General features: G+C 44.9%; 1 protein-coding gene across 1 annotated transcript; it reads left to right on the top strand.

Annotated features, from left to right (window-relative positions):
• Positions 1-51,195: 51,195 nt before the first annotated feature.
• TOB1 (transducer of ERBB2, 1) lies at positions 51,196-56,029 on the top strand. The gene is made up of 2 exons (XM_051634984.1): positions 51,196-51,507; positions 54,079-56,029. The coding sequence occupies exon 2, from the start codon at positions 54,216-54,218 to the stop codon at positions 55,194-55,196; it is 981 nt and encodes a 326-aa protein (XP_051490944.1). The 5' UTR covers positions 51,196-51,507; positions 54,079-54,215; the 3' UTR covers positions 55,197-56,029.
• Positions 56,030-71,762: the final 15,733 nt, after the last annotated feature.

Here is a 71,762-nt window from a genome sequence, read left to right as displayed (position 1 = left end):
GTTACTTGTTTTCTTTTAGGATGTGGCTAAAACAGACCATGGAGTAAAATTCCAGAGTGCAGAGGAAGAGGGATGGGAGTCCAGACTCACTGACTCTATCATCCTGGTCCTAAGAAAGACAGCAGCAAATTTGGAAAATGAAGCTGATGTTTCGGTGAGGGCATGTAAAAGCAATACCAGCAGGAGCTGGCTTGTTCATATCTTGGCTTTTAAGTGGGTTATGAAGGATCTGTCCCATGGGGATCCTCCATGCTATAAGCACCAGCAGCTACCAGGTATTTAGCTGAGAGGTACTTTGGCAGAGCATTCAGGTGTGTGCCTATTGGAATGGCATCCGAAAACATGGCTCAGAAACTTGCTTTCATTTGGGAAACACCCCAGCTCAGTAGTCACTGAGAGAGAATTTAAGTCACGAAAGAGAATTCAAGTGCTGAAGAGTAGGATGGGAGTTTTCTGCAATGTAATTTTATCTGTCCTAAGGCTTGCAGTCATTTTTATTTATTTTTTTTTCTAAATCTGCCTCCTGGTGTTGTGTGACTAAAAGAAAATCTGAAGTTTGGGGTTTTTTCTTGTATAATTTCTTGACATTTCTATAATGAGAGCAGTCCTCAAACATTAGCATTAAAAGGTCAATGACAGGGAACAGGTTGCAGCTCAGTAGCCTTCAGACTTTGAAGAATACTGGGGATTTCTAACTCACAACATCTGAACAGTCAGGACAGAGTTGACAGAGCAAAGAAACCCAGTTGCCCTTTTCCTTCAGCTGCAAAGGCCAGTTTGTGTTTGTGTCTGTGCAGCGAAACGAGGGACTGGGGAGGGAACCTGGGCTGCACTGGAGGTTGGTAGTGGTGTCACTGGAGCAGCACCCAGCCAATGTACTGGGTCACCTCCTACTTGCCCAGAGCCTTTCCCTGCCCTTTTACAGCCAGCAGCAGTGATCCTGTCGGGGCTTGCCGGCAGTCAGCTGGGATTCCTTGGATCAAATGGCTCCATCCGTGTTGGCTGCATCGCTCCCGCCTCCCTCCCATCCCCAGCAGCTGTGCTGTTTGTCACCTAAACCAGGGACCAAAGACCTTTGGGCTGGATTATGTCCCAGGAAACACTCACAGCTTTCAGAGAAGGCTGGGATGGGTGCAGCTACCTGGCAAGCCCAGAGTGCAGATCCTGGGGGTGCAGCTCAGTGCTCAAAATGTCACCGCTCAGGTGAAGTTTTCTTTACTACAGTTGGTCTTACTTTATATTTTTTATTTACTGTTAGTACCAGCAATGCATTTTTATGCAAATGCTTCACTTGTACTGCTTCAAAATCAGCTTTGCAGCTCAGACCATGAGCTTTTGTGAAGATCAGCTGGAAGCAGAACAGTCGCTGGCCGCTGACACTGGGAGGAGTTCGGATCTGGGTTTACTCTGCTTTGGTTGCCTCTCTTTACCATCAGCCAAACCAAAACCCTGGATCCAGCTCCCCATGAATGGTGGTGAACTTTGGATCTGAGCTCCTGTAATAAGCAGTTGTTTGCCCTGGCTTGTGGCTTTAGACTCTGTAGAAAAAAGATATTTCTAGGTATTATTTCTGAACAGAGAATGACAGTTAAAAGAAGAATCTTGTCCAGCCAACTCATGTCTCCAACTCTTTGGCTTTCCTGGGGAAATAAGTAACTAAAATGAGACAACGAATGAGATACATAACATTTAACTGTTATTGTAATGAACCTCGAGCAGTCTGCCTCTGTGGATAACCTGCAAATTATCTCCTTTGCCATTCTGTGAGTTTTTAAAAGAGGCTGTGAGTTATTTGCCAAATCCCTTGAAACACAATTGGAACCGAGCAACAATTTCCCAGTGGTCTCATTTGAAAATCCCAGCCATATGCCTATTGCAAGGTAGAGCTCCAGGTTAAATACACCATAAAAAGGCTTGGATTTCTTTGTGTGGGATGGCAGAGTGGAGAGGGAGGATGATTATGCTGTGCGTCATTAACAGACCATTGAGCCCATGAAGCCATGAGGTTTTGTTACGGGTTCCTGGAGAGCTGAGAGGTTAATCTGGCCACGAAAGCAGAAGTGGTTTTTTAAATGAGCTCTGTGCTGCCTGACTGCTGCTGCAAGTACTGTCAACAGCAGGCTGAGCTGGGTGGGAGAAGGAAGGTAACGTAAGACCTGACAAAGGCTCCTGGTGGTCCTGGGGAGGCAAAATGGGGATGAGCACACTGCAGGGACCCAACCTGTGCCCAAACCTCCAGACTAGCTTCCAACAGCTGTTTCAGCACTGGGTGGGTTTGCCACCCCTGGTGCTCAGGCAGGTTTTGCAGCCTGGGCTGAGATCTGCTTTGCTGTGACCTGCAGGCAGCACCAGCCTGGCCAGTGGAGCCCACGGGGCTGGGATGCTGCTTGCCTTGCAAAAGGCTCAGCCTTGCTCCTGGGGCTGAAACAGAAACCACACCGAAGCACTAACAGCTCTTCAGAAACTACTTTTGAGTTAACTTCTGGGGGATTTGGCTGAGGTAAAGCTTATGAAGGAATTCTAGTCATCTTGGTCTCCATACATCCTCCTGGCTGCTTGAAATTTTAGAAGTGGAAAGGAGGGAGAGATCTGGAGCTGCCCCGCCATCTTACTGCCTTAATTTGGATATAAAATATCCATCTTCTGGCTGTATGTGTTCTCTAAGTACAGCCAGCAGTGCAGCAGAGGAATAAAGCAGGGATCTGTCTTCTCTGGGCAGCAAGCACCTCTGCATGTTTGCTCTTAAGCCTGTCCAGCCTCCAGGATGCCTCAATTCCTCCCCTCCAGATGGAGTGTGCATATCCAGATGTGCCCAACCAACCAGAACAGAAACTAGGCTGCAGCACAGGATGTGCAGAAGGCTCATGATGCTGCATTTATGTTTGTTTTTAAGATTATCTCCTCATCCTTTCTTCATTAAAAAGCAAAAGGCAGTTTTCACCTCATAAGCTCTCCCTTGGTTCTCTAGCAACCCTTCCAAGCGGTAATTAAAAGATCTTCACCATTTCTTTATGAAGTGGGTAAGCTCACAGTCCCCAGATCAGCTATCAAACTGAAGCACCTCTTGCCTGCACACATGTCCCCTGCTGAGCCCCTGAGGTTGAACCTGTCCATCCAGCCATGGGCACAGGGCATGGGGACATGGCACCGGCGCGGGTGGCTGGGCTGCCGGGGAAGCAGCACACACCGAACCTGCACGTCTGCTCCTCTGGTTGGCACCTCAGGAGATGAGGCTGGAGGGGATCAGTGGGATTGCTTTTTAATAATTTCCTTATGGACCTTTTGAGAGGACAGTGGGAAGGGAGGAGCTGATTGATGGCCTCCCTCTAACTGCCAGCCCAGCCCCGTGCCCCGGGCTGCGGTGCTGCAGGGACCAGCTGCCCTGTCACCTGGTTCAGCCCCAGGTGCTGAGCACAGCCAGAGCCTTGGGCTGCCCTGGGGTGGGCTGAAAGGAAGAGGGATGAGACAACATTCTCACCGTGGATTAGAGGGAACATTTCCCTGACTTGTGAATATACCTTGTAAAGCACTGACTGAAGCATGTTTGCAAATACGTGGTGTTTGTCAGCAAACTGGGATTGGTTAACTGCTCAGTAGTGAAAAGGGCACCAAAGTAATAGAAGATGTAGCCAAAAACATGGTGGGGTCTACAAATCAGATTTCCTAGCTCTAAGATCTGTTGGTGGGGCCACTTTCCTTGTAGGAGGAATAACACAATTTCCACCTGCTGCGTCAGGTTCAGATACTGTGTGTCTATGGTTTTGTGAAGATTAATTATGTTTATGCCATACAGTGGAGTTTTACCAGCTAACTGTGGATTTCCAGGAAGAAAGGTATTCCCTAAGGCAATGTGTGGGGCTCAGTACAGCCCAGTAAATAAGTTGATGACTCCCCTGGCTCTGCTGCTCGGGGCATTTCTTAAAGTGCAGTCTTGGAGCACAGTGTTCTTGTATCAAAGGATATAAATAACCAAAACTGTATCAGGTGAATTGTAGGAACTGGCAGAATAGAGGTAATAAACAGAGGTAGAACAGCCTGATAACAATATCCTGTTACTGGGGAAGAATAAGCAATGCTCTGTAAAGGTGAAATATAAAAACTTTCTTGTGACAAGGCACTGATTTGCCCAAAAAGGAAAGGGAGAACAAACTGCAGCTGTAATGCAGCATGTGTGAGCAGTGAGAGGGTGCAACGATGACAACACTGAGTAAGTATCTCATCTCCAAAGCTCAGGCTCATGACCTTTAGCAGGATTGTGTGTCTGTTTAGGATGTCATTAAACAAGACAGGCTTCCTCCAACTGAGCAGCTCGTAGACGTAATTGGAGTGGGCTTGAAGAGCGAGATTCCAGACTTGCTAGTTAACCAACTCAGAAAAGCTACATGTCAGTAAGAAACCCAGCACAAAAAAAAAATAGTTTTGGATAATAGCTCTTTGCTCAAGCCAGTAACCTGGTTTCCATGCCATGTGTGGTACAGGTCCCAGTGATTGGTGTGCTGTGGAACTGAGGGTGGGATGTGAATGTCTTCAAAGAAAATTTAGATTGACTGAGACAGTCCTTAGGATCTTGGTAGCTGAGCTCATGGTGAGTGGATGGCTGCGTGATCACTGAGAGCTTTGCAGATCTGTGTGAGATGGACAGAAGCAGGGAGAGAGATTTCAGGGACCTGGTGGAGCTTAACTCAAGGTTTAGTACTCTAAAGCTGAGGGGGGGTACCATGAATATGTCTCTCACAGCCATGTAAGTTATGAGTGGCATTTGAAAGCCACTCTGTAGAGCAGAATAAAGGGAGTGAAGAATTGTAAGGTAGCTTAAAGACTGACATTAATTACCCACTAATTTTCTAACTGTGATCCATGAAATACTTGTTGCTGATCCCCAGACAGATGGCTAGTCACATAGGACAGGCTTCTCTGCTTTATTTCCATCTGCTATATTTCATTAAGACAGCTAAAAATAAAAATATCCCTAATGTTATTTTTCCATATAAGTTACTGCTACGGTGATTTGATGCGACTGTGAATCAAAGAGTTTCCAAGAGACAAGATTTTCTTAATTAATTTGTGATCCTTGGCATGAGAAGTGACTGCAAACCCCTACACATCATGAGCACTATGCTTACTTCTAAGTGCTTTTTATCCAGAAGAGCCAGTTCAAAACAATTTTAATTTTTTTTTCTGGTAGAAGGGCAGAAAAGAGACTGCTGTCGCTTCTGAGTAGAGGTATTTGGCATTTTTAGGTTCTAGCCAAATGTAGATGGTGCCTACAAAATGGTGATGTGATCATGGAGATCCTTCAGGCCTGAAGTCTTCTCTCCCTCTATGTAATAGGAATATCTCCAGAAACAGCTTTTCCGCACAGCTCCGAGGCTCTTTTTGGCCAGCCCTAAAGTTCCCTTGGGAGGGCTGGGTCATTTTGGGGAGGTTGCTTGGTTCTGTCCTTCACAGATGTTTTGGCTCTATCTACTGTGTCTTCGTGTGGGGAGAAACTGGGTTCCTGTACACACATATCTACCAAATTCAGTGTTTTGTTCCTGAGACATTAAAATGCTCACCAGGGAAGCTAAGGTCCCCTCTATCCAGATTGCAATTATTTTTCAAAAGGGACAAAAGCCTGAAACATTTAAGTGTTGATAATCTTTCCTAGTCCTTCCACTTTCCCACATTTTTTTTCAGAGGGACAGAAACTCTCCCTTATTCACGATGAAGTTTTAACATGTTGTAGAACAAGAACTAAGTAGTGGCCCAAACAGTGGCAGGAATGGGGAGCAGCCAGCCAGCAGAAGCAACCTGGAGTGTTTAAGAGCTCCAGGGACTTGGCTAACGTTTGGTCTCCAGAGCTTAAGATGAAATCTGGGACTGATAGCTTAGAACTGGGCTATTTTTATTCTCAACTACACAAGCCATTGCCACAGGCTTCCTGAATGGTGATCACAGATGCTTACATGAGATGAACTCTATTACTTTACCCTACTTTTTAAAGTCTAAAGCAAGCATGCTATTTTAGACAGCACTCCTCAAAGTGCCACTAGTGCTGTGTCCTAGTGACATAGCCTGCAACACAGGCAAGAACCTTTGTTCTCACCACTCCTTTATGAGTTGCTTCAGCTTAGGAAAGCAAGCAATGTCCTCACCCTCCTGGCAAGGTTCCCACAAGGAAATTCCTCCTCCCAAGCTGCAGCCACGGAGCCAGCCATACAATCCCTCCTTCTCTTGGATCATGCTGTTTTCCCATTTTCTCAGGCTCTTGCTGCTCAACCCAGCACCTCACCCCAGGAGAACCTTTGGCTCCATTCTTGTGCTCAGTCTTCCTGCTCCAAGAGCAGTTATTTGAGTTCCACCCTAAGATCACACTGACTTAGGCCCCAGTTTAGCAAGGAATTTTGTCACATGCTTAAGTGTAATTGACTTAGACTTTCAATCTGGTTTTAGCTTATCAGAAGTGTGGGTGTGTCCAGCTGTCACTCCTGGCTCCCATGGAGGTTGGCTGTTGAGGAGCAAAGAGTGCACATGTATGGAGTTGAGGAGAAACTCAGATAAGGAGGACTGCTGACCTGGATGCCATCCAGCATGGGGAAATGTCATTTAAAACCTAATTATCTCCACACAGCACTGCAGAGGTGTCAGCTCCATAACTGTGACACACCACAGGTCATTAGGTGCTTCTACCCCAACTCACCACTGCTGCCTGGTAATTAAACTGGAGGAGTCTGTGCCACACTCCAACTTTGCCTCAGATATTAGGGGCCCTGAATAAGGACCTCAGGATTCAACCTTCAGCTTAGGAGCAGAGAATGTGGGGTTGGACTAGGTGATCTCCAGAGGTCCCTTCCAACCTCTGCTATTCTATGATTCTATGACTGTGGCTAAGGTTCACAAAAAGCAATGTTTGCCTCCGGTAAAAAAGAACAACAATAATAAAATCCAATAATACTAGATTCAGCATTTTATTCTGCTGAAACCACAGTGAAGTTGGACACAGGAGCACCTCATTTTCCTGCAAGGCCTAATCAGATCAGTACACTGCTGGATGACAATAGCTAAAGAAACAGAGAGACACCACGGATTTTACTTGGCCTCTTACAGCATTTACCTTCAAACTCTGGCACATTTAATTCAGATCATATAAAAATTCCAGTGGTAAAGGGTGGAGAAAACTGAGTGTTGAATGAAGACTTTTGTTTTCTTGAAGAGAGCTGAAATGAAGAAGCTGGGTTGTGATGATCAGATTTCTCCTATAGGTCAGAAGTGCAGTGGATCATCAGATTTCATGTTCTGTTCCTAATTGCAACCAGCCAAGACACTGCACATCACTGAGTGTTTACTCTGGGCTCCTTCCATAAGATGTATATTGTAGTTAAATGTATTTTTAAGAGTGAATAATTGCCTTTCAATTCTACAACACAGCAGAAAATGAAATTAGATGCTGGCTTATAGTCAGCCTTGAGAAGAGAAGATTCTGGGGAGACCTTATAATAGCCTGAAGGGGACCTACAGGAAAGCTGGAGAGGGAGTTTTACCAGAGATTGTAGTGATGCTTACCTGCATCATTCAACAGCATGTCTGTTTTGTGCAATTTTAATACAGGCATCAAGCTGTGAGCCTCTGGCAGCTGTGATCTCAGATTCAAAGGCACCTGGAACCTCCCGAAGACAGAGGGACCAAAACCCTGAGAAGGACCTGAGGGCCCAGATCCTGACCCCAAACATCAGCTGTGGAGGATGGATGAAATGTGGTAGAGCTGAGCTGAGTTTGTGCTGTAGGTGAGAAGGGGACCTGCAGCACAGGTCCTGAGTGAGCCCACTACAAAACAAAGCTAAATGAATGATTTATACGTCTTGGGAAGAGAAGCTACAGCCACATCTGAAGATGAAATAAAAATATAGCTTAGCACTTAGCTGATGACTGACTTTTTGAATAATTTAAGTTTGTCAGAGACATCCATGGTGGACTAGCATGACCTCCTATGGATATCCCTTCATCTGCAGAGCTCCGAGAGACAGAACCAGCCTGTGAGCTGCTTGGCCAGATCACAACTTGGAATTATGACAGAGGAACACGAGCTGTTACGCAAGGATGATGTGAAGCCATGACTGAGAATCAAGTTGGGATATCTTGTGCTACCTTGATAGCTAATGAGGATTAACCTGCCAATCCTGAAACAACTTTACACTGTGTATGTTTTCTGCAGGGTGGCTCTCACCACACCTCTGCTCTTGCAATCTTTAAGAGACTTCTGTCTCACATGGTGGCTGGTCTTAGAGTGATTGTAGTCTTTTTTTTTTTTTAATCCAGGACAGACCTTCTTGTGATCTACAACATGTTCTCTCCTTAATAAATCATCTTCTAAACATTTTCATGCTGGAAATGGGACTTCCACAGGTTTCAGCATATTCTGGCTTCCCTTGCTAGGAAGAAGAAGGCTTTTGCTGGTGCTGTAGGACAGCTTTGAGATGTGGCTTTGGAGACCAGTGTCAGCCAAGAGGAGCAGGACTGCACAGAAGACACGTCTGTGTTCCTCGGATGCTGTGAATTTCTCTTAAAGCCAAGAAACCTGAGACTGCAGCGGCAAGTCAGACTTCCTCTCGAGATGGAGCCTAGACAGGCTAATTTTAGCCACCATGCACTATGCAAATCATCATTCTGTAGCTGAGTTTATTTTTTAAAGTGCTGACTGCCAAGCTTGCTGCAGGGCACAGACTCTTCAGATGGGCCTTAAAGAGGTTTGAGACCAGCTCTGTGGTTGGCGGTGCTGCATTTCAGATGAGGGGGGTGTGCTCAAAGGGGCCACAGGGAAGGGCTAGAGGACTGGTTTAGATCATATATTGATTTTATAGCTGGCCAGAATTAGCTGTTTGAGTATTTTTTTAACTCTGTTTTTGGCTCTACACACAATTTTTCTATTCCTTTAAAACCTCTCCTGAGAAGCTGCTCATCGTGGGCCCACAGGAGATGGTGGAAGTGCTGGTATCTGGATCACGCCCTGTATCTCTGGAGAAAGGAAGCAGATCACCACGGGGTTTTAGGTTTATTCTCTAAATACTGGACACATTCACAGAGTTCACTTTCAGCTGGGTTTGATCTGACTTCCTAGGAAAGAAGTAATTATTACAAAAATATTATTAGACTGTGATTCATGACACTCATCTAAAAGACAGAAGTGGATGTGGGGAACACAGAATGGCAGAAGCAAGGCAGGATACACTTCCAGAAAGCCTAGACTTTAACATGAACAGTAAATTGTTACATTCCTCTTCAATATTAAAAAGATTTAGTGTGCAGACTTTCATCTGATAACTTTCATGATGTCTCCATCACGAGTCATATTACGACTGAGTTGTTCTTTGTATTTAACAGTAACAGCTCTCCATTATTTCTTACTGACCTACCACAGACAGCCTCAGAAGCTTTTCTTTCTTAACTTTAAGAATAACCCCTTCCAAGTCTGATGTCTTAGCCATAACCCTCAAGACATGTATCCATCCAAGCAGGTATGCCTGAAGTTGAGTTTGGAGAGGCACTTTGACTCCTCAACTCAAAAAACAAGGCAGGAGAGTAAAAGCAGGAGCTAGTTTTCAATTGTGAAATTATTTTAAAAGGCACTTGTATGATCTGTGCCTGATCTTGAGTCTTTAGCATAAGTGCTTTGGATACGGGCCTCAAACCCTAGCAAGTGGTCAGAACTTCTCCTTGAAATCTGCTGTAGGCTTTAGGGGAGACTTGAAGGAAAAACTGTGTATAGCAAATTCTAATTTAGATATAGAGGTTGTGAAATATCCAATCGCATTTAGGGCATGGAAAGGGGCTGCTGCTGTATTCTTCCCAACACAAAGCACTGCTGAATTGTGCATTTATTTCCATTTACATGAACAATCTGATTATTCTGTATGAGTCCAGCAGTGCTCAGACAAAGACACTACCAAGATGAAAATACGTAACTGCAGGATGGCATATATGGCATATATATCTGTGGCATATGTATGATGGCATATACGATGTGTGGCAGCTCCTCAGCCTCTAGGAGACTGGAACTGGGGAAAAAGATCTTTTCCAAAGAACAAGCCTGGGACAATCCAAGTGGAATCTCCCTTGGGTAGCAGCAAGGGAGCTGGGCAGCCACTGGATGTCAGTGGCTCAGCACTGTGGTGGCAGGAGAGGGCAGGGATGTTGGCACAGAGGGAACTCAGGGGGGCTGCAGGACACGCAGATGGAAACGATTCACCTGCTTCATTCATGGAATCTTCCAAAAAACATATTTCCCATGGAAATGGAGCCACGTCCCAAATCTGAGCTTAGGGAGCTATAAAGAGCCTCTGTGAAGATGAATGGGTGGGTTTGTGCTGCTGGGTGTTCCACCCAGATGAGCAGACACGCTGCCTTTCAGTGTGGCTGGGCTCTATTTTTGTACATGTTCTCTGTCATTTCATCGCCCCTCAGCTTCATATTAAATCTGACCTTTCTACTGCATTTGACTGGGGAAAGGTAATCACCTCCTTTGCTTTCTTCAGCATTATACATCGCTGTATATGGCAGGTAGATAAGTGTATCTGGAAAATAGGGCTGCATGTGAGACTAGGCAGGAAAAAATATCTGCGAGTAGGTCAGGATCCACTTGAAGACCTGCCAGACCTGCCTGAGTGCAAATGTATTTTTCAAGCTGGATATTTAACTCCCACTTGGCTCCTGTGAAAATTCAGTGATTGCAGAAAATCTTTTTTTGCTTTGAACAGCGGAGAGAGACTTCAGTTCCCTCTCACATGGTGCTGCAGAAAGGCCCTGAGCGAGCACAGGGAGGCTTCTGTGAACTGTGATGTTACAAAGAGCTGGGAAGAAGAGAAGGCAAAAAAGGAATATTTCAGGCTTCATGCAGGGGCTAGAAATGGATCTAACACACCATTCTGCAACGCTTGGACTGGAACTGAGACTGTGTATTGCACAAAATAAACATCAGTCAAAAGAAGTTTAATACCTAAGTGCAGCCATAAGCATCGGGACTTCCCAGGGCATAACAATAACCTCACACAAACCAATCTGCAAGGACCTCTTCTCATTAATGCTACTACAACTTATAAGTATCTAGTGTGGATTTGATCTGTTGGCTGTTGAAGATGTTAATTGCTGTGACATGGTGACAATCCTGAAATGATGGCTGAGCCAGCACAGCAGGAAAGGCCCAGGACATGGTGTGGCTGCAGCTTGGGGCAGGCAGTAAAGAGCTTTCTTCCAGCTGTGCCCATTTCATATGTCCAGGAGAAGAGCAGAAGCACCTGCACTGTGCTCAGTGTTGCTACAGCTGCTTGTTCTTATTGCTCATAGTATCTGGCTATGGTGCCATCCAGAGGTACTGGATATTCAGGATATAACCCCTGCTGAGTGACAGAGGGGACAAGGGACAGCTCAGCAAATGCACAGGAAGGGCTTGGAAACCCCTGAGTTAAGGTGAAGAAATTCCTCAGTGTCACAGCTGATCTGCACAGCTGCATGTGTGTAGAAGCTCTACTTAGTGTTGAAGTGATTAAAGAATAAGCTAATTTGATACAGAAGCATCATCCAATGAAAACAAAGGCAGTTTACCTAAAACTGGTGTGAAAATGATCATTAATTAAGCTAATGTAAATTGGCAAGGGTGTGGGCTAGCTAAGTCTCTTTCCCCCCTCTTCTTACCTAAATGCGGCTAATTATTTCTCTAATTATGATGTAATTGGTTTGCCTTGGGATCATTGATTACACGTGCAGTTCCTGGTCTCACTGTTTTGTCTGAGTCCAAGCAGAAGAGAGGGATGCTCTTCTGGGATGCACTGCTCTTCCTTTTGGCTGCAGCCTTGACCTTAAAAAAAAAAACAGCGAGGAAAAGAGAAAAGTGAGTAAGCTGAGCTATTTATAGTTGAGCTAATTATTTTGATGTGATATGACAGCAGTGGAGTCTGTTTTCTCTTCACTCAATTAATGGCAATGGAAAAAGCATTCAATAGCCTTTTAACAGTGTTCACTGGCTGCAATACAAACCTTTGCTTAACGTTTTAAGAGGCAGAATTTTGCAGCGTAGCGAGTGGGGCATGAGGCTGCTTTGTGTCTCTGGCTGGTGTAGGAGAAGCTGAGATGTGAGGAGCTGGGAGGGGGTTGCTGTTATTATAGAGAAAGATCCACTATTTGGTGGGAAGGAAGCATGCAGAAAGTCTATATGAGCTACCACATAAAAATTGCTCAGGTATCTTCCATGTTACATAGTGAGTACCAGGGGGTCTGGAGTAGCTAAAGCTTTACTGTTCACAAGTGGGGAAACTGAGGCAGAAGCAAACTAACCCAGGAAAGGCTGCAAAGCAAGTAAATGGCCAGAGAGTGACAATCCCAGTCTGTGATCTCAGATCTGCCCAGAGAAGGTGGATTTGCACTGTCCCTTTCATTGTCTTGTACCTGCCTTTGTGATGTTTCTGTGCACAAATCCTGGGAGTTTGCTGGGCAGGAAACAAAGCAGGGAAGGTGGAGGGGATGGAGGGGGAGTCTTTTTCTTGCCCACTATGGAAGATTCTGCAACAAAAACACCCCCTGAGCACTGTGATGTGTTTTCTAGGTCTCTGGGGAAGCTGCTAACAACAGCTAACCCTGATCTCTCTTTTAGACCTGGACAAGAAGCTGTTTTTTTAATCTGTAAAATTTTGGGATTAAAAAAAAATAGTTGGAGTGGATAGTTATTTTTAACCAAGACAAAATTGGAAATCCTAAACTTTTTGGAGTTATTTATATGGTGGAAAAGCTCTTTAGTGTTGAACTCGGGTCTTTCCTCCCCTCCCAGGTTTAGAAAGTAGCTTTTATTCCCTACTTCTCACCACCCTTAGGGTGTTCTGCAGCTTGTCCCTCTCCGTGACCATAAAACTCCTGCCAGAGGCTTTGCTGTGTGTGACAGGGCTTGCTCTGCTGTTGCAAGAGAGGAAGGAAAAAATATGTTCTCTGCTCCTTTTAAGGCTTTGATCAGGTCCCTGAAATCTGTGTGCTTCTCAGGTTACTTTAGGTGACCTTTCAGGCTTTCAGAAAGCAGGTGCTGTTTGTGAAGCCTTTTACGTGACTGTTGCTTTGTTTTCCTTTTATTTATCTCTTTTTAAACATGTGGGTCAGGCTGCTGCAGGTACAGTGCAATATTCATGAGAGGCTCTGATTTATGCAGGCACAAGGCTGTGCAGCAGGATTACAGGGTACTGAATGTTATATGCAGTTTTAATTTCTTTTTATGACCAGAGCTTCTCAAATATGGAACTTATGAGCGCCTCATTCATGCGAGTTTTAAAGAGCCCCTGTAGCTCTGCCTTGCAAAGCTGCCCTGCTGAGCAAAGGGGTTGGCAGCCTGCTCACCCTTTGCCAGTTAACAAAGGTGTATATAATATGTATAAAAACATTGGTAGGGCAATTAGTTTGACACCCCAATGGCCTCTGTGTGTAGAGCTCAGGCCATCCTGCAGTATCGCCCCCCCGGTGATATTTAGACTCTCAGATCTTCCAAGCAGGGACTCAGGGTTAATTTCAAGGCTCTTAAAAGAGACCATAGTACAAACTGAATTCCAGAAGGTATTTGTGGCAAGTCCAGGCATTATTTGGCCCTCCTAACTTCCACACTGACACAGCCCCCTCTGGTTCTGACTTAATTTTGCACTTCCTATGCGACCTGCAAGCCCTTTCTGCCAAAAAAGGAGCCTCTTTGCTTGTAGAAGAAGCAGGATTGTTGTGCCTGGTGCCTCACTGGGCACTGCTGTTCACCTGGAATTTGCATTTTATGGCACACAGTTCAAGGTATTAAATGCAATTATATGGCCCTGCAGCATAATGTGCCTGTCTGATGTGGCAAATTATCCAGCCCTCTCCTGCTTCAAGTGTTACTTGTTGAATTACATGCACTTGCATCCCACACAGCTGATCTGGGGCAAGAGATGATTCTTCAGAAAGTCACCAAAGTTTTTGTGGTGGAACTGGAACCATTGGTCTATTCAGGAACCTGGTAATGGGTTTCTGGTGAGAGATACCCTCTAAGCATCAGTTTCAAAAGCTGAGTCTGGCTGTTTGTGACTGGAGGAGGGTGCAGGGGATCTGCCCCAGTCTCCAAAAGCACAATGAAAAGTCATTTCCAAGTCTGACACCTCAGAAGAAGGCTTGTGCCACGCTTCGTGCTCCAGAATGGCTAACACATGGCCCTGCCAGCAAGACCCAAGTGTTCTTCTTGTGGACTTCGTTGCTGCCAACACGAGTCCAACCTGGAGAGATGGCAAAAGCCTTTCCCGTCTCCCGCCGCGAGCGTCTTCAGCCTCTATTTCTGCCAACAGAGAGCTTTCCTTTCCATCTTCCCTCCCTGCCATGCCATCCAGGAAAACAAAAAGGCACTGCAAACATCTGCTCTTTTCTCCTCCTACGTGCAGGCTCTTTCTCAGCTCTATTAAACCCCATCCCACGCCGAGGCGTGGGCAGAATTCTGCGCACACATCTCAGTAGATGATTTTCCCCATCCCTGGGGAGCAGCATTTGCAATGGTGACTTGCTGAGGGTTTATTTTTGTTCTTTGCTGAGACTTTGGTGAACGGGCTCCTGGGTCTCCAACAGCACCTACTTTGCCAGGCCTGTGCCCGGTGCCATGGGCCAGCAGGGCTGACCTGGCAGCTTATGGAGACACTGCGAGTGGGTGGAAGTGTCTGCAGCAACGGATGGAGACATTTCCCATTGCTAAGCTACACTCAGGTGCATTTACTTCTACCAAGAGGGGTTACTAAGGAAACAAGGAGCTGATTTCTGGGGAAAAAAATAAAAGTGGACTTTTCTAATGAGCAACAAAAGCTATGCTTGGCCCTCAACTTTGATGTGATGGGGTCTGTTCTTTGGTCTCCTGTAACTGAAGAGTGATTCTGAATCCTGCCATCTCTCTCTTGTCCCAGTCCTGTCCCCCCAGGCCCATGGCAGGGGGCTGAGCCTCCCCCATGAAACGCATGAGCTCTGAGTCACTGCTCCTTCTGGCAAAGGAAGCAGGAGAATCCATCTGGGCTCGTTCCATCCTGAAAAACTTGCCATGTTTTGCAATTTGCACTTTTTTTTTTTCTCCTCGGGTTGGAGCGAGTTGGCTCTTCCCAAAGCTGGCACAGCTTTTTGTTGCAACAAGAAAAATCCCCATCAAAATAAATTTTGCAGAGAAGTTTAATCCAAGAGGTTCAAAGCTCAACAACGCTGGGCTGCTGGGCAGCAACTCTGCAGGAAGGTGCTCAAATCTTTCCCACAGCCCTGACCAAGCCTGGCTGCCAGTTGTCAGGTTATGTGTATATTGCATCCCAGCTGAGCCTCTTTTGGGAAGAAAGCTGCACTGTCAGCACTGCAAGAGGAGAGGAAGGGATTGCCTGAAGGGTACAAATGAAAAAAAGCAGGTCTGAAGACTATGGAAGAGATTGGGCTCCCTGCTCTGGTCCTTTCTGGGAGATGCTCGAGGGCAGGTGGTGCTGGGGCTCGGGTGGTTCAGACAGGAATGGAGCTGCCCTTGGGCCCACCCGAGCCTTGCTGATCAATGGAAACAAATGATTTACCCTATCAGAAACAGCAATTATCACTGGAGACACTGCAAGATGGTTAATTGCACCATGAGGCATTCATAGCTGTGTCAGGAAACTGGATCCAAATACCTGAAACAATAATGAAAATGCTGTAAGAGAAACACTCATAGGAGCAAGGTCATTAAGAAGGAGAATATCAAAAGGAATTCTAATCTCCAACAGAAGTTCTCTGGTATAGGGGCAGAGAAAAAGAATTTTTTGTATTTCCTGACTAGTGTGTTTAGTATGGGGAGATATAATTATGTATTTCCCACCATTCAGAAAGTATAATTCCCCAAGTTATCACAAAGAACACTTGCTCATTTAAAAAAAACCCAGAATAAATAAAATCTAAACCCACAAACCTGATGCGCTTTGCAGCCTGATTAGCTTCCTGGCTTCCAGAGTATTTAATTCAAACAAAGAAAAGTTCAAAGGGAATGATTCAGTTTATCTTGGTATATAATTTATTATTTTTTTTTTCATGAGAACACAAAAAAATCCAACTAACTGTTCCAGTTGGCTTTGGTAGATCTGTAACACTGTTAGATTAGACCCAGACCATCATGAAGACAGAATCCTTTTAGACTTTGCTATCAAGCAATTTTGAAACCCAACACATTGGAAATTAATTCCAGAAGAAGAGAAAGGAAGAGGTTGTTGCTCTTTCACTTTTAGCTATTCTTTGCTAACATTTGTGTGCAAGTGGCAATGAGGATAGGGAAAAACAAACCAAAAAAAAAAAGAAGATGCTTTTAGAAACATACATGTTTTGCAGCAGGGAAGGGCAGCATGGATTTATTTTTTTTTAACATGACAGGATCTGTATTATAATTGATATGACAAATACTGCGTGTCCAGCTGTAGTGGTGCCTAGTGATAGAAAAGGAGTGTTTGAAGCAGGTCATGGTCTTCTAGAGAGTTTTGTGCTTTTCCTGTGGGAAATAACAGATTTTACCTGAGCACTGAAAAGCTGCTTCTGTCAGTCTGGGTATGAAGGACTAATCCAGAGCTGAAATTGGTGCAAAGTCCCCAGGGCAGCTGCAACATCACTTGCTCTTGCAGGGGAATAAACTGTCTTTACACAACTATATTTATCTAAGAGGTTGCACTGCTCCCAGGCTCTGTTTCAGCTATAACATTTCCAAGGCAGGTCTTGGGGGTGCAATGTGGTTACCCCTCCCAGCAAATGCAGCAGTGCCCGTGGCACATCCCCTGGTGGGTTTTCCTCACTTTGGGACAGGTTAAAATTGGTGGTGCCAGGGATGAAAGCAAAAATAAAGGATGCTCTTTGATAGGAAGTTTCATAGCTTGCTTCAATGTCTTACCTACTGCTCTTCAGAAGGATTTTTTTAACCACCTGAACCACAGTCACTCAGTATTTCCAGCAGTCACTGCCTGACCTGGGTTATCAGTATTTTCCAATTTTTAATGAGAATGAAAAATCTACCAAGTAAGGTTGACACTCAATAGTCAGGATTTGGGGGTTATGTTATGGTGCTGTTTTAAAAAATGTCACAGTTGAGCCAGGGAGCATGATCACAGCTTCCAATTTTAGTAGATCCTTCATTGTTTATCTGGGAGGAAAAAAGAAGTGAGAATATTCTCCTAAATCACCCTGTCTGGTACCTGATCTGTGGGCAGGTGTCACTCTGCTGACCTCCCCTTTGGCACCAGCACAAAAACCCTGCCAGACCTGCCAGCCCTCCCGGATTCACAGGATGAGCAGGTGATGGAAATATTTTTGGGATGAGTTGGGATTGCCTCTGAGATCCCAAAGAGCATGAGCAGCCTCACTAGTTAAAATGACTCTGAAGTTGTAGAGCACAACACTGGTCCTTTCAGAGCCCAAAGGCTCTGCCTTACCCAGCAGCTGCTCAGTGTTACTGAGACTGAAGGCTGTTAGTTATAGAGAAATTAAGAGCCCTGTAAAAAAAAACCCTTGTGCTTAAAACACAACTGGAATTTTCCCAGATTCAGTTGATGTTTCTTGCCAGAAGTAGACACAACCAAAACGCAGCTTCAGCCTCACACTGGTGGTGATGAAGAGTTACAAAATACCCAAATCATTTTGAAACCTCCTTGTCCAAATAAATAGTGAGGAACCCAGGCTTCACCTGAGCACTCTGCTTTCTTAAATGGGCACAGGCTTAGAGCACTGGCTGTGAAAAAACATCATCTGAAGTGTATGGTGTGCTCAGAGCACTCAATTTAAAATATCAAAAAATGTGTCTATTATTTCTTCAATGAGGAATCATTGGTGAAATGAGAAATTCATATGAGGGAAGAGAAATTGCGCCCTTCTTTTAACTTCTAGAAGATTTACACGTATATAAACAAATACTAAAAAAAATTTAAATGTCCCTGGGCACTGATAGTGCTGAAAGAAGCATTTTAAAACCAAAGTCAAGCTTTTAAGCCTTCAAAAACTGCTGCAGGGAGAAAAAGCTGCCATCTGCTCCTACTCCTGTTTTCAGGGTGAGGGTTTTAACTTCAGCCTGACCAAATGGCAGGAGGTATCTCCCTGCCCAGCACCACATAAGACAAGTTACACGTTAGCCTGGGTCTGCAGGCACAAACCCAGAAGTCCATGAAGTTTTCAAGAGCAGTTTTTTAGCATTTCAGTTTTCCACAAACTCGGAAGTTTGTTACCAAGTACTTTTTATGGGCTTTATATGCTGAAGGGCTGATGGCTGGTGGGTTCCCAGAGTTAAAGCCCACGTCCTGTGTGGCAAGAGCCACTGAAGAATGGGGCATGTGTCCCAAAATCTTTTCCATGAGACCCCACTGAGACTTCAGAACAGGATTTTCCTGCAGTGGCAAATGTGGAAATGCACTGGAGCATCTGCTCTGCTGCTGGAAGAGCTGACCAGTGCTGCTAGGAGCTATCAATCCTGTTATTGCAGCAAGTGGCAGCACAGGGCTCCTTTCTGCTGGTCTCCTGCAAAAGCTTGTGCTGCTGGGAATTTTAAAGACAACACTGGGAAGTGTTAGCATTGAGCAAATCTTAAAGGTTGCATTTCCCCAAGCACCTAGGCAAAAATTATAATAAAAAAACCCCAACTGACCTATGTTGTTGCAGCAATGAGGATAGGGGAAAACAAACAACAACAAAAAAAGAGATGCTTTTAGAAACACGTTTTGCAGCAGGGAAGGGCAGCATGGATTTATTTTTTTTAATATGAGAGGATCTGTATTATAATTGATACGCAGCAATGGGACAGAAGTGCACCATGAGGTTCAGCAACACCAGTGGTAACTCGAATATTATTTTAAAAGCCTTAAAATATATACAATAAATTCCTTAGGAAGGAATGAGACATTATTCATTTTCATTGCTGTGCTGGTAAAATTTCAAAATCAAATTTTGAGGAAAACACCTGGTGGAAGACACTTTATGGTGAGGAAAAAGAACAGATCAGCTGTGCTAGAGCTTGAGATTGATTCATGAACTTAGAGTTAATAGGAAATGCAAGTCCCCTAAAAGATAACACTTTCTTCTTGAGCTCTTGAGAACTCTGCACATATCCCAGATGATAAGACCGTGTGTGTGTGCTCAGGCAGATATTTGGCTTGGGGTTCATTTTTTGGGATGCCCTTTTGCCCTGGGTGCCTTGGGGACCCTCAGGGCAAGCTCACTCAGTGGCTTGGTCAGCAGCACCTTCCAGGTTCAGACCAATGTGGGAACAGCCACGTTTCCTTCTGTTTCGGGTCACTGAGTTTTTGCATCCAAGCTCCAAACCGGCCCAAGTTGACTTGAAATGCTGCCAGCCCGGCCTAAGCTTTGAAGGTCTAAGTCTAACCAGGAAATCTCCTCTTGATTGAAGTCTGGGGAGGAGGAGAAGGCACAGCCCATGTGTTATGTGCACTTCAATAATCTTATCCACAGTGAGTTTAGCACTCAGAAGATTCATAAAAAAAAAGAAAAAGTTTACAAAGTTCTATTTCATGCAAACTCTGCCTAAACTTTACTATCTTGTATTAAGATGTCTGAGAATATGACCCCCATTTATCAAACAATTTCCAGGCTGGCTAGAACTCTCCTGTATGTTCCATCTGCTGACAAGCCACCCCAGTGGTGCTGGGCTCATCAGGAGATGATTCCCCTCACTGTGCTGTGGCTGCTTCAGGGGTCTGGTCCCTGTTGGGGGGCCTCACCATCACCCCGCACGGGGACAGCAACCCAAAAACCCCAGGGACACTTGTCCGGGGCAGAGGTGTGAAGGTGACAAGTTCTGGTTTGCACAGAGCTGGTTTGGCAGAGCTGAGAAATGAAGGACACGGTGTAAGGGGATCTGGGGTTATTTATATGTGGGGTGTTCACCGCTGAGGGCAGCAACATTTGATCAGGGACCTCTCCAGGACACACCTCCCTGCACCCTGGGCACACACACTGCCTGCCCAGGGCACACCAGTTACCCACAGGTTTGCAAAATAACCTGGTTTGGGCTTGGACTGAGGGGAAAAGGTGTGAGACTGAAGCTGCCCCGACATGGTGGCAGCATCTGTGGCATGAGCTGGTGGGGTGGGGGGCAAATCCCTTGCAAGTCAGGTCTCTGGAGCTGAAACATCTCTCATCTATGTGCAAATGCTGAACTAGCACAAGTCAAATTTCTTTTTTAAAGCTCACTGCAAGTTTGTGCAGCTTAATTATATCCCCAGATAATTATTATTTTTTTTTTTAGTTATTTATTTCTATTCTCTAATGTCTCCTGACTGCTCAGCTTTTTTAAATGGCATTTTCTAAGCATGTTTTCAATTAAAATGTTGATGAAAGACGCCTCGCCTAAGAGGATGGGGGTTTGAGGAGCACTTGGGCCTGATTTGGCAAAAGCACTTGATTATTTTCAGTTTAATTTTACAAAGTAGTTGAGCACATGCCTAAAGCTAGGTATGTCCTTAAGTCCACCTCTGTTCAGCAAAGCATTTAAACACATGCTGTGCTTTAACCAGAGACAAGGGATTTTTAGCGTATGCTTCACAATCCCCAAGCCTGGAACATGAGCAGCTCTGGCAGATGATGACCTTCCCGCCTTCCTCGTGCTGGTGGATCTGTCACACTGCTAAAAACATCAAAAAATTCCTTAAAATATCCTGTTGCTGGTAACAGCAAGAGCAGCTCCTCCCAGGTGGCATGGGCTGTCCCACACCATCCTCCCCAGTTTGGGAATGGAGGGACCTTTGCCAGGGCAGGGAGGGAGGGAGGGATGCTCTTCAAGTGGGTGAAGCTTTGTGGTTGCCCTGCCTGTTGTCTTGCTCTATATTTGGGTGGTGTAGCACATGCAGAGTGCAGGTTCCTGCCTGAAGCTTGTGGGTTTTGCTGAAAGAGGGATAAATGGCTTGTGTGATTTGACTGGAGCAGCTTGACTGAGCAGGTCTGAGCTCTCTTCCCTTTGCTGGAGGTGTCTGCTGAGGTGGTAATCCCTGCAGCACCCTGGCTGACTGAAGGCTTCAAGCATGTCCATGTGCTTCAGACTAGGTGTCCCTGGAGGGGCAGCTCAGGCTGGGGATGTGCTGGGCAGGGACTGGCAGTTTGTCAAGAGAGTCAGCAGAGCTGGTCTGAAGCTGGGTCCAGCAAAAGCTGGTAGGTAGGGATCAGGATCAGCAGAGCTTCCCCTGAGATGTCAGTTCCTGGGCATTTCCTGTGCTGAGTTTCTCCGAAACCTGCAAAATTGGCAGCATTTGGGCTCTCACATCAAATTATCCTGGAAAGCAGAAAAGCTCAAAGCCCTGGCTGAGCCAGAAATCACTATTTTCTGGGATTCAGCAACAGCCTCGAATCACAGCTTCCATAATCCAAATTTGGAAAAAGTACTCTTCAGATTTTTGATCCAGAGTTGCACCGTGACGCAGTCATTTCACAGCTGCCATCAGCACAGTGCCAGTGGCCAGGAAGGGTGACACCACCCCTGTGTTCTTACCTGCTGCATCACCCAGGCAAGCACTCAGCAGCTGGGGGTAAATACTTCCCTCCTGTATTCAAAACAAATAAAAAAGAAATCTCTGTAATGACCACAGCCCCAACACAACAGCACCAGCACCCTCCTCACCCTCCACTCCCGCACCGCAGCATCGAGGCTGTGCAGGACACGGAGGAGTCTCTGGGTTCTGGCACCCATCCTACCCCTGGGAACCCAAGGGATGATGAAAAGCAGTTGTTCCAGTGGTGCTTTGGGTAAAAAGCTACATTTTCCAGTGTAAAGATTCTCCTCGTTCCCTCAAATAAAACCAGAAGCTGGTCACATAGTTCTGGTACCAGGGAAGGGGCTGGGGACCGGGAAAGAAGTGTAAATGGATAAAGAAATCAGGGCTAATTTTCAGAGGGATGAAGCAAGTACCATTAAAAAGAGCAGATCCATTCCCAGCTGTCCAGCCAAAGCTCATCCTTAGGATGGGACAAAGAAAAAAGATCCAAAGAGCTCTCAAGTGTTTCCAACGCAGGAATCCACAGGGAGAACTTTGTAGAGCAGGGATGATGGTTGGATGCGGTGATCCCAAGGGGCTTTTCCAACCTGAATAGTTCTATGATTTTGTGACTTGGCTCCTTCCTCACCTCCCTAGTGCCCCATTGTCTGCCTGGGCTGTGCATTTCTATCCATATAGAATCCCTGTAGGTTTTTTTTATTTATTTATTTTTCAAGGCATGGGGGACATTTAGCAAATCACATGTTTTTCAGAATATATGCCTTCTCTGCAGAGCCCTTGACTATTCCAATCTTATTTAAGAGTCTTTGGGGAAAAAAAAAAAAAAAAGTTGTTGGTGGTGTATAGAAGGAGCTAAAGCTTGATGCCATTTTTAGTACTCTTAGAACAGGGAGAATTGGAGGAACTGAAAATATAGGCTTAATCGCCCCCAGGAAAGACTGCCATAATATTTTGGGTTGCATAAGCAAACTAAATTGGAAACCTGGAATCTATTCAAGACCTTTTGATCGGGGAGCTTTGCAAGTGCAGAAAAAGTAAAAACACAGACAGATGGGGATTAGAGTTGAGCATCAGGAGAATAATTTCCTCTTTTAATTTCAGTTCCGCCAACGTATAAAAAGCATTAACAACCCGGTTACGTAACGTGCGTCAGAGCCCGGCTGCAGGAGCAGGGATGCTCGCTGTAATTAAGCTCGGTGTAATTAAGCCATGACACAGCCTGGGTTTGCTGCATGGAGGTAGGAGTCACTTTGTACAAGCAAACGAAGACCCCCCCCCGACCCCTCCCCCCTTTCAAAAATCTGGGTAAATGTCCTGGTCGAAATTAGAACCAGTTCTCGTGGCTAATTGGAGCTGTGGGGTTCAGGGAAGATTGAAGCCTGCTCTGAGATGCTGCTGGGTTTCCCAAATCCAATTGACAATCACTTGCAAACCCAAATCCATCCTGTTTTCTCTATCTTTGTCACTAAATCAGCTTCAGTGGGAGGAGGGAGATTATTGTTGAGGAGCAAGCGGAGATAGTTTTGCTGATGGTTTGATGGTGGGAACAATAGTCCATAACACACTTTGGGTTAAAGAAGGATCTCCCAGAGAAGGCACTGAAACGTTTAGAGGCTGGCAACAGCCCCACGAACTTGAGGCAGCAAAGGCTGGCAGAATGGATTAGATTTCTGTTTATGCCTGCTTTCCTTCTCCTCAGGGGATATTTCTGCGTACAGTGGCTGATGCAGAGTGATGCAAAACTGTACTAAGAGGATGGTCTAAATAGAACCATTTACCTTTTGGGATCAACTAACGGGACATGGCTTCTGAACAGGCTTTGAAGAGTCTCTGATACCTCAGGATACCCAAATTAAGAACTATTTGCCCACTGGGATCAACTCCCTTGACTGCTGATGTCTGCAGCCTTTAGATAAAAGCCACTTTTTCCAAGTAGCTGATTTTTTTTATTTTATTTAATTTCGTTATTTATTTTTTTAAAAATGTTTGGGTGTTAGTGGGTTTTTTTTTCAAGCAGATTTAACTGCAGTTCTTTTAGCTCACACTACATGAATTTAGGTGGGAGCAGGAGTGAGATTTCACAGATCAGTTTTGCTTTTCTTCTTTGCATTTAATATCAGATATGGGCAGACATCTGTATTTTTTGGCATTGGTTTGTGACACTGCATAGGCAAGAGCTCAAAGGAGCCCTGAGGGGGAGCAGAGGTGTCCTGGGTGTTTTTCTCCTGCCCCAAGAAATCTCAGATTGGCCAAGACAAACCCTTAGAGCTCTCCCACCACAGCCCTTGCTCCAGTGTCTTGTGGGAGGAACACGGCGAGGAAATCCCGACCTCCAGCAAACCTGAAACAGTGTCCGAGGGTGACCCAAAACCCGGGCAGATTAGAGCTGCTTGAAAGCTGCTGGTTTAGACACTGAGCTGGGCTCAGGATTTGGGAATACCCTGTCACTTTCTGTCCTGAATCATTGAGCAACCGTGGAGTCCAGCTGTTTGTCAGATGTGGGAACTGTTTATTTCTGGACCACAAGAAGACCACAATAAGAAGAGTTGGTCACATGTGAGTGGTGCTCTCCAGGAGTAATAAATAAATACATTAAAAAAGGACAGAAGCATTAAAAAAATAATTTTACACAACTGGCGTATAATTTCCATCCAAATGGGTTATACTGTAGGTGCACATGAGATCATAGGCTGCTATTTAGGGAGGAAACCTCTACTTACATAAATGTCTGATTATGCAACTGTCATGGAAACCAGAGATGACAAAGATGTATTAGATGAGCTTGTCCATTCCCTCAGAGTGCAGGATTGTTCCTTGTGGTTTATTTTTTGCTCCAGATTTTAAGGAGCTGATCAGTGGCTGCTAGATGCCTAGCTTGAGAAGGAATGATTTATAGTGTGAGCTGAGCTGTCACTTTTCCAAAGGTGATTTGCTTTGGACACTCAAGAACAGAAGTGCTTAAAGTCATTGGTCGCATCCGACAGTCCTCACGCCAGCATTTAGTTCAGCTGTGTGCTAGGGATACCATTGCTTTCATTACCTAAAATATGTGGCACAGTCTTAAAGGACATGATTCTATCACTCTGCCTGACCTGTCTTTCATTTCTATCCCCTAACTCTGTTGTCTTTCCAAATAATTCTCCGTTTTCTCTGGTTTTACACCCTGCCAGCGTGCCCCTCATTCGCTGCTGTTCCTTAGCCAAGCTGTACGAGTTTAGCTCTTCCTAATCTTTTCTCATAGGTCAGTCTTTCTAGCCATGCTCATTTTTACTGCTATGCAGTGAAATTGATGTAGATTAGTATTTTAATCTTCTTTGTTTAAAGAAACCCCAGGAACTGTATGCAGTGAATAGTTTTCCTGTGACTTTAAAGTATTTAAAAATAAATATGTGTGTATATGTATCTATCTTTCTCTGCTTTCACCTCTAGTTCCTCTCTGTCATTGTTTAATCTGCTCTTCTGCCTTAACAGAAAATATTTTGGAGTTGGTGGTGTTTTGTGTTGGGTTTTTTTTTTGGTTTTTTTTTTTTGTAAATACACTTTTAGCTTCAGCTTGGTTTTTTATCAAGAACAAGGTAAAATTGTTATGTCATAAACTATGTGGTTCAGTCTCACCCATTATAACCAGCTTGGCTAATTTTGCAGAATTAACCTAACCTGGTTATAAACCAAACCCTCCGGATTGTCTGGTCCCAGCAGACCAGGGGTTTGGGAGGCTGTGTAGTGGTATGAGGGCAGCAAGATTAATGCTGCCAGTGGTATTGACCCTCATCTGTGTAAACTGGTTCCTGTTTCAGTGTGTTTTACTGGCTCACAACATAGTTCGTTGCCGTCACCTTCCTTGAAGACTGTGTCCTTGGTCTCTCTTAATCTTAGTAGTCACTGAACTCAACTCTTTTGCTGCCCCCTTGTCCAATCCAGACACTGATGTATAATTGCAATATGTACTTTTAGTTCTTAAGGCTAGTTTAGGACAGTGTTTGGTGGATTTAGGTTATGGTTGGACTTGGTGATCTTCAAGATCCCTTCCAATCAGGATGATTCTGTGATTCTATTATTCTATGTTTAGAATTCAAATGGTAAATTCTTTTATCTGTAGCCAGGCTTTATGCAGGGTCATAGGGGAAATTAAATTTAGGCTCCATCAGATCCCAGCAAGGAAACAGATTGCAGAATTGGGGCATCACCTCTGCCTGGAGGTCCCAGACCCAACACATTCCCCTTCATTCACCATCAGTGCCCATGGGGAAGCTGCTGCAAAGCATGGGGAGAAGCTGGTACCTGCTGTGCAGGAACTCAGAACACAAAAGGGCTGCACTGAAACCTTGCATCAGGCTCATGAGTTAATTCTGGTCTCGCTGAAGTCATTTCAAAAACTCCTTTGGTGTGGGCATGGTTCCTGCTGACAACCCTGCCAAGCACCTCAGCACTAACCTACAACACCTCTGCTATCTCCCTGCAGCTCCAGGGCTATTTTAGCCCAGGCTGTCGGTTGAGCTGAATTGTTCCATTATGTGGTGGCTCTGCAATGTGGCAAAGTGTTCAGGAGGGACCACTCTCTAAACAAGAGGAGAGTTATGGAGCATCCAGAGCCAATTCAGTCATTGATTTTTTTAATATTTTTTTTTATTTATTCTTTTATTTTTTTCCTGAGGCAGCTGGCACAGGGAGCAATTACAGTGGGTGATTGCTGTGATACGGATCTTGACTGACCACACAGCAGAGGAACATGTGCTTATTTCACATAAAACCCCGTGACAGGGCAATGCTTTCCAGCCACTTCTGAACGGAGACAGATTTGACCCTAGAGATGAAAATTCAGGTGGTAATGTCTCACCCTGTATATCCACCCATCAGCGAGAAGACAAGGAAACGTAGTGCTTATGGGGTGATTTATAAGACAAAAGTGCTCCAGCTGCTTGTCTTAAATCACAGCAATGGGACTACGTGTAGGCAAGCAGTGGGGTTTTTTGGAGCAGGTCAGATGAGTTCCAACCTCCTCTTCAAGTATTTAAGAGAAGTCCTTAAAAACACTTCTTAAAAGAACAAGCTACCCCAGGGAAAACTAGCTTGGTGCCCTCCCCGTTCCTCCACTGCAGATGCTCATGTTGCTGCTCTTCCATGAACAGACACATTTCCGCAGGAATGATCCCTGGTTTTCATCTGTAAGAGCCTTTGAGATCCTTCTAAATAATTCCAGCATGAGCTATCATTGCGAAGCTAAAAATCAAAGGCAGGAGGACCAGCATATTTAATAAGATGGAAAAGGTTTTCAGCAAAATGAGAACCACATTGAAGGATTTGGGAGTTTCTCCCTGTACAGATTCCAAAAGGGGTCACGGGTTCGCTGGCAAGCACTGAGATGCTGTGTATTCAGCATAGGCAGTAATTACATCTCCTCTTTCTAAATTATGTTATCAGGAAACATCTATATTGTTTGCATGGGTCTAGATTACTCTCTGAGAATAGAATGTTCCCTGCATAAAGAGCCCGGCTGGAGTAAATCAATGAGGATGCACTCAGAAACATCAATTAAAGGTAATACAAGTCTTTAGCACAGTATCAGGGAGCTAGCAGAGTTTGAAATTCCTGTTTTTCCAACCCTGCCTCCCTCCCTACCAAAATGACAAAGCAGAGCTACTCAGAAATTCATAAGGTTTAAAAATAAAATACTTGTCTCCTCTCATCCTCTTCTTTACTCAGGTTTTCACTCAGTGCTGATTCCCAGTATAGTAGATGAACGTTAATGTTTTTCTTGAGAAGATCTCAAACTTCTGCTGGGTTAAGGGGTTGCTCTTCTGCAAGTGGCACCAGTTGAGGGCCTTGGTTTTGGGCTATCTGCTTTGGGACAACTACAGTGTGATTTCCTGAGATGATGAGAGCCCAAGCTAGGGTTTGCCCTGCTCTGATGAAAACCAGGTCCAGTCTCCTTCAGACCAGCACCTGGACATTTCAGGTTTTCAAAGTTAACAGTTACTTCTGCATATAAGATAACGGGAAAGCTATAACAGATGAGGGAACGCAATCCAGACCTTTTGTCTTCCTAGTATGTAAGACCTGGTGCTCATTTGCAGAAAGCTTAGTGTTCTGGCCACCTTTGGATATAATTAGTAAGGGAGATGTACGCAAATGCCATCAACACATTCTCTGCTGGTCCCAGCAATTTCCTGTTACTGAGGAAAATGGGAAATTCATGTGAATCTTCCTTCAGCTGATTAATTCTGCACCCCCCTTTGCAGATGTTAGTACAAATGTGAAATCTGAGCCTGGATTTGAGCTTTCCCTGTGCTCAAAGCAGTTCACGCACAGGGTTCCTGTTCAGGCCCATTTGTTACCTACATGACACTCACCCATCAATGTGATTGTGATGTTGAGAGGTGGAAAAATTTCCCCTGGCTACTCAGAACAAAAAGGACATTACTTAGGATGTATAAGCTGCTTCAGCTGAACTAATTATTCAGAAAAGAGTATTTTACTTTGCAGGAAGCACAGGCGAGCAAATTCCATTCATAACTCAAATAGCAAACAGCTTTAGCCCCTTTGGTTTTAGTGGCTGATTTTTATTAATATTAAGGTGGGGTGGGTTGTTGGTGTTGTTTTTTTTTTCCAGGTTTTGTGTTTTGTTGGTGTTGGTTGGGTTTTTTTATTATTATTATTTTTGAATGCTTTTTCCCTGTAGGCAGAAAGCTGCTCCCTTTTCGTCACAGCCCGGATAATGAATTGCAGTGTACAAAGCCGGTCACACAATACGCAGCGGCGGCGGCACGGAGAGAGAATCTTTGGGAAGAGTTTCCATAGAAACATTGACGTCCTCCTGGCGAACAGGACACCGAGTTCCTTCAATGGGAGGTATGGGGTTTTAAAGGAGCAGCGAGGTGGCGGGAAGCCAATCCGGCAGAGCTATGACTCTGCATCTCCCAGCAGAATGGGGCGAGGGGGGCCAAGGGGTGTGGGAGGGGGAGTCGAGCTGGTGGGGGAATTAAAAAAAAAAAGAAAGAACCCAATTACCCTCACATTATCAAAATGTCAGATGTGATGGCTGCTGCTTGAAGGGGGCTCTATACAGCCTGGTGAATAATTGAAGTGCTGACCGCAGAGCGCGCGAGAGCCGGCAGCCAAAAGTCATGAATACTGGAGGCTGTGAAGTAGCGGCTTCTAAAAAATCTTGTCAGATTTTGTCCCAGACTCCATCCCCAGGAGCCTTCAGCTCAGCACAAATGGGCATGACGCAGGCACGAAGCTCCCGGGATGAGCGAGGCTGCAGCCCGGCGATGCGTCCTCCCTTCCCTGCTTGTCTTGGAATGAGACAAGTGTTGTGCTAATGTTCCAGCTCTGTGTTTTAAATAGCCTCGTGTCTACCCAGCTAAATAGTGGCAGAGCAGCCCTGTCTGGAAGAGGCTGTTTCTAGAAGGAAAACAGTCGGAGGAAATGTTTTTGCCAGAAATGTTGGAAATGATACAAAACAAAAAGGGAGAGTGCTCCCCGGTGGTGCTGCTGAGGTTCATGACGCTTTGTTTTGGAGCAATCCCCTGGTAAGATTAATGAAGGTGACAGGCGTCCCTTCAGGAAAGCCCCTGACCCACCCCAGAGCCTTCCCACCAGCTGTGGGGGCTCTGACCCCCCAGGCCCCAGAGCTGGAATGCCTCAGCCTGGCAAAGCAAGCAGCCATCTGACCCATCCTGGTTGCCCTCCTAGCTTCCTCCAGCTTTTCCACTCCAAGCTGGATGTCTCTGTCACAATTCAGACAACTCCTGCAGTTTTGCAACCTAATGGTCTTATGTGCACAGGTTAAAATTTCTGCAGGCTGATTACCAGAAAAACTAAAGCACCCACAAGTCCATCTGAGTTTAATGGGAGCCCCAGGCACTCAGCACCTTTCATAGGCTGCTCCAGATAGTCTCCATCAGGCACCAAAGGCAAACTGCTCTTGGGTGGCTGCTGGACTCAGTCACCTTGTGATGCTCAGAAAATGGGGCTATTTGTACTGCTGTAATTGCAACATGGAAAACTCTATGCTGAAAGTTAAATTCTTTCAAATCACTTTGGTGTTATGCCACATGAAGTTCTGTTTTATTATTTTATAGCAAAAACACCCGTTTATTCTACGGGCTTCAGGTAGGATATTTGATACAGGATTCAGAACTCATCTATTTGCAGAATGTGTGCGTGGAGATTATTTTGGTTAAATGCATTCAGCAAGATTTGCTGTAGATATAGAAAGACAGGAAAGTCAGCAAGACTCAAAGGATTTCAAAGTGTCTTCAATTTTAGGGACTTATTCAGCTTGTTTCAAAGGTGATGGCAGGAATTACTTTCAGGGGAATAGGAAGAGAAGGTAAAAAAAGATCTCAATCTTCCTGAGCAGTACCTAGCTTTTTTCATTCATCAGTCTCAAAGTGTTTTGCTGCAGAGTAGAAAATACTTCATCCTCTTTTGTAGATGCTGAAGCCTTAGAAATAAGACCAGTTTAGAATGAGAACCATTTGAGCTGAGCACTGGTTTGACTGCAGTTGTACCTGCCAAGCACTCTGATGTATTTCTGCAAGAGCAACCCGTAAGTGAAATTATCTACTTGACCAATATTAACCTGGGCAATGAAAGGAATCCTGAATTTCTCCTAAAGCACATCTTATTACAGCAGCTCCCAGGCTGTTGTCTCTACCAGCTGGTCTGCAGAGCTGCAGTGCTGGGTGTGCTCTCTCTTGTTGAGGTGTTTAGGCAAAGCAAAGGCAACTCTCCCTTCAAGCAGCTTATGAGGCCCTAGTAAAGCAAACCCTCTTTGCAGACACTTAATTAAAAAGTTGCACTTAAGTCTTATGAACCCTAATGGACCCTGATCACCCCCTTCAGTGCAGAACTGAACAGGGAGGTGAACTCATCCAATAAAAAGTAATTCCTATTAAGGACAGATTTATCTGCTGCAAAGCTGAGAGCAGAACCATGCTCTGTGCTAGGAGACATGCCTTGGAGAATCCACACAGGCTCATGCTTAGTGGGCAGGTGCTATGAATGTCTCTACATACTGCTTAAAAACCCATGTTTGATTAAACAGTGATAGAAGAGCCAGTTCCCTTTCCATGTGTCTTGCAGTCAAGTGCTGTCAAACACATTAGGGATGTTTGCATTCAGGCAGCTGTTTAGATGAAGCATTAGAATCATAGAATCCTAGGGGTTGGAAGGGACCTCGAAAGATCATCTAGTGTCCTGCTTCACAGCTGAATGGGGAAAGTCTTTCTGGGCACCTGATCCTACAGCCATGGGTAACCACAGCCAGCAAATCCTGTGCACAGACCTGGTCCTTCTGCTGGAGCAGAGCCTGTGTAAACAGCAGGGAAACTGTCTTCTCCGTGCTCCATCGCTGGAGCTTTCCTTCCCACAGATCCTGCTTCATTCTCACATCAGCTCCTCTAGTGAATCTAGGACATGGGAGATGCTCAGTCCTGCCTTCTGGGCTCTTGTCCATCAGATTTGCCACGTTTTCGTGGCAAGCTGCTTGCATGGACTGGCATGCAACCAGAAAAGCCTTTCCCCAGGGCTCCCAGTCTTTGATCACTCTTTGCATTAGCAGAAAACAAAGCATTTATTTCAATAATGAAGAAATAATTCCCACTTTGTCCTTCAAAATGGGTGGGTTTCTGTTCCTCAGACTTCATACAAACCCACTGCAGTGGGCACTTGAACACCTAAATTTTCCTTAAAGACCTGAAATGTGCAGAGCAAGGAGCCCAGGGCTTCCAACACCGTGCTGGACACTGAGAGCCTCCAGCACATAACCAAAAGGAAGAGTATATTTTGTTAAAGATGGGAATTTGATACCAAAAATTAAACATGGCCATAACAATTACAGCCATCTAGTGGGCAAAAGGTTCTTAAAAAAAAAAAAAAAATAGTATTGATATTCAATTTCAACAGTAAAATGCCTGTAATTGAAAGAGGTCTAGCAAATAACCGTGGGGCAGGGTGAGCCTGCACCATTTTGAAAATTACTCTTCAGGGATACATAAAATCTTAAATATTTTCCTTCTTGCATTGTACTCTGAAAATACTAGGAAAATGAGGCCTCATCTGGTGCTACTGTTTTAACGAGGGATCTGCTGAGAGTATCCAATGAAGTGTGCGATTGCTCACACCTCAGCTGAAGGGAATGGGCTGATTTTTTTTTAGAGATTTCCTTTCTCCAAATGGTTTGTTAAATGTTAACGTTATATGACAATACAAGCTTTATGTTAAGCAAAAAAATCAACAGGCTTCAGAGAGTGATAAAGGATCTCTTTCTTCAGATGCTTTGTAAATATTCTTTTGACTCTTGATGTCATCCATCATTTCAGGAGCTCCTCAGGCTTCACAGGGTATTTCAGGTTTGATAGGATCTCTAGTGAATTTCTACTGAAACAGCAAATAGGAAAGTAAGTATTTCATCTAAATCTTTGCATATCAAAAGCAAGGAAAAGTACATCCCTTTCTTTATCTTTGATATGGAGCATATGGGCTGAAACGATGAACTTCAGATTTGAATTCCAAAAACTCCAAAGCATTTTTATTCAGCCCATAATAAAATCTGCACTGGGATTTCACAAGAATGCTTTCTAATCCACCTCAGAGGAGGGAAAAGATTTTCAGTGAGAGGGTTTGCTCTGTTAGAAGTTTTTCGGGTTTTTTGTTGTTTTTTTTTTTTCCCCCTAAACTTAGTCATCAGTACTCAAGATTTTTAAAGCATATTTACAGAACAAACAAACTCTCAGAATAATCTCAGCTGGCTTTTGATTGCATGCCTCTGAGTGGAAGAACAGGCTATAGGATTTTTTTGACCCTGTGACAAGAAATAACTGCCTGTGAATTTTGGAAATCCTCTTTGGTATGTGTCCAAACTGGAATTAACGAAAACCGCCCCATGCCAACCTCCTGACTCATCCCAAACGGCCGTTCCTGACACTCATCCCATCCCTCCCCAGCCTTCCCTGGGAAGAAAACAAAGCAGCTCCTCCCTTCCTTCCTGAAACCTCAAGTGCTTGAACTGCTGCTGAACGGGAGCATCTTCTGTATTCCCAAGTATTTAATTTGGGGTCTGTTCTTGTGCCTGCAGATCTCCAAGGGGAGTTTGTCACTGTGTAGTTCATCCCAAGTCCCAGGGGACAGAGCAGCTCACTGTGTGTCCTTCTGCCAGCCCCACTTTCCATTCAGGGCATAAGAAACTCTTTGCAGCAAGTATGTAAAATTCTCTTTGCACCTCTGGTGCAAGTCCCTTTGAAGACAGCTATATGTCAAATACAGCATTATGTTTCTTCTAATTCCTATGTATATTTATATGACTCAATGATCCTTATGGGTCCTTTCCAACTCAAGATATTCTACAATATATGTAATTTATAACTTACTTACCTAGTGTATAAATATCTAAGGAACCATTATGCAGAGGCAGACAACATTTCCAAAGGAAAATGCTGTTTGAATGCCACAGTCCTGCAGAATCTTGTGTGTTGCATTAAATCTCGACCCACACTTGTTGGTGCTGATTGTGAGGTTTTTCCAGCTGATTGCTGGTGCTTTTTCCTCATCCTACAGGAGAGAGGTGGGGAATGAAGGGCAGAGGCTCAGCTGCTCTAACTATGAATTTCTTGACCTCTGACAGCTTTGGGTATTTTAAATCACAGCCTTTTCTAGGCATTGGCTGTGCAGTATAACGTGCCATATAAAATTTCTGATAGATACAGAGATAGATTTGTGATGCAGTTACTGGTATTTCATTAACCTTTATCTTGACAAGTGGAAATAACACGCCATGATTCAGGGTAAATTTTTCACTTGCAGAGAGAAATGGTGCCAAAAGAAAGCGGATGGGCTGGAAATTAATAAATACAAATCTCGACAGCAAAAATCAGCTTCCAGCTGGAGTTGGCCCCTTGTGCATCTTCGGGGCATGTTGGGCTGTTATGACAATGCTCTGTGGGGCACGATAGAGCTGTGGCTTGCACATTGCTCAGGAGCCCGTGGGTGACCACAGCCAGTGTGCAGGGACAGGGATGGCCCCCTCCAGGCTCCTTCCCTTGCTTTTACCACCCAGGTGAAGCCACAGGCCTCAAGGATTTTCCATCTCACCTTGGGGTGTGGCTCCTCCATGCAAGCTCAGGTCTACAGCCCCCTGGTCCCACTGGGCTCAGCTGCAAAAGGCTTCTTGCTCTGCAAAAAGGCTGCTCACACTCACAGCCCTGACAAAGTGGATATGCAACTGCTGGCCCACAAAACCCCAGGGAGAACCATTTCTAGGAGGACCTGAGCTAAATACAGCCTCTCTCAGACTGCAGACTTGCCAGTGGCCGGCAGGGTCCCCCAGAGGAGATGACAGAGCTGGTGAGTAATAAGGATAACTGATGTTTTTCCAAGTCAAAACCAGCCTGACTCACTACTATTTTGTTTCTTTTATTGTTGTTTGTATTGCTCTGATGCCAGACAGCAGATCTCAGTTATTGAGCCCAAGGTTTTATCACCATCTGACAGGAGAAAGTGCCCTCTGAAATGCTTCCAAACTAAATCAGTAGGAGGGGGAAAAGAGAAAATCAAAGCTGCTCGTGCACTTCTGCCCTGTAATTCAGGGCTGAAAACCTCCAATGCTCTGATCCTAGCTAGGCAACTTCACTCATCCTGGTGGCATATTTTCCAGCTGCCTTTGCCTTGCTCTGAGCTTAGGTTTATAAATAGTCAATAGCATCTAGTTTTCCAAATACGAGATCTGCTTAGAGAACACATTCCTGGACCCCCTGTGCTCCAGGGAGCTCTGGCTGCCGGCAGGGGCTGCTAAGATCCACAGCTTCCAATCAGGATACTGATCTGAGGCTGCTGGAGAGCAAAATATGCCATCAGATGATGAGCAGGAGAAGGCAGATACACCACGAGTATAGCAGAGGCCACCCCTGCTCTGTTTGCTCTGGCCGTGGCATCCTCCAGTGAGTGGCACAACCGTGTACAACCAGCTTCTGCTCCTCTTTTAGATGAAGTCAGGATCTATTCCTGGGCAGGGCTGCCATGGAAAATGTCTCTCTGGAGCTGGTATCTGACAGGGATAAGGTCTCTCTTAGGCCGGTGTCTAGCACAAGATAAGCTTCCTGCTGTTTGTGATATCCATCAGCCTCCTCAGGCTTTTTCTACTCCCTGGGTGTTACTGGTGCAGGAGAGCAGTCATAAGCACCATCTTCTGCAAAGCAGTAAATATGTTTCTGTCCCTTGAAAGCCATGATCCTTACCCTCAGGAGTTTAATAAAATATAAGGGTCAGGATCCAGCAACATTAATAGAAGCAGAATTATTCCCAGATCCAGAGAGAAAAGACAAACAGAGACCGTGGATGTCGAAGAGAAAAAGAGCTGGCTGGCAGATCAATGCAGAAAAGCTCTGTGAAAGGTCTGGGGTTTAATGAGAGATGAGTAGGATGGGACTCCATGTAGGTAAAAGCTATTAGGAACAGCAGAGGAGAACATGAGATGCAGAGAGTGAGGAGACAGAGAACAGCTGGAAGAGAAGGCTGGGAGGAAAGCAGGTTAAAAAGGGCAAATTTTGGCTTTTGTGTACCAGTGAAACAGCTACAGCTGCTGCAAGGCCTGGTCAAGCACTGGGAAAGCCAAAGGTTACAGAGGAGCCATGCAGAAAGCAAAGCTACTTTTGGCTTGTAGGCAGGGGCACAGAAGTGGTGGTTGGTGACCCTAGAAGACAAGCATCCCTGTGGCTGCTCCCAGGCTCTGTGCTGGCCCACAGCTGCACTGGAGGCAGCTTTTCCATTTCCAGGATTTGTTTGGGTTTTTTTCCCAAAGCAGAGCCCAGAGGGTTTCAGCAGTGACAGCTCTAACATTTGCCCAAATTTCCCGGGGCCTTCAAGTGCCCCAGCATCTGCTGACAATGACCCTAACACCAACGATGGCCACGTGTGACAGCAGGTGGGACCTGCAGTGGTGCTGTTGAAGCTCCTCTGATCCCCACGCACTGGGAACAGGGTCTCCCAGGCTGGCATTGACACCACTTTCCCCAGCCTGTCTGTGACTCCTTAGCTCCCAAAGGGCAGCATGGCAGAGAGGCAGGGTTTTGTTCAAACCCATCTTGGCTTGGGAAGAACATCTGGCTTTTTTCTCACCAGTGGCTCTTGAAATAAATCATCAGCCATTCCAGAGAACCGTGCTGTGTATTAGGACAATTATTGCTTTCTTCCAGCCATGGCTGTGTAAAAATGTATCGCTTCTCTTTATGAGAAATTCTCATCTCCTTCTGTCAGTCATCTTGTCTCAGCGGGGAAAAAAAATCCCCAAGCTCTGTCATATCAGAAAATGAGAAAATTATCAATATCTAAAGTGTGTGTGAAAAATACGAGCTCATTCTCCATTTGGGTTAACGGATCTTGGTTGTAAAGTCTTATAAATGTTAGCAGCTTCTCAGACATTCAAAAATGTTAATGATCCTAAGGTACTAAAATAGCTCGCTGTAGAGTTCTCCATATTAAAAATACTGTCTTGCCCTCTGCAAGTCTAGAAGGCTCTATCCTAGATAAATGATCCTATACATCACTTTATGCATTCAGAAAGCAGGACTGGGATTAGTATACTCATGCAGACACAACAGGCTCTGCTGATTGCCTGTGTATCTGGAGTTAGGATCAAGCTTTGGTGCCTCAGATCAGCTTAATAAAGACTACCAGCTTCCTCCCACCAAGCACAGGAACAGCAAAGTATCTGCCACTTGCTGTAGCTTTGAATAGGAATCCTTGAGAAAAGGAAATCCCTCTGCTTCAGGTTTCTGCTGGCCTCCTTATGCTGCCCTGAGGTGAGGGACTCCCCCAAGCCTTGCAGCTGGGATATGGAGGGGGGGACCCTGCCAGCCCCAGCAATGACACCTCCCTGTCACAGGGCATCACAGCCTGCCCTGGGGTCCTCTTTCCCCTGCCTCTACCCACTGCCCTTCCAGGGGGAAGATGAGTGTTTGGGTAAGTGGGCTCAGCCTCCTGCCCTCATCTTCAAAAGCCATGAGCAGATTCCTTTGTCACCTTCAAAACAGTTGATTTTGGAGTCAGCTCCCTGTGGGAAACCCAGGAGCAGCTCCTTCCCTCCCTCAGGCCCTCTTCAGGCTCTAGCAGACTCATCTCCTTTGGTTTCTGGCAGCTCCTGGACCAGCGCTTTGGGCTGGCACCCACAAACATGCACCTCCAGATGTTTCAGCACAGCCTGAAGCAGCCAAGGCTGCCACATGCCACAAGACTGGAGCTCTGAATCACATCCCCGGGCATGCAGAAGAGCATTTTAATTGATCTCTACCTTATTAATGCTACCTGGAATCACAGGTTTGAGTCTTGGCCCCTGGGAAGCTTGGGCTGGCTTGGGGCACGAGACAAAGGAACACGGAGAAACCTGCTGCTTCTACAGCACTCCTGTGGTAGGACTCAATTAGATTTGAATCTGTTCTGCTTTTCTCCTTTTCAAATATCTGCCTCTTTTGTTTTTATGAGCCATCAATTGTTTTATTTTCCTGTCAGATTAGTTTGTTGCTTTCACTGTAGCTTCGGGCTTTTGCAGCTGAATGGGACCCAGGAGACCTGAGCATCAGGACTGAAGACACAGCACAGCACAAAAAGGGCAGCTGGTTCTCAGCAGGCACCACAAACCACTAAAAATGTCTCTTGTTTATTAGCTGTTGTTCAGTTAAATATAGCACCTGTAGCTTGAACAACAGGCAGTGGCACAATATGTGCTCTGTGTGCTTCTGGGCTGTCACCAAGCAGCGCGGTGAAGCTTTGACACTCCAGGCCAGAGACAAAGTTCAGCCCTTGTGATGCCATGATGACCAGCCCATTAGCAGAGCTCCTGAGTTGTCCTAAGTGATGTTTATTGCATTTCTGCTGTACTCAGCACTGGTGAGGCCACACCTGGAGTGTTGTGTCCAGTTTTGGGCACCTCAATTCCAGAGAGATCTCAAGGTGCTGGAGTGAGGACAGAGGAAGGCAAAGAAGCTGGTGAAGGGCCTAGAGAATCAATCTTATGAAGAACGTTTGAAGGAGCTGGGAATGTTTAGTTTGAGGAAGAGGAGGCTGAGGGGAGACCTCATCAGTCTCTACAACTACCTGAAAGGTCATTGTAGAGAGGTTGGTGCTGGTCTCTTCTCACAGGTAATTAGCAACAGAACAAGAGGGAAGGGCTTCAAGCTGCAACAGGGCAGGTTTAGACTGGACATTAGGAAAAACTTTTTCACAGAAAGAGTGGTCAGACACTGGAACAGGCTGCTCAGGGAGGTGGTTGAGTCACCATCCCTGGATGTGTTTAAGGGTTGTTAGGATGTGGTGCTGGTGGATATGGTTTAGAGTAGAACTTTGTAGAGTAGGGATGATGGTTGGACTCAGTGATCCCAAGAGTCTTTTCCAGCCTGAGTAGTTCTGTGATCTTTGCCCTTGTTTTTAAGAAAAAAAGCAAATCATCAATTCTGCTACTGGCAATTGAAAAAGCAGTTAGGCTGAATTCCCTTTTAAGTGAACAAACACTTATGGATCTATTTATATCTGCCCTGAAGCAGACTACTGTAGGTGGAAATGTTGTAATTATTTCCTTTCCCTGCTTTCCACTGTCCTATAAAGATCTCCTGGAGCAGCTTGTTAACAAGTTACCACTGTACACGGTGAAATTAAAATCAGGCCCATATTAACAACCAAACCAATTGGACAAAAAATTACTCAAACTAGCTGAAACCAAGGTGAGACAAGCTTGAGGGCTGCTGAGAGACAGCTTTTGTTACTTAGCCCCATCTATCTAAGAAGGCTGAGAATTACAAATGATGAGCATGCCTGGCAGTTGAGGGGGGACAGAGACCTGATCAGTTGTGATGGGGAGATGTGGCAACATATTTTTTTCCTGTGTTCCTTTTTCTATCAGTGCGTGTTTCCAATTTAATTCCTCTACTTAAATAATCCCTCTCCTTTATTATCTTCCAACATTTCTCCCTCCCCCTTCTCCCTTGGTTTATTTCTCAGAGCAGACGATCTCCTCGACTCATCACCCAGGTTAACTCTAGTTTCAGTATCAAAGATCATTTAAGCTGAAAATAGCTTTTACTGAGTCCATGTTGCAACCCAGGAGTGTCTGGTCACCAGATAGGATCTCCAGCTGCCTCTCAGATGCCGTGTTGGAGGTATCTGCATTCTAGCACTCTCAGTTCTATGGCCACAAGCCACTGTGCTTCATCGCAACTCAGGAGGGTTGTGGACTCCATTACAGCTGATTATGGACCAGATGGGAGGAGCTGATGAAACGGGGCGGGGGGGGGGGGAAATCTACTAATATTAGGGAGGGCAGCTTGTTCTGTAAAGAGATTTTTAATTTTCAGGGCATTGAAAAGGATTGATTTTTTTTTTAAGTGACCATAATTTTTTATCAGTCCATGATTATTAAGAAATGGCGAGCTGTAATGTTTACTATTGCCTCCTGGGACACAGAGTCCAAATTACTCAGCTATGAAAATGAGCCCTGTACTCTTTAGAAGCATGAAATGTTGCCCTTCAGTTCCAAGTATGAAGTAATGATGCTTCTGGAGCAAGAGGATGGATGTGCTATAAATCCCACTGCTGTGGACTCCTGCCACCCATGCAGCACAAAGGAACAGCACCTGTGAGCTGGGAACAGCCTGGACAGAGTAGGGTGTGCTCAGTGTTTTAGTGACCCCCTAAATGCGGAAGAACATCTTTACTTTGGGAAGATGATACATCTATGGCAGACAGGTGGAGGGAAGGAACAATGAATTGGCTGTGGGGAGGGCTCTAACGGGTCCCTGAGGAGGGACTGTTAGTAGAGATTTCAAGATCTTCACTGCACTTAAATAGTAAATAGACTGTCTTGATAGCAAGAGATGCAAAAAAGGGAGCAATTCAGTGAAGCTTTACTGCAATATATTCTGGAAGATTTGCCAGATGGCTGGCAGCAAGTTTTAAACTCTGACGTTTTTTCCAGCCAGCCATATTATCATCCATCAGCCAGTCACTTTGGACTGACATTGCAGAGCGTGGCTGTCTCCTTTACATTTGCCTTGCTCCTGTTTATTCCTAGCTGATTTATTTATATCTGGAACTGATACAAGTGGCACGATTTCTATGTTTCATTAAAAGATTCCTTGATCTAAACTTTAAAAGATTTGTCTTTAGAGAGATCAAAGTCAACCAAGTGTATGTCTGGCACCCTTGAGTGTTTCTGAAATCCCAGGCTGCAGGTAAATCTGGAAAAGACATTTTGTTGCAGAGTAGGAAACTGTGGTGACTAGTTAGAGCTGGCCATTTAATTATTTGGTACTAATACATACCTATCACCCAGGCTTCTTAATTCTTATTTTCAACGAGGTGAAACAATGTTGACTTACATTTGCGCTATCAAATGTAAGTCAAGGTAAAACCGAGTGCCAACTGCAAGCATGGAAAATTACATCCCACTGCCCAGCAACTCACAGTCAAGCAAGTAAAACACGATTTGCACAGCTGAGCGGAGGCATTGTCAGGGTGCTAACCTAGGAGCCAAGCACTCCTAAACCCTGTCTGTCATGACCTGTTGCTTACTCCTGGGAAAAGTGCAAACAGCCAGCTCTCTAGAAGAGGCTATTAATTCCGGGTACCTTCTTTATGAATCTCGGGGTGTGACTCTCCATGTCCTCTGATTTCTAGACCAATGGTGGCATGCTGTGGCCAGGAGAGAGCTGTGTTGTTCCTTCCTATTGCTGGAGGGACAGTGGAAGCTGTTTCTTCCCAGCTTAGCTCTACTCCCCCAAGAATTAAGAGGTCTCAAGTGCACGTGTCCAGGCCTTCTGCCTGTTACCTGCCAGCACCATTAAAGGGACAGGGTGTTCACAGGCACTTTGAAGACGTAAAGCTCTATAGAATTGCTGAGTGTTATTGTGGTTGCTTGGAGTATGTCCTGGATGTGAATCATCTTGCTCTTTCTGACCTACTGTCCTAATTGAGAGTCATTTATTCTTTAGACTCTCGTCACTGCCTGGGCAGAACCTTTTTTGCGATGAAGCAGCAGCCTGAAGCTGCAGGGGTTTGTCCTGCTCCCTCATTATGTGACAAATTAGAGGAGATTTAGCAAACTGACATGCTGAATCATGGATCCTCCCCAAACGTGACCCCAAATCCCTGCCCCTTTGTTTTGCTGTTTTCTGTGGCAGGGTGAGGCCGGGACATGGCTTTCCCGTTGGCTATGTCAATTTTACTGCTGTGCATGTTCCAGTAAAATCAAAGGCCTTAGAAAAGGGATTCTGTGGAAGCTTTTTTTTTTTTTGTCAGTGTCTTTACACTCATTAGTTATAGTTTCGAGCACAGGCCTCGGGGCAGGACCAGCACAGTTGCTCCTGTTTGGCTACACAGGCAGTGCTGCTGCTTCAAAAACCTCCATCACCTCATGGCTCAGTAATGAGAGATGTTTCTGCTTTGTTTCTCCAGCCCATTTCAGAAGCATAGTCTTCCCTGGCTGCCTCCTATCTTCTTCTATTTATTAAAAGGGGAACTGATTGCCTGCTCCAAGACCCCCATGGTAACAATCTGCCTGGTTACATCCCTTTGAAGAGTTTCTATCCAAGGGCTTATCTTCACTGCAGAATCAGCTTAGTCTTTCAGCCAAGGGTCCCCTGTCTCCCTGCTCTGCCCACCCTCCTCGAGCAGCCTAGCGCTGAATTGCAGCCCAGTGACCCACCAATCATTCTAGATGAGGAGTTTCAGTGCTGGAGTTGCTGGCAGGAGTGCTGTGAGGCAGAAGTCAGCACACATCATGCTGCAACCTCCCCCTGTGCCCACCCTGAGTCTTCCCAGTGATGTTCTTCCTTGTCGTCTAGTCACTTCCCTGATTCAGCTGAACCAGGGACATTAATACTTCCGCTGTCCCCATTTGGATGTCACTTGGGCAGGCTGGTGTCAAACATCTAGAGCAATTGGGATGGGAATATTGAGCTTGAATGTCTGTTTTTTCCACCTTTGAAAACACTCTTCTTGTAATGGGAGGGAGGGAGAGCTGTCAAACACAGCCTGGCCTGCGAGTAACAACCAACCCTGACCCCTTTGGGGAAGCCATGGGCGTTTTTAGGTATTTCACTGCTACCTTGGAAGGGTTCAGCAAGTCTTTTTTCTTCTCTCAGAATGCGTTCATTTCTTCACCATTGGAGATTTCTCTTTTTAGTTTTTTTTCTTTAATCATGTCTTTTAAATGTGCCTGTATTTTGCAAAGGTACAGTGTTGGTGCACATCAACCAGAAGAGATCACATCCTTCATTTTGGGTGGGTTCTGACCCAGCTCTAGATCAGCTCTGAATTTCACACTCACCTTTCCACACTGTATTCAATTATCATAAAGTTTATTCTTTTATCTTAGGGGTTCATTTGTCTCTGGAAATACATTCCAAGTGCGTTTTCCTTTACTCCACAGATGGGGGTATTTGGAGAAAAGTTGATCCAACTGGGAAGAGAACTTGTAGGTACCAGACACTTGGTCTTGTGGTGTGAAGGAGCAATTGCACTGTTACCTCTCTGTAGTTAGAGATATATGAGATTTATCCTCTTTGAGGCAAGATAGGTATGATTTATTAGGAGGCAATAGAAGTGAAAGTACCTGGAAAGGATCAAGGTTGGACTGTACAGCAACAAGTGCTTCTGGAGAACCTAAGCTTTCTGTGTGTGCTGAAGTTATTTTGAGTTAGCACCTGATAGGAAACCAGTCCCATATATGAAGGACAGATATTTAATCTTCTTCCCTTCATGATTTTCAACTCCTTCTAATTAAATACTTCAGTCAGCAAGAAAGGAGATGTTCCTAGATAACTGGAAAATAAACCAAGTCCTGGCACTTCCATGACTGCTTCCCTCCCAGACCCTCCAGCTCAGGGCTGGAGTCTTCTGCAAATCCTTGTGGGTGGGGGTTGCTGGTTGGTAATTTCTGCTATCCAAATTATTTAGGTCATGGCCCTTCTTCCTCTCCTTCTTTTCACTACCTGAGTGACAGAGTCAGAACAGAGATTACCCAAAGGCACAAGTGCTGGTTTGCCTTAGTGCCACAGTCAGCTAAATTTGAGCTCCCTGCCCAGTATCCATGGCTCGGTTCACCTCAGGTTTCTGGCACTACTTAAAATTGCCCTTCTTCCACCTCAGTTTATAAAAACTGAAAATTACTCTGTTTTAAGGTTAGTCCCATAGTTAGGCCTCCAAATGGAATTGTGTGATATTAGGCCACTTTCAAGAAAAAAAAAAAAAAAGACTAAAACCTTTCCATTTAAAATACTTGGGGCTGTGTTTGCCTGCTCGTGTTTGCAGGTGCTCTTATTAAGAGTCTGCTATGAGCAGTGTCATGTATGTAAGGCAGCCCCAGCTCTGACTGAAATGAAGCTGTGAAAATTTATGGAAAAGCATTCCATGAGAAACCATTCACAGCTATGTAGCCTTAGAAACCAGAGAGAGTTGGAGCTTGGAGAGTGGCTGTGAATATGGAGAGCCAGGAGTTGGAGTAATCGCAAGGGAGGCAACTGCATCAGCCAGGAGGAGAGCTGAGAGTTTCACAGAAAATTGATCAAGATAACAAAGCAAGGGGAAGATGTGTTGTGACAGTGGCTGGGTTTGTAGCACCTAGCCCCAAATAGGAGCATGAAACATCAGTTTGCTTGGAGGGGAGGAAAATCAATCAGAAGATTTCACATAGGATTGTGAGAGTATAGAAAGCTCCAAGACACCCTGGAACACTGCACCATACACCCTAATTGGAGGGTGAGTCAGCACTCAATTATGTTCAGGCAATTTTATAGTCAGTTTTCTATGCGTTGGTGATAAAGTGATTTAGATAATATGGTCATACAGCAGAATCACCTTCTTTACAAATCTGAGTTACATTAGCTACAATAAAAATATGTCTCTCTGAGTGCTCATTTTCCAGCATGGAAAATAATAACCATGTGGGATCAAGAAGAAATCTCTCCTTCCCATTGCCAAACCTGATGGAACTCTGCAACATGGCTGTTTTATCTCTTCTTCTAAAGTTGTTAGTAATGGCTACTCTTGAGACTAGACGGATCCACTGCTGGGTGCTGATACTGCCTGAAGTTTTGGGCATTAATAATAGAGTATGAGATAATAGCTCCTGCTGCTTTGTGCATCCAAGAAAAAACATTCAGTGATCATGAAATGGGAGATATATATATATATATTTATGTAGGTACGTGAGGACTGCTCAGTCTGTCCATTGTGTGGTGAAGACCTGTGTCCTGGAAACAGAAGAACCTGTGTTCCCTCCCTGCTGCTACTTTATTGGCAAGTCCCAAGAATGCTGTCCTGAGAGACTTCAAGGTGTGGTTCCAGGTTTACACAGTGTTTTGTCACTAGTTCAGGAAAAATGTTGTGCTAATCTGGCCTTTTGCTTAATCTTCTAAGGCACATATGACATTATTTTGGAGCAATTATATCTTTAAGAATTAGAAGTTGTAGAGGAATTGAGTGATTTACTATGCTTTGAATCAATGATTGAACCTGAATGATCATTTAAATGCCAGTGACAGATTCAGCCTTCCATGAGCTGCTCCTTATGTGAACAGGACACATTAATTGTGTTAAGAACAGGATGCACAAACTGTGTTAAAATCTACTTTGTACATCTCAGTAGCAAACACACAGCTTGAATCTTCATTCCCCTCCATTATTTCTGTCACCATGACTCAATGGACTTCAATAAGAGCTGAATAAGGGCCAGATCTGGAGCACAGCAAACTCAAAGAGAAATTTCCATTGGCTTTTTTTTTTCTTTCTTTCTTTCTTTTTTCTGTGGATAATACCCTTAAAGATTCAGGGTCAAACCTTCAGCTGTCATAAGCTGGCATCTTTCCACTCAACTAGCTCTTCATGTCTGCACAAATACAGTCACCAGGTTTCTGTTCATCTGAAATGAAGCACCCTCATTTTTTATATTAACAGGAAGATCGTTTCCAGTGATCTTCCTCTCAAGAGAATGGTTTTCAGACTGTATTCATCAAGACACTGACATTTGAACTCATTTTACTTTGAAGCCACCATCATTCAAATTGTCACAGCTTGACAGCACAGCAGGTTAACTCAGCGCTTCTCAAATTAATGCTCTGAGGCTCAGTATCAATACCTGTAACCTTTGGCTTGCCTAAATGTGATTTTCTGCATGTCATCTAGTAGAAAATAACTAAACTCTCAAAGTCCTGAGCAAGTACTGAGCTCTGCATAAAACACTGTTATGACAGGAATATTATTGCAGGAAGGCACAAGAGACCCAGTCAATAGTCACATGCTCCAGAAAACACTAGACTGCTTAGCACCTGAAAGTTTAAAATATGGTTTCTTCCTGAGGTGTGTTGCTCTTGGTTGCTTCAAATTCTTAGTCAAGAACCAGGTGAGATCTTCTAGGGTTGTTAAAATTATATTTTGCTTGGGATTTTATTGCAAAAAATGAAGCATCTTCCAATAACCTTTTTTATGATAAATTGATGATGTGGGAAACATCCTTCTTCCCCTTCTCATTCGAAACAGGTCTACCTTGTTTCTTGAAAGACTGGAGAACAGGAAGGGGTTCACCTGATCCCTACTAATGAAAAAAAAATTGCTGGGAGAGCCAAAGGGTGCAAATTTGGAGCAGTGACTTAGAGGACAACAAGGCTAGCAAGAAAAAGTATTGCCTGGATCTCTGCCTAAACAGAATTTGCATTTATTGCAAAGGGAATTCTCTCTTTTTTTTTTTTTTTTTTCATTTATTTTTTTTTATCTTAACTGAAGATAATTAGAAGATCAAAAAATTAGCAGAACCTCTGTGTTCATCAGGCATTTTTAGTAAACAAATGCTCCTCCATCTCTCCTTCTCTCAGTTGAAGCAGACTGCTCTGGCAGGGGGGTTGGACTAGATGATCTTTCGAGGTCCCTTCCAACCCCTAGGATTCTATGATTCTATGATTCTATGATTCTATGAAGGAAAGTTACCTCCTCATATTTAGGTTTTTTCCCCTTTTAGTATCTCTTTTTTTTTTCTTTTCTTTTTCTTTCTTTTTTTTTTTTTTTTTTCCCCCACATTCAATATCTCTCAGGAAAAACACTGAACAGTTTTCCTGGATTTCTCCTCTCAGGGAAAAGATCTAGTCATCTTCCTGGAAAATGCTGAGTATACAAAATCCTTAAGTAAACTTTTCAAGCTACCTGCATCTATCAGAAGTTGAAAGGGCAAAAGATCAGACTTCCATCTCCAGTGTTTATTTTTGATCCCCATAAAATAATTAAGGTGAGCAGTCCTTACAGTTTAAAAAACAGCTTTCTGTCCCTTTAAAACTGTTTATGCATCTGTGTTTGGAATGAGCATAGTAAAGCATTTGAAGCAGATTAGCTAAGAATTACAGAGCTATCAGCTAGGACAGTCCTAACCTCATAATTTTATCTATTAGCAGATACTGCAGAACCATCTGACATTAAACTGGCAGGATCCCAGCACAAAGGTGAACTCGAGGAAAAAAATGTATTGGATTTTAATAAAACTTTCCTCAAAGGTCAATCTCTCTAAGGTATAAAATCAATCTTTCTTCCTTCCTTCTTCTTCCGCCCATTTAATCACAGCTATAGAAAATTCTGATGCTTAAGAAATATTTCCCAGTCTTCTTTATCTCCCTTCACTCTTATTACAATATCTATCTACCTGTGATCATTCTTTTTCTCAGCATTTTGATTTAGGTTCCTTACTCCTCATTTCACTCTTTTTACCTGGCCTGCTTGGGATCTGTACCCCATTCTCCCAAATGTCACTTATCATGCTCTGCCTCAAGAATAGATCCTGCCTCATACCAGAAAAAAAACCCAAACCCTTTTTTACTTCATCCTTGAAGGTGACTGATACTTTGAGAATAGCAAAGCTTTGGTGCTTTTGGTGCATCAGGTTTCTCCTGCTTTTATTTTTCCTTCTTACTCAACAGCTGCCTTCTGTGTCCTGCTCAGGACTCCAGTAACTTTTGCCAAGTAAGCTATGACATGAGTAGCATGCTGCTTAGAATGATGTCCTTGTAAGCTCTAGGCTCCTGCAGCTCAGCCCCTTTACTGATACTGGCCCAGGAAAATAGGTTCTTGGTTTTTTATTCTTAAAGAATAGTCACTAATAGCTAAGAAAGCACCAGTTTAAAAGGATTGATTTCAGAGTGTACTGGCTGTAGATACCCAGATCCAGAAAAGGCTCTCAATCCTTGAAATACAAGCTCCAGCCAAGTTTCTAAAACCTCTGTAAAAACCTTTGCTACTACCATCCCACCCTGTAACAGGCAGAGGAACTTCTGCTGCTCATGTTTGGCTTTGCCCACCTGGCTGAGCTGTGTGGGACAGGCCAGACCCAGAGCATCTAATGAGAATCAGTACCTGGGCATTCAGAGCTTCCAGGCAGGATGCTGGGCTGTTCTGCCCATCACGGCCCCTCATTGACAGACCCTCTCTTCTCCACTGTACCCCTTTCACCACAATAATTCCTTCCTTCCACTTCAAAGGCTATCTCTCCCTCTCTGTGGCAGGATTAACTGTCCTCCTGTCAAGACCAATAGACATTTATCTAACGGCCAGGTCCTCCTCCCCCCAGCCTTTCCCCACATGCTCCCACATCCCCAGGACACTAATCCCATGCCTCTGAATTCCTGGGCCCCCTGCCCTGGAGGAACAAGCCCAGGCACAGCCTGGGTTGCTGTGGAGCCAGGCAGCAGTTTGCTGTAAGTGGCTGAGTGAGCCTGTTTGCCCTGGGAGTGAGAGTCTGCACACGAGGCACACACATCCTGCCATATGTGCCCTTAACTTGGCATCATAAGCTGCAGCAGCAGCCCCTGACCAGAGGTATCCCTTGTCCCCCTTCACAAAATGAGAGACACCCTTGGGGCTCTTCTAGAAGACGACCTGGCTGGGACAATGCCTCATAAACTTCTCCATTCTGGCTGATTTCTCTTCCTGGTTAGTCTTTACTCCACCAAACCAACGTTATGTACCAGCTAATTCTGTGGTTCCCATCTTAAAAAAAAAAAAAAAAAAAAAAAAAAATCCTTGTGGTCAGAGAGCTCCTGGAGCTGGGCACCATCTGATAGGTGTACACACTCTCTATAACCTGTATTTATGGGAAAATCACTCCTTAAGCTGGTAAAGTGAAAGGTAAGAGAAACTACGCTGCATTTCAAAATCATGGCTGAGATTCCTGCTGGAGAGCAGCCAGGCTTGGTTGCTCACACTGGCAGGTGGTGGGGAAAAGGAGCACACCTCGAAATCAGCAAATGGATAAAATTGGGCTACAGAGGGATGAAACACCTCAGGAGAAGCTTTTCATTATTTTTTTTAAATTATTTTTTTTCAAAATCAAAGCCCAGGCTACCATGCTAAAAGGAGAATTCCTAAATAGAGAAATGTTAAAAAAGAGGGAGTACTATATTCAGGAATGTACATTCCAAAGCTTTATGCCCACAGGACTATCTTCTATAAGGAACAGCAACATTCAGTTAGCAGAGAAGTTGACAAAGATGGGTGGTGGAAATTCTGAGCTTTGCTTTCTACTGCTCTTGAATTCTTGTCCACTCTTGGCACAGATCTTCTCAGATATTTTTAATCCCTTTGAACAACTTTGAAGATTTAAAACCTGTACTTTTCTGTATTGATCAATAAATAATACTGACTTAGATTTTAAAAGAGTGCAATCAATTATTTTAGGAACCAAATTTAGATTGCTTTAGTAGGAAAAAAAAAAAAAATCCCTTTGTAGAGACTATATTGTCTCCACAAGGTCTTGCAGTTGTAGGTCTTTGACAGCTCAGAGATCTTGGCTCTAGAGATTAGACTGCAGGGACCCAGAGCCTGTAGCACTTTGGTTTCTGGGGACAGCTGGATGGCCAGCATTGCAGGACATGCCTATAAGCAGGGGATGAGATCAAAGTCCTTCTCATTTCATACAGATTAAGAAAGTCTCCTTACTTCTAATCTCACTCCTGCCTCCCTGCCATGCTCTGAAATACTCCATTGATTTGCTCTGCTGGGGAGGAAAATTGTCAAGGTTTGTCAGGGAAGGCAAGAATATACATTCTTTCTCTTCTTTTAAGATTAATCTTTCAGTTGAATAAAGTTGGCAACATGAGTAAAATGTTGCTGCTGGAGTTGTTATTTTGTATTGATTGCATTTTAAAAGATTTTTCTAGCAGGGAGAGGCAGACATTTTATTACTGTTGTGCATTAATCAAAAGGACTGTAAAATACCGCCCTATCCTGACCTCTTTGTGGATCAAAAAGCCAGTTGAGGCTTTAAGAATACAAGTGATCCTGGATTAGGCTCTGGTTTTAGGTGCTAATAATTTAACACTGCTACACTTTGGCCACCTACTTCTGATATGTTACATGTGGCTGACATAACCATCGCTGCAGTTTAAAGGTCAGAATTTTCTTTTCAGAAAAACGAGGATAAATTAAAACCATCCTTGGACCACTAAAGCAGGCACGATCCTTGCTGACCTGAGGGGATAATTCTTAGGGCAATCACCTGTCTGCAACGTTTAACATCAGATTTGCTCAACAGCAGGCAGTGTTAGCATCGACTGCATGAGGACTTTCCTTTACATAAGCCACAGAAAAGCACATCACCATTTTACAGCTTTAAAGGCTCCCGCAGCTGCCTTGATTATAAATGTATTAGCTCTGTATATTTAATTCAGCTCCTAATGCTTCTCATGTAGCATTAAAGCCCTTTAAAAGACAGTATCTGCTTTTACAACATCTCTTTTCTTTTTCTTTTCTTTTTTCTTTTTTTTTTTTTAGCAGTAGAGTTATTTGGTTTGTAAAGCTCCTTATGAAATCTCACCTGGAAACATTCATCTAGGGAATGGTGCCAGTTTTCCCACTTCAAAGGGAAATCTGCTGCTACCCCACTCAGCACAGGACTGAGCGCAGTGACATGTTGAACTTTTCCCTGGCACAGCTGAGGTTGGCTGTCAACTTCTATAGAGCTTCTTGTCCCGGGGAGATTTCTAAATTCTAATTTTAAAACGCCAAACCTGCATTTGTCTTTTCAGCTTAACTGTGTCAGTTGTTATTTCACATTTTCTCTTGATTTTCCTGGTAAACCTAATGGCAGCTTGTTCAAAACAAAAGATCCAGGGCTCTGATTTGGATTCCTGGCTGTACCACAGCAATTCTCAGTAGTCTTCCAGCTGCCAGTGCCTGTAATTTTATGATATTCACACTTTATTTGCCATTTGACATGACCCTGCTTCAATCGAAGACCCGTGCAACCTTTAGGGTTAAAAATGAATGAAAAATAGGAGGGGGGAATTGTGTATTTTGAGGCTGAACAAAGATTTTCATTGTGGTGTTTTGTTGTTTTTTTTTTTTCATCCTAGTAGCATTAATATTAATAAAAACTACGTGTTTTACAATGAATTAGGCCTTCTGGCAGAAACGTTCAGCTATGGAAAACCCCAGCTGCTGCCCTTGCCATCCTCTTTCCCTTAACGTTCTGGTTTTCAGGCTCCCGCCTCCCACACAGTCTCGTGTATATTCTAAGCTCCGAAGGGTTAAAGTCCTGGCATTTCTTCCGACTGGCATTTCCAGATCTCTCCTGGGGCCCATGCAGCGTTTATGCCAAAACGCTTTATTATTATACAAACAGAGCAAGAGGAGGAGAAAGGGGGGAGAGGGGGGGGAAGAAAAATCCTCCGCGGTTTGTCCTCCAAACCCCAGCCCCGCTCACCGGTTTGCAGCTGACCCTACCAACCCCAATAATACCCGCGAGTGATATTTTAAAGACTAAACCCAGGGATGTTTTCCTCCGCGCCGGGCTCTCCCGCCGCCGGGCCGGCTGCTCGTCCCCAAGTCCCCGGGTGCGGGAGATGAGGCCTCTCCGCTGCCTGCGGCTCTGGCCCTGCCGTGCTGCCGGTAACGGGGGCAGCACCGCTCCCGGTACCGGCGCCATCTCCCTCGGGGCTGCTCAGGCGGTTCCTTCTGGCCCCCCCGGGACCGTTTCCCCCCGATAACTTCTCTTCCCCCCCCCACCCCCGCGGTTTGACGTCTCGCCAGGCGCTGGCCAATCAGGCGCCGCCGGGGCGGGCAGGCAGCCAATCGGGCAGCGTTGCTACCTGGGGGGGGGAGTATTTTTAGCCGCGGGGCTGCGGGGGGTTCTGTGAGGGGCCCGGCGGTGCCGGCTCCAAGCCCCTTCCCGCACCCCTTCCCGCTCCTCGCTGAGGGGAGCCCGCCGCCCTCAGCCCCACCGGCGGCTGCGGGACGTCAGCCCGGCCCCTCGCCCCTCAGGGTGAGGGGCTGCCCGGTGCCCTCCCCTTCCCCCTCCGTTCAGGGCCGTCGCTGCCGGAGTCCCCGCGGGCCCGCCCGCCCCCCCCGCCACGCTGCGGCGGTCATGGGAGATGTAGTTCAGAGCGGGGCCCTTCCCTTCCTGCCCCCCCGTCCTTCCCTGAGGAGACGAGGGGTGCGAGGGCAGGCTTTGACGTCAGCAGTGACGCAGCGGTGCTGTGAGGTGAGGAGGAGCTGACGTAGCGAGCGGCCCCTCCGCGGGGGGGGGGGGGGCGGGGAAGGACGGGGAGGCAGCGGCGAGCCTGCGCGGGGGGCGGGGCCTGGAGCGCGGGGGGCGGGGCCAAGGCGGTCGCTGGGCCCTGGGAAGGGGTTGATGGGCGGGGCTCGGCGAAGGGGCGGGGCAAGGGAGGCCATATATAGGGGCGCGTGGGGCGGCGGGGCAGTTGCAGAAGGAGCGCGGCTGCGGCGGCCGAGCGTGCCCGTTGTGGGGGTGTGAGCAGCGCAGCCCTCCCCCCCTTTTTCCCTCCCCCCCTTTTTTTTTTTTTTTTTCCAACCCTCCCCCCTCCCTTTTTTATTTTTTTTTATTTTTTTTTTCTCTCTCTCTCTTTCCTCTCCCCTCCCATCCTCGCCGAGCGAGCCGGCTCTCGGAGATGGGGGTCGGGTGCTGAGCCGCAACCCCCGCACCCCACCCCGCCGCACTCACACCCCCGCCGGGATTGTTTGCACTACCCCCCGCGCACCCACCCGGGTGAGTACCGCTCTCCGAGGGCGGGGGGGCGGCCCGGGCCCGCGCGGGGGGGGAGCACAGGCCGAAGGCGAAGGCTGAGCCGGGGGGCTGAGGCAGATCCCGTCCAGCCCGGTCCGTGAGGCGAGCGAGAGGCTGAGGCAGCCACCGCCCGGGCTGTGGGGCGGGCGCGGCCCCGGCCGCCGTGACCGTGGGCCTCGGGCAGCCCCCGCCCGGCCCCGGCCCCTGAGGCGGGCACGGCTCGGCCGTGAGGCGGGCGGCCCGGGGTGCCGAGGCGGTCACGACCCCGCGGAGCCGGGCACTGAAGGCGGAGCACGGCCTGGCGGGGAGGGGGAGAGCCGAGGAGCCGAGAGGAGGAGGGCGTGGGGGGCTGACGGCAGCCCCGGAGAGAGGGGGCGAGGGCGGAGGGCACGGCCTGGGGAGCCGGCGGACAGAGGGTCCGTCCCAGGGCGGTCCCTGGACGCGCTGGGGCAGGGAGGAGTGAGCGTTGCCGGCTGAGTAATCGCGGCTGCTCGCGCTGGGCCTGCGGGCAGCGCTGGCAGCCGTCCTGGAGGACCCTGCCCCGCCGGGGGGGCCCAGGGTGCGGGGAGAAGAGGGGCCCCGCAGCCCAACACCCCCCCACACACACACACACCACCCCCCTTCTTCTTCTTCTTCCCAGTCATCTCCCTTCCTCCTCTTCGTTTTCTTTCGTTCTGGGCTCAGAAAACGCTTTTCCCCCTCCCGCAGCCGCCGGGGCTGTGAGGAGAAATCTAATGAGCGGCGGCCGCCCGGTTATGTAACCGCCCAGCGCCGGGCCCCGCGGCCGGGCCTGGGTCCCCGGCAGCGAGAGGGGGTTTTTAACTGAGAAAGAGGAAACAGAACAAGCCAAAACAACAACAGATACCATTGAAATGATCCAGCTGATTCCTTTGATCAGCTGCTTGTACCGTGAATCGGTTTGGGGGGCTGCGAAAAATTCATCACGTCTGCCCCTGGTGCACCTTGAAAGGATCATTTCTTCCCCAGAGGGCATGGAGGAAGGGAAACAAAACAGATGGATTCATAAATCGTTTTTTAAATGCCCCTTTTAAGCACCCAATCAGCTTTTCTGTACTGATCGTGTCCCTTTTGTAAATATCTTCTGTTTGCCCTTGATCTTTTCCTTATCCCCACCCAGTGCTGATCCAGCAAACGTTTAAAGGTCGCCTTATCGTACAAGCTTTCAAAGTATTCCCATACCATGTTGGGGAGAACATGAGCAGCTTGGAAATAGGGGTTGCAGTCTTTAAAAGGAGATTTATACGTAGCAAGAAATAAAAAAGCAATGTGCTCATGTTGTTGAAGGATTTTGGTACTGACTTTGGTTTCTCTAATCTTTAGTGACAGCTACACTAAATTTTGTTCCTATTGATGCAGTGCAGAAAAGCACACTTAATTGAAATTCTCTTTGGGCTTTTAGCTTGAGCTAAGGAATATATATATTTTGTTTCACTGGTACTTTTTGAACAAAGGTGTCTCCTGTGGATGAGTACCTTTATGCTAAGGTACTGCAGGATTTTCATTAGCAGTACGTGTGCTAATACTTGATTCTTGTCCCTTCTTTGACTTTAGAGAGCTAATTTCTCTTTTATCCTTTGTGAAGGAGTGGCAACCATATTTTATATTAAATATAAAATGGAGTCATGGAGAAGGAGAAAAACAATCCCTTTTGAGGCAATCAGAAGCCCTGTTGGCTCTAGCAACTTTCTGAAATCGGGACTACAGACAACACGATATATTAATTTTATCTGTGTTAATATAGTACGTCTGATAATACAGAATAACTTGTAAAAAAAGGGAAAATACTTGTATTAATTTATTGTAAACATTTCACAGTCCTTCCCCCCCTTATGACAGATGATACGTCTCTTTTGTATGCACTGCATTATCATTTTAGCTATTCCGAGGAAGAATTGCTGTGTATGTACAGCAGACATTTTCTTTTCAGTTAGCATAATTTTGCCAGTGCACAGTTTATGGGGGTGATTTGCTTGGACTTAAAAGAAATGTTGCACAATTTTAGTTATTTGTGTGGAATCTTCTAAAACAACTGTTACCATTTTTATAATTCTGTCGCTTGCAGTGCAACCAATACATTTGTGAACTTAAAAATGATAAATACCTCTTGGACTAAGACCTTCAAGCTAAACTAATAGTCTGGTGCTAAATTTTGCAGCTGAGTACTATAAATCATCCAAATACGGGTTGGTAATTGAACCCTTGACAGCCCTGGCAGTTCTGTGATGTCTTAAAAATTATCCTTGCTGCTTTGTGAATAACTAAACAGCAAGCTCATGTGATTTTGAAATGCCCCATGCTGTATATGTAAACACATGCTTAGTGCATCTTCTGCAGTATTGTTTGTAAGTCATACTGGATGTGGTTGACATCCTCACCTTCCTCAGGCATGAACATAAATACTGTGATGCACTTTTTTTTTAAATTTAAAAAGTAACCTATTTTCTGCAGAAAGTGAAGCTACAAGAATAGGCCTTGGAGCTTGATCTTATGCTTTCCTTATTTGGATTTGTTTGCTTTTGTTTTTTCTTAAAGGAACAAGAGCACTCAAGGTGAAGGATAATAATCAACTAGAATCAGCACTTTGAATGAAATTTTGTTTCCCTGTGGCATCTTGAACACTTTCTTCTTCGGGTTTTGAAACAGACTTATACCTTTGTGGCGTAGCAGCTATGCAGCTTGAAATCCAAGTAGCACTCAATTTTATTATTTCATATTTGTACAATAAGCTTCCCAGACGTCGTGTCAACATTTTTGGTGAAGAGCTTGAAAGACTTCTGAAGAAGAAGTATGAAGGGCACTGGTATCCAGAAAAGCCATACAAAGGATCAGGGTTTAGATGTATACATATAGGGGAGAAAGTGGACCCGGTCATAGAACAAGCATCCAAAGAGAGTGGTCTGGACATTGATGATGTTCGTGGCAACTTGCCTCAGGATCTTAGTGTTTGGATTGACCCGTTTGAGGTTTCATACCAAATCGGTGAAAAGGGACCAGTGAAAGTGCTTTATGTGGATGATAATGAAAATGGATGTGAGTTGGATAAGGAAATCAAGAACAGCTTTAACCCAGAGGCCCAGGTGTTCATGCCAATTAGTGACCCAGCATCTTCAGTGTCTAGTTCTCCTTCTCCTCCCTTTGGTCACTCTGCTGCTGTGAGCCCAACTTTCATGCCCCGCTCCACTCAGCCTTTAACCTTCACCACTGCCACATTTGCTGCCACCAAGTTTGGCTCGACCAAAATGAAGAATAGCGGCCGTAGCAACAAGGTCGCCCGCACTTCTCCCACCAACCTTGGCTTGAATGTCAATGACCTGTTGAAGCAGAAAGCCCTTTCCTCCTCCATGCACTCTCTCTACGGGCTTGGCTTAGGCAGTCAGCAGCAGCAGCAACAACAACAGCAGAAGACTTCTGCCCTCTCTCCTAACGCAAAGGAGTTCATTTTCCCCAGCATGCAGGGTCAAGGTAGTACCAGTAGCATCTTTCCTGGTGACAGCCCCCTTAACCTCAGTCCTCTCCAGTACAGTAATGCCTTTGATATGTTTGCAGCCTATGGAGGTCTAAATGAGAAGTCTTTTGTGGATGGCTTGAATTTTAGTTTAAACAACATGCAGTATTCTAACCAGCAATTCCAGCCAGTTATGGCTAACTAAAAATAAAAGTGAAATACAAGTAAATACTATTGTACAAGTTAAAATGCACGTACCCAAGGGTGTATCTTTTTTTCCACCTCTTGAGATTTTTTTTTTAAGGCTTGTAGTATGAATACATTCAGGCTTGGTTAGATAAATACAACATGCATCATTTTTTTTCATTTGCCAACCAAGCACAAAATTATTTTATACTGACTGTACATTACAAAAATATACTCTCAAAATATGGCCTCTTACAGTATTTAAGATATAGCAAGGACGTGGCTGATTTTTTTCATGTGTGTATATATATATGTACACAAACATATATGTGTATATATATTTAAAAAATTGGCACTAATAGGTGGGTTTATTGGTCTTTTTCTAATTGTATAATTTAATTTAGTACAAAGTTTGTAAAATATCAGAGTATATATATTGTTTCTACAACATGGTATTGCATTTATATCTTTTTACTACAGTGATCTGTGACAGCTGCAGCAGCTTCATGTTGTATTTTTTTTACTGAAATTGTAAGATATCCATCTTAAAGACATCAATTCTAAAAAAAAAAATAAAATAAAAAGTTGTGTACAGAATATTCCTTAGTGGTGGAATTAAAATGTACGAAATATTTGCTTTTTTCAAAAGAAACACAAATTGTATTTTCTGTTAAAAGTTTAAAGATTTTTGCTATATATTATGGAAGAAAATGTAATCGTAAATATTAATTTTGTACCTACATTGTGCAATACTTGAAAAAAGGTATAAAAGTATTTTGAGTCAGTGTCTTACATGTTAAGAGGGACTGAAATAGTTTATATTAAGTTTGTATTAAAATTCTTTAAAATTAATTGACTGTTGTGGTCTGCGTTTTTACTCCTCTGCTGAAGATCATAGCGTGGCGTTCGTTGTGTTGTCAGTGCTAATGATGCAAGAAAGTCTGACTCAGTGGCTCACAAAGGAGAGAGGGAAGGGGCTGCTGTGTTGATGCACCACAATAATGGGCTGTTTTACCTGAAATGCTACTGACAAAGCACGTAGCCTGATTAAGTACTTGCCTACAATTATTTGAGCAGACTTTCACTTGTTTTCCATAACTGCAGCTTGCTGAAGCCAGAAGGTAATTTTGGTGTTTGTTTTTTTCCTTGGGAGTGAAGACTCTTGAGTTACATGAACGTTGAGTTGCTGTGCAATGTGATGTATCTAGAAAGGACTCAGGTGGTTCAATGAAATTCCCTTTCCATGTCATCAGGATGGATTTCAACTATTATCTGGAGAGGTCCTGGATCAGGGCATCAGCGTTCTGCTTCTGTGCTGGGGATGAGTAGCTCAGAAACAAGGCTGAATAAAAGTGCTGATTTACAGTTTACTAGATGTGTTGCAAACTTTCATTTTATCTATTAAAATACAAATGCAATGCAACTACAATGTGGCATTCTAAGGTTTTTATTTTAATGGATTTCACCATTTTTAATGTGATAGATTTTCAAAACATGGATGTGAGTATGTGAGTAGGAGGAGGAAGAATTCAAAGGCTGACAAAACAACTCAGCTTTTCCAGGGCTGTTTTGCAGTAACATCCCTCACTCTTTTCCGTCTGTTCTTTGAGTTCTTTGCTAATGGACATTGTCAAGGAAAAGAAAAACTTGCTTTTTTAATCCATAAATCTAACAAACATCAGCTTATTTTCCATGGCAGTTGTACAGAGGGAAGTTACATGCTAAGTGAATAGTCCTTTGGCTCATGACGATGAATTGTAAACTACAGGAGTGGTACAGGATTAAAATTACCTGAACTTTAGTGTTCTGAAACTGGAGATCAGTCTTTTCCTGATTGATTTTACAAAAGATGTGAATTCCACGCACACGTACCCCCCTGGTTTGATGTGAGCAGATTTTTTGTGGAAATAGCCTGGTGCTGTGAGGAAGAGCTTATCAACTCCAGTGTGAGATCTTTGCTTTGGACAGAGGCTGTGGGGAAGTGGTCGGGGTGGAGATAGGAGGCTGACAATGGCATCAATTTCTAATGCTATAACAACTGATTCAAAGACAATAATGGAATGAAGAGGTTTTTAGGCATTCATCTGTCTGCATTGAACTGGCTCCCTCTTACTGAGTTTGCCATCTGGTTTATCTTTCTGCTAATGGCACATCAGTGGACATGACCATACTTAAAAGTGCATTGCTTCCTCTCTTAATTTTAAGTGGATGATTTTGCTTTCTATTACAATTAGAAAAAAAATTAGAATAAAACATTGGATCAGTGACTAGAAAATGAAACTTAGCTCTGTGTAATTTCTATTTTTGTATGCCTAGACTTGAAAGCTTACTACAATTCTACTATTTAGAAAAATAATACCTAAACTACCTAGGATGAGGTTGAACAACACTGATGGTGGAGACTGTTCCGCATGTTCTGTAGTGTTCCTGTGACTTAAATAATAATTTGTCTTAAAGCCTCTTCCCATTCTGATTTGTTCCCTTCCACTGTAATGAGCTCTGCCTGTGGAAGGCAGGGGTTTGCAGCAAGAATGAATCTCTGGAAACATGGTTGTTTTTTGCAGCACCTTTTAATATAACCATTTTAATAAGCAGGGTTTGTTTATGGTGCTGTGCAAGGAGACAGTCTGTAGAGAGAGCTTCCAGTTTTCTCAAATAATGCAAATGTGAAGATTTTCAATGTTTTCTCTTTTAGAAAGTGAAGATGTGTGCTTTCTGTTCAATCTACTTCACGTGTTTATTTATCTTTTGCTACAGTTTGGTGCTGAATTTGTTAGATCAAACATTTCTGTTGCAACACTCTTCCAAATGGGTGCCAAGTCAGTCTCTGGTTTAATTTGCACACACCCAGTATTCTGCTCTTCAGCTGTGCTGCCAGGTAAGGGCATTTGCTTCAAGAGAAAAGGACTTAAGGAGCAAAGGGGAAAAGGAAGCATTTGCTCTGTTCTGCAATTATTTTGTGTTTTCTCTTGTGAACATGCAATTTACTTCCTTAAAATTGCTGGTGTAAGTTAAAGCTTGGAAGAAGTCTTTAATTTAGAGTGAAAAAAAGGGTAAACCCCTCAGTATACATCTCCCCTCGATGCTGCTTAAGGCATCCTGACTTCACTGGAAGCCCACACCCAGACACAAGTTGGGAGCACTTCCATTGGCAAGGCTCACTCAATTCAGCACAAGTTGGTAACTTTTGAAAATCATAATCTGAGATGTCTGAAATGGAGTTCAGGGGCATCCTGGCATGGCAGGGTAGGGAGCATTCCCTGGGCAGCTACTCTGTGCTGCGTTTGTTTTGTGGGTAGATGAGAGACCTTAATCTTGATCAACAGTCTAGTAGTGGTCCCCAGAGTTAAATTGCTGTGATAATTTCTGCCAAGGAAAGCCAGCTCACAGGTGGAGTCCACAACAGCTAGTGCTGCAGTACTGCCTCCTGCTCTCAGAGGTCCCTGTGGATGGGAATCCAGAGGGCCACGGCTGGCCTGGCACCGGAGTCCTGGTGAGTACCCATTTTGTAGTTCTCCTAACTTCAACTAAGCTATAGCAATATAATCCAATTAAGGCCTGGGTGTAAGCCACTAAAAGATCCATCTCTCCTTTACCAAGCGAAATTGGAAAGCTATTAAAACATTGCTTGTACAATCTCTTGCTCCAGACAACCATGGCAGATGATTACCAGCCACAGCACGGCTGGCTGGCTGCGCCCTTGCTGCCACCACACTGCAGCATGCAAAAGCCTGTCAAACAGCCCAGTTGCATTTCAGAAATATCAAGTAACCAAACAACTAGTTGTTAAATCAGCTCTTTGGACTGGCCTGGGATCAAACCAGAGTTCATTTACTGATCTGACACCCCAGACTGTTCTATTAACGTTTCGGGAATAAATACCTCAGAGTTTGTGTCGGTAGTTTTGGAGCAGATGAAGCAAACCCGTGGTTCAGCACTCTTTTTTATATCATCAGCAAGTTGATTTAAATTGAGTGTACAGAGTTGGCTGCATTCCTCTCATGAGCTGTATAAAAAGTTTGCTAAATCGAAGTGCCAGAGCTGTAAAATCCTGCTGAAGGGATTGTTTCCAAAGATCAGCCAGAGGAATGGTTAAACTGTTACCGTGGCAGTGTGTGTATGACTTTTGTCCTCTTGGCTTTATTTTAGTAACGGTAGTAAGGAGTTTTGCCTTACAGAAGGGAAAAAGCATTAAGACCTGGGAACATAAACCACATTCCCTTTGGCACTGCAAGTTCTGTACCTCATAGACAAAATATGATCAGAGTGCGGAACAAATAGCAGGTGTAAAATATTTTTAGAAAAACCTTGGCATACAGTGCAGACATCCCTCAGCCCCCATCCTTTATTCTGACAACTTTTGTTTGTTGAGAACTATCTGTAGTATGGATGGCTGCAGTTTTAGTGCGACTTGCTGTAGTTTTCATTTGGTAATTTAGCACTTCAGAGGCCTGGAGTCAGAGATCCTCTCCTCCTCAGAGAGCTGGGACACCATCACACTTAAACAGCCTGTCAGCTCCATGCCCTCATGGAGCTCATTGTGCTGCATTCCCATGTCTCCCTAGCTTTGAGATTACCCATACCATCAAACAAAAGAGGACTCTGGGAATGTAGTACCTTAATTATTGTTTAGTAGCTCTGTGAGCTTCTTTGAGAAGATTGTATCAACAGGATAATGTTGCTATAACATTAATGCAATTAAAAACAGACCTGTAAACCCACCTTTTTACCTTGGCAGAAGATATTAATTCCCTGCTGCACCAATAACCCATTCCTGTGTATTTTCTGCCTCTCCCACAGCATCCTCGGAAGGACCAGCTCATGCGTTGCTCCCTGTGTTCGCTGCCTCTCACTACTTGCTGTGCTGCACCAGGCTCTTCCTGCTGCTCTTTTCACCCAGCCTCCACCTCTCTCTGGCCTCATCTCTTACACTGCTCGATGCCAGGAGCTGCTGTGCCAGGGGAGACCTCAGCACCAAGGCTTTCACTACTGAAAGGTACCCTCTCCCTCCACCCCTCCTGGGCTAAGGCTTACTTGACCTCACTTTATCTCTAAAGACAGAGTGTAAAGAACTACTGAATATCAGAATACAGTTAAAGATTATATTAGATGCTCACAGTCTCACAAAATGGGGTGGATTTGCTGCTTGGGCAGCCTTACCCAGTAACACAACAGCTTGGGAGTTTTTAGTCACGTTGATGGAAATGAGAGATGACAGGTTAGTGGAGAACAGAGTATGAAAGATGACAACTCGAGCACCCCGCATTCCAGATCTAACTCTGGGCAAGTCACTGCCCTTTTCTGTGTTGCTTTCCTCTCTCTCAATTGGAATTCACTGTTAGCAAGTGCCAGACATTAGCTGGCTATTGCTGTCTTTTTGGTGCCAATAAGGAACTTCATCCAATTTCTGTCTGCCACAGGAACATCTTCTGAGGTTGATCTACCGTTCCCTCCTTTTATTGCCTTTCATCTCTGTGGCCTTTGAGAGTCTCCTGCATTGTACAGTTCACTTAACGTGTATTAGGTGACCTTTACATTTTTAAATAAGGCATGCATATTAAAGTAAAGCACTTGAGCCTCATTGTCCATGGTATATGGAGTCTGATTCATGCACCATCAGAGCAGAAGGCCTCTGGAGCAGTGAGATCTCACATACCAACTATTGTGATTCTCTGAAAGAATTTCTGTGGGTGTTTCTATAGATATGAAAGTATATATTCCTCCAGTACAAATCATGTGAAAATTTTACAGCAGCCTACTCACTGAAATTGCTGCTGGTCAAAAATAAACTTGCATACAGATTTTCCAAACAAAACCAAATTCCCTTTGGATTTTCATGAGACCATAGGGTTAAGCATCCCACGTGCCAGCACAGACATGGGGCTGCTGGGTTCTGCCACCAGCTGTGCTATGAACTGTCTGCCCAGCCTTCAGCAGATTGCTTCAGCCTTGTCAAGAGTAGTTTCAGTATTTTTAAGCCCATACTTGAGCCTTTAACTCCCCACTGAGTCTCAGATGTTGCAGATAACTGCAATGTATTTTTGAATCCAAGGGGCGCTCGGTCAGTCTGTCTCTGTCCGATTAGTCAGGTATGAGCAGAGCTGCTGTTTGGCAATTCAGGGAAGAGTGCAAAATTCCTCCCTGCAGCTGAAACTGTTAACACCTAGAGCAGTTACCTACTTTGCAAATATTTGTGAATCTCATTTATTAACTACTCGGAGCCATAGATAATATTTTGCTTCAAAACAATGGATGTTTCATTCTTAAGTAACCTGTAACAATGGTCTCCATTTATGCCTTCTAGCCTGTCACTGCTGTCCTTAAAGATTCATTTCATTATTGCCAAACCAAGTCACTCAAACTGTGATTCAGGCCTCTGAGAATATTATAAAAATTATGAAGTAATAATAAATAATAATCAGCTTCTCAGCATATTAATTTATCTTCTGGGTATAGACTTAAATAGGTTTCAGAATGTTCTGGCTTTTCTCTACAAGTCCACTAAGAACTTAATTTTCAGGTGAAAATTTGGATCTTTAGGAAATTACAAGTTTCCTGGGACAGGCACTTCACAGGAAACAAAATATCTAAAGGGTTAGTGATGGAACCTGTAAGTGCTGTGTCTGGTGAGTTTGCATCACAGATTTGACAGTCTGGTGGCAACAACTGCAGCAACCAACTCCAATTAACTTGTGCAAACTGATAAAGGACCAAAGCACTGGGTAAGAGATCAACCACTCTAACCACATCTCTAACCTCTCACTCCTGACCTTGAAGGAAGGTCTCCAAAAGAACTTCAAAAGACAATTTGAATACTAAGATTCTGTGACTCTAGAATATAAAAATAACATAGATATTGATTGCCTATTACATTATAATTTTTGCTACCACCAGCCACCCCTAGGCAATACTTATTCCTGTCTCTCTTGCCCTCTCTTTGTGCCATAAATGACATTATCAGCTGTCCTCTGACTAGCACCCTCCCTTTGATCAACAGGAACCAATCATCCTTTCTCTCAAATTGCCTAATTCATTAATAGAATGAAGTTTAACTCAGAACAATTATTCTCAACCTGTATTTAGCTCTAAGGTTACTGCTTCTATTTCAGACCTAAGGAAGCCTTATGTGCCTAAAAGCATGTCTAGTTTTTCCAAGTATACCAGCTGACCTAATAAATGGTGTCCCCTCTCCCTGCCCTTGCCTCACTTACATCTTGCCCTGTCCTCACTATGATGCATCTACTGTGCTTGTTCCTGCTCAGCTGAGTCTACAAATGAAGACATAGCCTTGATGAGCTACTACGGGAGGTGCTCTACTAGCCCAGTTAATAGGAGGGAAGCTTAGGCATCCCATGGTGGAGCTGCTTGTTCCCTAAGCCATCCGTCCCACCCTGAGATTGTCTTGCTGTGAGTGATGAAATTTCAGGGGTCAGTAAGGTTGTCTTTCATTTTTTCATAGTGTCTCTGGTTTTAAAAATCCAATATTTGGAGCAGCTTCCCTGCCTGAAGGCAGATACCAGAACATGGGTTAAATGTCGGGTCTGGATCTCACCTCTACAGATCAATCCTTTTTCCAGTGTTTTGCTGTACAAACTCTTACCTTGTTTATTCTTTGAAATTCCTAGGTTTGTCCCTCATGATTTTTCAATCTGTTTTCCTTCAAGGTCTTCCTTAAAATTTGCTTTTCTTACTTTCTTTCCCAAACCAAGCTGTTCTCCCCATTCTGAGGCCTGTGCCTCACCATGTATAATTTGCAGGGTATTATCTGATGAAGACTGTAATCTCTCCAGGGCAGGGCTGTGTCCCACTCTGGACTCACAGTTGCCTGTTTTACTCTGCAGGGTTGAATAAGAAGGACAGAAATAGAAGAGTATACAGACACTCCCAAATAAACTGTGTATTTTGTGATCTATGTTCAGGAAACAAAGGCAGGAACAATTGTTATTAGTAACATGGTTTGTGCTGTACCACTGGAGGCTTCAGAAGAAGTAGATGCTTTATGGAAATAAGCTTCCTTTACAAAATACTCATGGAACATATTTATCTCAAAATACACATAGTTATGGTAGAGAACAATGTTCCTCTGCTGATCTATAGTTAATGACAACACAGGACTCCTACATCTTGTAAACAATCCTGATGTAGTAAATGTCATGTACTTCATCCCTTCCCTTTCTGCAGCATTCCAAAGCCCAGGCTCAATTCCGTGGACTCTGCTGCTGCTGTGGAAACTGTCCAGCTCACTCAGCTCTACCACTGAGGCTCAGAAGAAGATGGATGGGTGGATGGATGAAGAAGAGGATGACCCTGTTCACCTAAAATAGAGGTAGCTTTGGGAAAGGAAACCTTAGCTATGCAAGACAGATTTTTGCCTTTAACTATTACTGAAAATTTTCCTCTCCACTGCTGTGGGTACTATGTGGCTAATAATGCATTTTAAAATACATTTTGGTCTGAGATCTCCAGTGAGTTTGGCTTTTTGATGCCTGCACAAATGGACTCCACATGCTTAAATGTCTGCCTGACAAAATTAGAAAATGAGTGATATGTAAGCGGAGATGGGGATCATCTCAGAGACTGACTTTGAGATGACTCTCCAAAAGTCCGAGCTACGATTTTGACTTTGCCTGTTTTCTGGAGAGATCTGAGGCCATCCAGCCCGGGGCCATTGCTGCAGGGTGGCCACTGGCCTGTTGCCTCTCCTGACATTTGCACTGGCTGGAACAAAAGGCTCATTCTTGGCTGGGAGCTCAGTAGCCAAGTCTCACGTTGTCCAGTTCCCAGTAGCTTTTTGGAAAGAGCCTGGCTTTGAGGCCCTTCTGTGGGGCACTGTCATCTTAGATATTTTGGGGTTTTGTGATATATATAGATAGCTGTATTATTTGCAAGCAGTTAGTCATCTGCTAGCCAGAGTGGGATTGTTTTCCTTAAGGATGCTTGAGATCACCTAACTCTTACAAGCAGAGGGGGAAATGTCTGAGGATGTTGAGATTAGTCATGTAACTACTGCATTTATCTTCATCCAGAGCCTTTTCTTTCACTCCCTGTTAGAGCTCCTGAACTTGAGGGTTGTATCTGATCTCCAGCCTTTCCCATAACAACATTTATCTTGGCAGGCTGGAAGACAATGGGGAGCTCAGGTTATATAACCTCTGTTAGTTATTGCTTTCTTTACTTGTTTGTTTTGGGGATTTTTTTCCATAACCACTTGATAAGTCACACCGTGGAGAGCTGGAAAAGGAAGAATATGACCCACTCACCTGCTCCTGGCTTCCAGCAGCAGTTCTGATTTCTCTGGACCTCTGTTCCACATCTGCATGAGGTCTAACCCCATTCCTGTGCCTTGTGGAGGAGCTGTGAGGTTTCTCTCTTGTCTGAGAGCTCTGGGTGACCCCAGGATACAACACCACTGCAAACCTTGCTATTGCAAAGCACCTCCCAGTCACCAATAGATTTTTATCCTTAGAAAAACCCTGTGTGGTATCACTGTCCCCGTCCTCGAGGTGGGGATGAGGCAGAAGAGAGATGGAGAAGCCACCAGCCATCCCCTGCAGAGCCAGGGTTGAGGAAAGCCATGGACTTTGGCACCACAAAGGTTGGCCTTATTCTCCTGTGAAACACACAATCCCTCCCACAGTGCTGGAGAAGGAAAAGTATTATTTACTTTCCATCTGTGCAATATCCTCTACTTCACTGGGATGCGCTTAAACTGGGGACAGCTGCTTTACAGGGGTGTTTTCAAGGGAGCTGGTGTTGAGTGTGATTAAACTGAAGTGACTGTCACTTGCTGTAGACAAGAGCACAAATCTTTTTTACTGGAGATGGCCTGGGCTGCACAATGCCCACAGAAAAGGTATTAATCCGTGTGTGACATCCAGTGGTGTTCCAGCAGTACACGGACAAGCCAGTTGAGACAAAAAGAAGGAAAGCTGATAATTTGTAAGTCTTTGAAGTCTTTTTAGGAGACCCCAAAAGACCACCAGCAACCAATGGATTTACTCTGGCTGTCCCTCTGTGGTTCATTCAGCCTGGGGTGATGGGTCTGTGCTGGGCACTTTGCTGCTGTGAGAGCTGTTTGCCTTCGAAGAGGTCCAAGTGCTGGGAGGGCACTTGCAGAGCAAATGCCTTTGCTGTGCACATTGTCCTTGTGAACTGGAAGAACCTGAAGGACTGGTGAAACAGGGACCCCGCAGCCAGCTCCTGCCAGGAGTCACTTGGGGATTTTTCTTTCCTCTGTCCTTCCAGAAATGAAGTAACATTTGTGGGGAGGTGCCTTTCAATATGGCAATTGGCCCACGAGGCTGTGTTGAGGCATGGCCAGCTCGGGGATGCACTAAAAATATAAGTGACAAATGTAAACATTGACTTTTGCTGAGGTGGGAGAGTGTCTGCTGAGAGGTGGTGAGCAGGGCAGCTGGCACTGCTGGGGGTGGCAGAGCAGCAGAGGGGGACACACGTTTTCTTCCTCTGGGTTGGTTTTTTGTTGTTGTTTGTTTGTTTTTAAAGGAATTACTTAAAATTGTAACAGCTTCACACATTAAATGTGCAGCTTTTTCCATCATCGTGTTGTGGTAACACTGTTTCAACAGGTCGGGGAAGAAAGCAGAAGGGGGGAAATGTGGAAATTAAGCAAGAGGAAGGACCTGGTGAAGGGGAAATGCCTCCACCTCCTCCCTCCTCTGCTGGGCTCGTCTTCGATAGGTTTTCTTTTTCATTTTAAGACATAAAAAGTGAACATAAAAATTAGGAAGCAGGTAGTCTGAGCCCCTGCTTGTAGCCAGCGGCAAGGCTCTCCTGGTGCAGCCTCCCGGAGCAGGGGACAGGGCAAGGTGACACAGCCTGGTGCCACGTCAGCAGCTGCGCTCCTGCCCGTGGCTGCCAACAAAGGTGGCCATTGAGAGCCCGGGAGTGTGTGTGCTCAGCAATTGTGCGTGCGAACGGGGCTGAAACCACCGGCTTGCTTTTGCGCAGGCAGCTGATGAGCCACGTGTGCATGCTCTCCTCCTCCTCCTCCTCCCCAGCAGAAGGTCCCCAGGCGCTGGGGAGCGGTGGCAGGTCACAGGCTGTATGGCTGTGGAGAGCTGGGCCGTGTTGATGGAAACAGGTTCGCACAGGTGAACACTCACCCAAGCTTTGTGCTTGGTGCTTTGACCCAGCCCAGTGATTTTGGGGTTTTTTTTGGGGGGGTCAGCTGAGGATGCACAAGGGAAAATGTAGCTCTTTATTTCCCTCCCTTGCTTTTGCCACCTCCAGCCATCCCTTATGTGCAGCTCCAGGAGGAATGAATGCAATCATTTTGTTCAAGGCAGCTTCTGCTCCAGAGCATAAAGTTACTCAGCATCTGCAGGACCAGGTCATTGTAGATATTTTTATCCTGAGTCTATTTTGCTCTGCCTCCAGCTGACGTATTATGGATGATTCCAGCTAACAGTGCATGAACATAAACAATGCTTTACTCATGCATTATAATTGGGAAGAGATTATTTTTTTTTCTTAGTTATGTTTGCAAAAACGTATTCATGTTCAGATTTTCTTTATGCAAAAATGAAAGCACCTGAAGTCCAGGCCAGGGAAGGTTTGGAGCAGAGTGTAGGAGCCTGGCTACACCGTGTTATACAAACAAACGGGTGTTTTTGAAAGCAGACTTAGAGGAGTTTGCACATGCATTTATTTAAGCAACCAACCCATCTGCTCCTACCAATAATGGATTCACAGACCAATTGTATATTTGCTCAGCTCACAGGCCAGTGAGTTTTGCATATGTTACATGATTTGCACAAATCGATTTGTGATGTGGACACACATGCTCACATCTGGAGCACACGAGCCATGAAGACAGGGATTTGAATAGTGACCTAGTTAGCACCTTGCAGGGTCTGGATCTTCAGGGGAAAAAATATAATATAAATATTTTATTTATTTTTTTTGTAATGAATTGTTTGATTTTATGAGGCAGACTGTAGCAATGGCTGTTTCATAGGGCTGCTATGAAACTCCTGCAGGATGCAGCTGCTGCGGGAGCAAGGTTTGGAGCTGCTTCACTTACCTGGCTGGCCAGGAAGGAAAACTTCAAATTACATGAGTGTAGCACAGCTGGATGGAGGATCTGCCCCCACACTCACCACTGCCAAGTATGTGGAGATGTATTTTAATTCTAGCTATGGAAGTAGAGAAAAGAAGGTCTTATCCTGAAAACTGAAGGGCGCCTACAGGAAAGCTGGGAAGGGACTTTTTTTACAAGGGCTTAGAGTGAAAGGACAAGGGGTAATGGGTTAAAACTGGAACAGGGGAGATTCAGGTGAGACATTAGGAAGAAATTATTTAGTGTGAGGGTGGTGAGACCCTGGCTCAGGTTGCCCAGAGAAGCTGTGGCTGCCCCATCCCTGGCAGTGTTGAAGGGCAGGTTGGATGGGGCTTGGAGCAACCTGGGCTGGTGGGAGGTGTCCCTGCCCATGCAGGGGGGTTGGAACTAGGTGATCTTTAAGGTCCCTTCCAACCCAAAACATTCTGTGATTCTATGAAATATAGAACATAAGCAAAATCACAAATGTCCTACCTAGAAATATCTTTCTGAGCCCTTCAGGGTGTCCAAGATCCCTGTTTCTATTTGTGTGTCCATCTCCCACTGCTTCCTCCTGTGGTGGCACCTAAGGCTCTTAGAACCTCCCTTCTTGCCAAAAAAGTTTGTGGAAGCAGCATTTTTTTCCCCCATGCTGGGGAATGCTTGCGGAATGCAATCCCAAATGGGCAGTCAGAAGCATTTGCCCTGGAGCTTGATTTAAGGAGCTGTGCTTGCCCAGCAAAATCCAGGAGCTGTTTCTGTGATATGCTCCCTTGAGCAGGCTGCTGAGAAAAGTGGGGGCCAGGAACTTAAATTTTTATGACCTCTTAAATGCCCAGAGGCTTAAACTTGTGACAAAAGTCTCAACGGCCAAGGCAATTACTAAAAAAAAGGAGAAAGGGGGGAAAAAAAAAAATCCAAACCTGTCCTCTATCCAGATTACCAACTGAATGATAGTTCTGCAAAAGATGCTCTCAAGGAGGGTGTTTTAAGTGAAAGTAGTCATAAATAATAATTTGAAAATGCACGTGTGTATTTTACAAAGCAAGGAAAAATCTTCTTCCTCTTCAACTCCATAGTGTGTGAATAATTTGTGAACAAGAGGAGCAGCTCCATCTATCTTACACCGTGTTTGTTACAAATCATTTGCTGATGTGTAAATCTTCCTGCCAGGGTAGAAGCAGCAAATCTTTCTTCAATTTGTGTCTGTTGAAAAACTTCCATTGCTAAACATGAAAAATGGAATCAATAAGTAACAGGTGTAGAGGTGCATCTTGGGATGAATATATCCCCAGAGCTCATGATGGAGGGGCTGGGTGACAGGCTGGATGAGGCAGCTGGTGGCCATGGGGCAGCATTTCTGGCTGGCACACGTTGCTGAGTCACAAGGGCTGGTAATTTTGCAGGAAAACAAAAACCAAGCTGAAAAGACCATCTCCAAAACCTGCTTCCCTCCCAGCACACCTGCAGCAAGCAGGCAAACGGCCCCTACCCGAGTGAAATGCAGCAGAGCAACTCATCTTGGAGAAAACTCTTTGTTAGAGCTCACAGAAGGTCCCTAGATGGCAACACTGCTCCTCCTGACCCTCCTGCAAGTCTCCTAAGGGCTGATGTCAGACTCCTGCTTTGGAGATTGTGATTGAGCAAGACCTTAAAATTCCATTCACAAATAAAAGTGAGAAAGAAAGTGTGTGTGGAATGCTGGTGGTGGCTGAGGAGAGCACAGCCCTGTGATGGCTGAAAGGCTCCACCATCTGAGGGCAAAGTAAAAGAAGGACCATAACACCAAAGAATGTATTTATTTAAAAGGAACAACAAGGTTTTAAAGCCAAGTTTGTGACACTGGAAGATGTGACTCACGATCCCACATGCTTTGCATTGCCAGCATGCTTAGGTATTTCTGTAACTGAAAGCCCAACCAGCAGCACTTGCAGGAGGTGGTGCAGCCCTTCCAGCCCCTACGACCAGGACCAAGGATGTTCCACCAGGCCATGGCACCAAGGGTCACTTGCTCTGTCTGTCACCAGTTGGTTTGGACCAGAAGCTCTCTGCAGGTGAGGAGCATCTCTCCAATGCTCTGGCAGAATGCAGCCTCCTTCCAGGCAGCCCTGTAACACAAACATGGTAAATAATCCCAAGCACAGACGTGGGCTTGGATGGTCAGGGGGAATAATGCCCACCCTCCTCCTGATATTTGCAGGGTAAAGGCATCATCAGAACCCCAACAGGGAAGGAGCTTTTGGTGTAATTCCTGTTTATCACACCTGTTAGATGAGAAGATCTGAGAGAGCATTGGCTTGTTCCTTCAGATCTAAGTTTATTCTCTGCTGCCTCTGTGCAAGGCTGGGGTGTCTGTGGGCAGCTCTGGTGTCAAAAACCAACAGATAAAAGCAACAATTTCATCATGTCAGAGAGAAGTTACTTTTGTCCATCTCCTGATTAGCTGACTTTTGGAGCTGGCTAGTGCAGTGAAAACTGTGAATTGAAAATATTATAATCAAATACGCAATTTGAGTTTCATCCTGAGTTAATTACCTGAGTAGTATACATCTGGTGGCTACAATAAATTACAGCAGAAATGGAGAATTTGATTGCAATAGTCACTTTTCAGATGATCTGCAAGTCAAGTATTATTCACTGAAGAGATTAATGAATAATCTTGAATATCTGGACCAATATATTTAGGAACTGTGCAAACTGCAAACAGCGAGAGAAAGAGCCTCAAATAAATTACACATTGTGTCTTTTTTTCATGCAGCCCTGGACATTTATTTGATTGCCTTATCACACTCCCTGCTATATCTTCCTTCCCCCCCCAATAAATGTAAAATCTCTCCTGCTACTTTACTAACCAGGTAGGGATGGAATCAGTGAAATGAGAACCAGCCATCCAGCTCGGGGAGGGGGGGGGTGTGCATAATTATCTGAAATCTAAATTATAAAATTATGTAAATCTAAATTAAATACAGCTGAGGGGCTGTGAAACAGTTCAATTAAGCAGGGCAAGGCCAATCTAACCGCACCTGGAGACTCCTTTCCCTTCAAGAACCAAAGGAACCCGGCGGCTGCAGCGCCAGCCCCGGGCCCCGAGCAGTGATGCCACACGCCATCTCGTGTCGGGCGCTGGAGCAGCCGGATGCTCCTGCCCCAATTACCAGCCATCTGACGTCATTTCAGAGCTCAGTGGATGAGGGTTGGTTGGTTGGTTCGGCTTTTTTTTTTTTTTTTTTTTTTCTTTGCATCCCAAATATCGCAAAAATAGGAAGATCTGACGTTCGTGAGGAAGCCCCTGGGTCGTCCTTGCTGGGCGGTGGTGGGTGCAGTAATTGTGTGTTACTAGTTGGGCTTGGTTTTGGCTTGTGAAGTCAATTCTATCTGTTGGACACCTCTGGGTGGAGAACCTGTTTATATGATGATTCCTGTTGAAGACAATGAGACCCCCTCTGCCCCACCACAGTCTCTATAATGTCCTGATTACACTTTGCTTTCCGTCCAGGGATGGAATGACTTGGCCCAGGTCAACCTTGGAGACATTTCCAGATGGAACTTTGTGATTTCCCCATAGGTGCAGCAACGATGGGACACCTTCTGAAGAGACCCAGGGCTCTGGAGTTGGAACAGTACACGGCTGTCCCCATTGTCCCTTTTGCAGCATGGTGTGTTTGTGGGGACAGATGGAGGTAAGGTTCTGATTTCAGCAAGAACTGACTGTATGGGGCTGGGATGTGGCTGAGATTTCTCTGGTGATCTTGGTTTCTAGTAGCAGGTAGTGTTTTCTTAGCAAGGCAGTAACCAACCCAGTCTGAGTGTGGTGTGCCTGGGTTTTGGAGATGTCTGTAGCTTTTGTGCTTGTTCATGGGAGTGTTGCAAGTTGTCAAGTTTCAGGGACTGGTTTGAGAAGTGTGATGTATAGGACCTGCTCAGGGGGCTGCTTGGCCACCAGAGACAGGCTGGACCAGCCACCCTGGTCACATCCACGTGCAGATCATCCAGGTCTGGAACGGGAACAGGTTGTTTGGAGTTACCATAGGAATGCACAGGTAGGACTCACTTTTCCCCATGTGTATATTAATCAACATGGCACTTCATCTGCTATTTCATCATCCTGTCACTTGGTATTATGATGCCCTTCTGCAGCTCCCCACAGTCAGCTTGTGTTTTTGCAGCCCTAAATAACTTGATCTCAACAATCACCTTTGTAAGCCCCCCCTCCAGACCATACACATCAAGCATCCCAGGCCCTCCCACAGGTCCCCTGGGACACTGTCACTCACTTCCCTTCATTGTGCAAACTGACCTTTCAGTCTCACCCTTCCTGATGTTTCAACCAGTTTTAGGCTCAAGAGGCAGCCTTACCCCTCCCTGCAGGGCAGCTCAGTGTCTTTAAAAGCCTTGGCTGAGGAAGTTGCTGCAAGGCCTTGATCCAAGTCAACTCTATCAGTTGGACCATCTTTGCCCTTGTGATTCCTCCAAAGAGAGTTAAGTGTTATGGAGCCCCACTTCCCTCTGGTGAAGTCCTCTTTA

Source organism: Apus apus, chromosome 17 (assembly GCF_020740795.1).
Source record: "Apus apus isolate bApuApu2 chromosome 17, bApuApu2.pri.cur, whole genome shotgun sequence".
Taxonomy (NCBI): Eukaryota; Metazoa; Chordata; class Aves; order Apodiformes; family Apodidae; genus Apus; species Apus apus.
This window is presented reverse-complemented; position numbering and strand designations above follow the sequence as displayed.

What these genes read in the sequence shown, in the direction of transcription:
- TOB1 (XM_051634984.1), top strand. Translation starts at nt 54,216, where the DNA reads ATGCAGCTTGAAATCCAAGTAGCACTCAATTTTATTATTTCATATTTG.